Here is a 60948-nt window from a genome sequence, read left to right as displayed (position 1 = left end):
GCCTCGTAGGTGAACGAGACGACAAAGACGACGTCCGAAAATATCAATACGGTTTGGCAGTGTACCGGTCGCAAGCGTTCAGTTAATGGTTTATAAAGTCTGTGAGTTGGAAACAGGCAATTAAAATGACTCGCTGTGACAGTGACAAAGTGGAGCCCCACCCATTACGGGTGGTGGAACTTTCAGTGATTGGTGGCATGGCGAATTTCGTGCGGAGATTACGAAGTGCATACCCCGTGTTCGATTAAAAAAAAAAAACTCCTTTCTTCAACTACATGAAATACAGAGCACCAAATAATTCAAACCTTCGATCAAGAGAAAATCAAGTGAGCCCCAAGAGCTCGCTTTTCTTTGTTAAGCGACTCACATTTTACAGTGATCTGTATCCGCATTATTTCAGCACCTGCGTTTGTGTTCTAGGTGGTATCCCAAATATATTCAGTTAATGCTTTCTTCCCTTTTTTTTTAAATGAATCATAAAGTGGTGGCTAGTATGCAGTACCCAAGGATAAATGCACGTTAGTACTTCGGTACGCATGTTGCTTCACAATACTGTAATTGCCAGCTTCTCATTTTCGCACGAAAAGTGTGCAGTGGCTACAGCGAATGGGATTTGCAGTGTCTTTGTCTTTCTTACGACCTTATTTAATGAACATTGAAGACGCATAAGTCTTTAAAGATGAGCAACTTTCAGCCCTCTCATGACCGAGTACACATCGAGCAAGACAACTAGCGCTTAACTTGCAGGGCTCGCGCAATTGGAAACATAGTTTGACGAACATACGTGGTTTCATTTTACTTTGAGTTTCTTTTTTTTTTCCCCGCTGAAACAATATCTGGTAGCCACTTCTCGCTGCTTGTTACCTTACCCGCTTAACGGTATTGTAATGAATATTTCTCTAATACACCAATGCAATTTAGCACGCTTTGCAACATTATGTAATCCTCCACTTCAGCGGCCCTGTAAATATCTCTCTGGAAACTGCACAAATATATATACTTTCGAGCTCAACTGATCGGCGTTCGCTGAGAGATATACAGCTTGCCTTTCTCTTAATTGCTTCCTACCATCACTCTGTTTGCTAATCGTTGAGTGCGCGAACTTGTTTTAGGACTAAAACCGAGCGTCGATTCTGTCACTGCATTTTTTCCCTGCGTTATATTCGACGTCCATGTCCGAATCGGCCCTCCATTTGTGCCACGTGTTGCTGCAAAGCTCCGAATGACTTTGGAGGGGGACCATGCAGACTAATCTTCATTGATCTCAAATGAACACATCGGTTCCGGCAACTTCGCTCTATAACATATGCACGTGTGTATATGGTCGACAAAGATGACGGTGATATGCATTAGCGCTCGTTAAGTTTCTCTTCTAATCGGAGTTCGTGGCCCACGTTTGCGTCAGGCTTTAAGTGGGGCCTCAGGTCATAATTCCTGTCTAACCTCGGTCAGTTCGAGCTCTCAGACGTGTCGAGCTCAATTAACGTTACGAAATTTCCTTTCCCATTAAGAATGTCTCCCGCCGCGTCTCCGACTTCAATGATTCGTGACGTCAGGAGGCGGGGGCAAGGGCTGCCCATGCTTTCCATTGCGCTCGGCGCGAGACCGCAACCGTCGCCTCGCGCGACGCGCTGCTGCGACCCTCGCGTCCGTTCGGGGCGAAGGGTCCGAGTAGTCCGGGTCGTACTCCGAGTCCGACGGCGAAGGGACCAGACTGTCCGAGGCCACCGACGAGCACCCGATACTGTCCCGTCTCCTGAGGTGACCTCGGCAGACGTGCATGAACTCTATATCACCCGCCGTGACCCTCCGGAGGGCATCCATTGCGTCGAAGCCGCGTCGACATGGCGCGAACCTCGGGCCGGTCTTGATGCAGTTCTGCAGCGACTCGACGCTCATGTAGAGGCCGGCGCGCGGAGGCTTGAAGGAACCCGACATGGACATGATCATCTCGGGATTTAGCCGGCCACCAGAATTCACGATGTACGTGGGACGCGGCTCGTGAATAGAGTCAAAGATGATGGGCTCGTCGAGGGCTTCCAGCAGGGTCTGGTCCGGAGGGACCGACAGCTTGGACAGGTTCCTCGAGTTCAGTGAGTCCCAGGGGGAGTAGAGGGAGTCTAACTCAATGCTCGTGGAGGAGACGTCGTCGCCTTCCAGGTCGTCCAGTCGCGACGACTGATCTACGGGAGAAGAACAGAGCCGAGGCGGTGGCCTCGGGGGCGCGTCCTGCAGGGAGCGCTTCGGCAAGGGTGCCGGCAGGACGTTCTCGTAGGAAGGGCTGTCCGAGTTACCGTCGGGCTCGCAGCGCACTCCGGACGGCTGAGAACGGCCTTCCTGTAGTTTCTGCAGCTTCTCGTACAAGTCCTTCCTAGAAAAGCAACACATTGTTTTATTTATTTTTTTTAGTAGCCACCTGGTCCCAGTCAACAACACTCAGTGGTGATGTGTTCATTTCTTCACTGCCACGGGAGCGATATTTCAGATAGCGCTAGATTAGTTTATTTGCTTCCTTGTTTCTGTTGTCATAATTCATAACTTAAGAAAATAATATTTCGCTTGTTCCCTGACGCATTCGCGAGAATACCGTATACATCCAGTGCATTTTAGACGCCTGCCGCAGACTAGATTTCCTATCGTTGTGCCAAAATCTCATAATGCTTTAATATTTTACTCTATATGAGCCGCTCAAGGCTTCTTTTAGGTTTGATCGTATCGCGTGGTTTGTGTTTGTGCGGACACACTTTGCGAACTCAGCGTTGTCGAGCTGCTTACTTCGTCAAGTGCGCTGTCGCTACAATTTCTTTCCTGACGCTCCCTATATAGGGATCCAGTGTAAGGTTATAATGTTACATAAGGCATTTATGAGGAGTCCTAGCGTTCACATCGATCAAGAGAGATACAACGAAAACAGCAGAACGAGATTAAAAGGCAACCACTATCGACGAGTACAAACTCAAAGAATAAGCATAGAAGCACAGATCACGATAACAATGTGTTTAGATACGACCTATCACGGGCGGGAATCAAGACGTTTAGGTAATGGGGCAGCGTGAAACAAACAGCTGTTTGCGAAATTTCGCGTGACGGATGCACAAGATTTAACAGGTGGATAGCAAAACGACGTCTTCCGGTTCGATGTCTAGCTCTTCGTTGTTTCAAGGTGTGTACCGTTCAGTGTAATCGGGGAGAAAACACGTACTTTCTGCGACGCGGTTGTTACCAGTGATCTTGCCTCCTCCCAGATTACACTGAACCGCACACAACTTGAAGCAGCGAGTAGCTGAGCCTTGAAGGTTCCGTGAACGGGAAGTGCTGTAGCAGACGACGCGCCGTTTTGCTATCCACCTATTACTTTGTAACAACAACAACAACAACAAGTACAACAGCGACAAAAATAAATAAAAGGAACAGGTGTCTACGTGCAACATCAACTGCCCAAGATGATCTATCAGAAAATTCACCGACTCATACCTCGGAAGACAGGTATGTCGACTTCATTATCGTGTTTTAAATAAATAATTTCAACACTTCAGTAATGAGAAAGTTAAACATCATTTTGCCAGACAGCCTCACCAGTGTAAATCCCGATCTTGGCTGCCACACAGAACTACGATGGGTCGAAATATTTCGTGTGCGTTAACTCTCACTCGCTCGTAAGACAGAACTTTACTCGCACCGTAATCTCGTCGCTATAAGACCGAGATGTCTTATTTCTCTTGTCCACGTATGTACAGGGGTGGTCAAAACTTCGCAGGCCATGTTGCCATTGGATTACACGGGATAGCGGCCGACGCACTAGGGTAGCCAACCAAGCCAGAGCTTGCTTGAACTTCCTGCCTTTGCTCTTCGTTTCTCTTTCTCTCCCTCTTTTAAGTCCCCCTGCACCTGTCAGATAACGATAGCTGCTTCGAAGCACCGCTCCGTCGTGTACGCGGAAGCGAGCCTTAGACGTCCGAGCTTCCAGTTTGAGCCGTCTCTCAAATGGGAGAAAACTTTGTGGCTGAACGCACAACTTCCAGCGTGTAGCGGGGGTAGCACTCACCGGAAAAGATCGAAACGGGCTTGCGGAGCTTCCTTGCCGCACGCCTTCTTGCGTCGGCGTTCGGGTGGCCGCGGAGGGTAGGGCGAGACGTGCGCCAGGGCTTCCAGAGGCGAGTCTTGATAACTCTCGTTCACTTCGAAGAACCTGCGCGGTTTGTTTTCGTAAACTCGCGTTAGAGAGAATATGCGTTGAAAGTTTGGTTTTATTACGCTGGCGCGCTTACCGGAAGCCAGCCACGAGACTGATTCTATAGCACCCTGCACCCAAAATGGAGTTACGTTGCCCGCTTTTGAACAACGAAGCTGAAATGCCGGTTGATGTTGTTTGTGTACACTCTGAGAAAAAAAGAGTATGCGTGACTCTTTTCGGAGAGTTCTGACTTGCCACGTATAGGACTCTCCTTAAATAGTCACGGTGACTCTCTTGGTGGGTCAGAGTCGGCTCGCTAGAGAGTCTCCTGACCCTCTAGGAAGAGCGGAAAGACTCCCATCGGGAGGATCACGTTACCACTTATAGCGAGTCAGACGACTCTTGCCGGTAACGCTCCTAGGGGGGTCAAGGGACCCACACCGAAGCATCAAGCGACTCCACAAGTATTTTAAGCTACTCATTTGATCCTTGCTCTACTTTTGCGCGACTACTGTTGAAAATAGTGGAGTATTCATTTTAAGCAAGTCCAATAATATTTGCCGTTCTGCCCAGCGACTGTAAAAAAAGAATAGTTCAATTTTAGCATTATTTTAATAAAACTCGTCAAAACAACACATATTTTCCAGCAAAGTTATATAGAAAGCGCGAAAAGATGGTCTGTGATTTCCAATTAGTAAGTTTGGGTATTCCTCATTTACATGCTTCTATGAGTATAGCCAACTAAAATGTGTGACTGTGATGTGTACAGTGTCATATGGTGCTAAATGAACAGCAGAAATCGCCATCATGTTTCCGTATTTATTCCTTGTGATTAAGAATAAATCAAAAAGTGGTGACGGCTTGAGGCATCAGACTTGTGGCTTGCTAGGTTGTCGCTCCTGTCCAGCGTGAGCACCATGAAAAACGGTATCTGAAAAGCAGAACGTGATATTATGATGAGAAAATGAAATTGCAGTAAAGGTTTGCAAAACCTACGCAATAAGTGGTTCACACAGACATAATAAAGGCTAACAACAAAACAACAAAGCACATCCTCCGGCAGCCAGGGGCATGCCGTGAGTGGTTATTGACCGCAAGTTTTACAAACGTAACCCTTCCTTAAATACTCAGATAAACAGATGCGAGTACTAGGGCCCGAACGACACCCAGCGCGTGCGTACGCCGTCTACGTCGAGATCAGACATGTCATATGCTAGAATTAGCGCACATAACTCCCACAATCACGTACACTCACTCGATTCTGTTATAGCGCCAAACGTCATCGAAGTGTATGCAAACCACGAAAACAGCAAACAAAAACGAGGGAAAAGAGTGCACGCCGGCGGCCGCAACAACGCACGCCGTCGAAAGTCTAGAGCTTTTTCACTTTACCGGCGAGGCGTGTCCAACTTGAATGACTACCGCGTACGTTCTATAGAAGCCACCGTACTATATCTGCACCTCAAACTACCGTCTTTAAGCAAACAAAAACCATTACATATAGTGCGTCTGAGCGTTCTGTACACAGGCTTTTTTTTTCACGTTCCCACGCGTGGAAGCACGCTGCACACTCAAGGTCGATGGAACTGTTATTATGAAGTAGACTAAAGTGCATCTCAAAACGACATCTTGCACCTTCAGTAGTGCAGACACGACGTGCGATCAGCAGGAAATGACCCTCGATTATTGTTTCCATCGCTCACTTTATGGGAGCTTGTACAGCAACGCGCATAACGGTGGCAACTCGTTAACTGACAGCTTTAGTTGGGCATCCGCAACAGCTCCGCGGATACAGGCTACTGTTGGAAATGGCTGGCAGGTTCCGCAGAGCTGCTGCAGACGCCCAGCTAAAGCTGTATAATTAGTACCTACGAAAGCAGTACACTCACCGTTAACTGGCGCACGTTGTCGGTGTCCGCAGCTCCATGAATATTCCGCCCTCCAAGCGTCACTTCGTGCACGGCTCGAGCCGGCATCAACACCACCTAAGACGCGCAACCTACGCAACCACGCAAATCATTCCAGTAGACGAGACTGAGACTGCTGAGACGACTGAGAGAGGAGAGCGGCGCGCCACCCCGGCGCCAACCCCGTACGTTGCCGAGCAAGGCGCCACAACGGCGCCAAAGGGCGAGCGTGCGATATGTATGGCGTATACGGCGGCTCTTCCGTATACCGAAGCCAATCGAAACGAGCTTCAGGAGGGTCCAGTGACTCCTTCCCAAATGCGAACTCTTTTTCTCTGCCTGTACCTTCCAAAAGGGGTTAGATGGACACCCGAAGAGAGTCACGGTTCCATGACCCTCTTTTGACTCTCTTTTTTCTTAGAGTGTACCCTAAAAGTTGCTGGTGAGCCCTAAGATGTTGTAGGTGCACCCTTAGGCACTCCGACTTCAAAGAGGAGAGAGTGGTTTCTTTCTCGCCTTCGGTACCCTTTCTACAGCCTCTATCCCCTCCTCGCTACTTATATCTCCATAAAACACATAGGCGCTTAGCCGTGTCCCTCCATGGAAGAGAGAAATTAACGCCTTCTTCTTCGTTCTCATGAGTCGCTATATATAAAACACGTGAACAATGTCAACGCTGAGCTTTGAGCCTACATATTAGGGCTTCGCGCTTGTTGTCTCCGCTTGCACAGTCGAAAACGCACAAAACCAAGTGAAATCAGTATGCGAGACTAGGCAGAACGGCGAGCGACTGCATGGCCAGGTAGGAGAAAACTGACGATTGATATCCCTCGTATATAGACCAATCGAGAGCTTATTTCCTCAGGACGTCACGTGACGTCCTCAGGACGTTCCTCAGGACTTCCCGATTTGGGCCAAAGTGACTGGAAACGCCAAGGGATAGAAATATCTCGTGTTTTGTGGGCCAAAACCATTGTATGATTAAGAGGCACGCCGAAGTGGAGGGCTTCGGAAATGTTGACCATCTGGTGTTCTGTAACGTGCACTGACATGGCACAGTACACGGGCCTCTAGCATTTCGCCTCCACCGAAATGCGACCATCCCCGTCGGGATCGAACCCGCGACCTTCGGGTCAGCAGCCGAGCACCGTAATCGCTACACCGCCGCGGCGGACATGCAGAAACGCCAGGGGAGAATGACGCGCTCGTTCTTTGGATTGTTAGAGGTTGTTTGGGGGGACTTACAGGCCGATTCCGGCGTTTTTTCGGGGTCCGCTAATTTGAATACAATCTTCACTTTGATACATTGGGTACTCTAATGTTATCTGCCAGACTATACGACAGCAAGTGGTTTAGTTTTCCTCGAAAGGAATTTTATTGGTGATAGGTTCTCGAAGTATGCCTTTGAATACAACGTTGGCATTCTTTAAATGTTCTCTACTGCTATCATTTACGCAGCGTCCAGTTTGGCGTGTGCTGGTATACCACGACTACGGCGCAATTCTCAAAGGGCTTTGCATGTCTTTTTTAGCAAGGAGACTCCTCCTCGTACCGTTGCCTACTCCTCACTTGCAATTCGTCAAAAAGTATGCACGCGCTTAATAATGTAATGTGAGCTTCATTTCTTTTGTCAAAGGCTGCAAATGGCCACTTTGAGTGTTTTTCATGATAATTTGTCATGGTAAGATTTAATAATAATGAATGTCGGAGTTTAACGTCCCAAAACCACGACATCATTACGAGGGACGCCGCAGTGAGGGCTCCGGAAATTGCGATCATTTGGGGTTCTTTAACGGGCACCGAAATCTAAGTACACGGCCCTCAAGCATTTTCGCTTTCCATCGAAAATGCGGCCGCCACGGCCGGGATTCGTTCCCGCGACCTTCTGATCAGCAGTCGAGCACCGCAACCACACTCTACAAAAAAAAAAAAAAAGAGTCTTTTGGCTGTTTTTTAGGAGTACTGACTTGCCTCCTAAGATGTTGCAGGTACGACTCTCTTTAAACTCTCTAGGAGATATACGACTCTCTTTAAACTCTCTTAGGAGATTTTTACTCGCTTAGGAAATTCCCTTAGGAGAGTCGTGTGGCCCGCAAGAGAGTTGATGTGCCTCTTTAAAGAGAGTCATATACGTGGTAAGCCAGGAGTCGCTGGAAAGAGTAACACACACTCTCTTTTCCTAAAGTGCACTGGACCACCATGGCGGGTTCATGTATAACGTTGAGCTACAACACGGTTAAATGATTAAGGAAAAAGCCACACGTGCGAGTTCAAAGAAAGGTACTTCCCGACGAATGCAATTGAATTCTCTCGTCGGGCCATCTTTTACCTGTCCACTCCGAGAAGCGGGTTGTGACGCACGGCACCAGCGCAGGCGCCATTGAAGACGCCAGCAGGACTGTGGCCGCAGTCCGAGTTCTTGGCGAACTGATGGTGACCGTGCTGCAGCTGGTGATGGTGATGCTGGTGGTGCTGCGTGTTCGTGTAATCGTCTTCCGGTATGTCGACGAGGGTTGGTCGGAACCGGAAGTTGCGTAGCCTTGCTCTGGCCGCTGCCACCATCTCGCGCACCTGCAGGGCACGAAACGCCGCATTGCAAAACGTTAGTGTACACGTCAGAACAGGTATCTACTGAACATGTCCGCTTCGGCCTGCCCTCATCAGAGCGCTTTCAATTTACTGCAAAAAGCGGCGAGCTTTAACGTAATCGCACAGGTGCGTTAAACCATAGTTTGTTGCCGTATTTACTACAGGAAACTGTGGCGCTGGGAGCGTTCAACTACCATGGGAATGATGGGTAGTACATGGATTTGCCAAGTCTTTGTGTTTGCGGCTTCGGACGCACTTGTGGTTTTGTTTATTGTTCTGTTTTTGCTTTTGTTTCGGATAAAAGGATGGCTCGTTGTCAACTTAGTGAGCTGATTTCAACTGGTCAACCTAAAACGGTCAAGGTGATGAAGTGGGACTTCTGAACTTTTGGTGAAATTATTCTTGCGACAAAGCGGCTGCAAGCCGCATGGGCCCACACGAAGCCACACGGAGCCGAAAGAACGAAGCCCAGGGAAATCTATATATTGCCCATAGTTCCCATGCTGGCTGAATCACCATGCGTTGCAGCTCCCATAGACACTAGCGCCATACTTCCCTCTAGTGCACTATTATGAAACTATGCCCCAAACGGGAGGCTGCGTTAAACTTAATTCCAGTGCAAATACGATCACAGAATCAAAGTTGAGGTACAGTCTCCGAGATTCGCGATGCCAAGAGGGGATGTTGGGAGGCTACGTTCGGTGCATTGAAGCGCTCGGTTCGTTTCATTTGTGTTGACAGTAGTGGGAGCTCCGTTACGTCAAAATGACGTTGTGGACGTAGAACAAAGGGGGGAAGGGGAGGGGGGGGGCTTCTCGTCAAACTCCGGCCATTTCCCGTCGTCCAAAATGGACAGTTCGCTAAATGGACAGATCAAGAAAACACTGGTATTTTGGACGCCTTAAGGGCGAGACAGACGGTACGATTTTCCATGCGATTCGACGTCCGACACGGCAGAGGGGGAACCGGAATGGGGACCTTTCATAGCATCGTACAGCCACCATTCCCTCTCCCCCACCGCCGCGTCGGCCGTCGGATCGCATGGAAAATCGGACCGTCTGTCCCCCGCTTTAAGCGGGGAACAGACGGTCCGATTTTCCATGCGATCCGACGGCCGACGCGGCGGTGGGGGAGAGGGAATGGTGGCTGTACGATACTATGAAAGGTCACCATTCCGGTTTCCCCTCCGCCGTGTCGGACGTCGATTCGCATGGAAAATCGTACCGTCTGTTTCGCCCTTTATACTCGCAGAAATTTGCGAATTTATAGTTTTTGCGCAAACCACCGTACAACTGGAAAGCGAGGGGAATCTGTTTCACTCTCCCACCCACCGGTTCACCAAAGGGGATAGAGGCACCCTTACCTGACGCTTGGGGGTGGGGCTACACATGATGTTCGTGGTTTGAAGTTGGGACAGGCACTTACTTACGCAGCGCACAAGGAAGCATGGTGCAGTTTCGCGATGGAGAGGACAGAGGAGAATGAAAGATTGAAGAGAGCTGAAAGGACAGGCTACCTTTATCGACCAAGCTGGCCTCTCCCTTTCGCTCCATATTTTGCACCCCCCATGTATATGTGTTACGCTATCTATTGCATCGCATGAAAAATAAATTGTCGTAAACAAACGAAGCTCCAGACAAAGAAGCTCAGACGTTGTAGACTACGGTATGAAACTCGCACATTGTGAAACATGTCTGTCGCTTGATTCACTCTTCATTCGTATTTGAGTCGCTTGGTTGATTCTTAATTCCCCCTTGTACCACTTGACTGACTCTTGATTCACCTGGTTCACGTTAATGTCTTGTGATTCACCCTTGCTTCAATTTAATGTAACTTGGTAAACTTTGATTCCCTTTAGTGCACGTTGATTGACTTCAAAGCCACCTTGAGTTCAATTTAGTGTGAACTCCTAATAATTATGTCTTTAGTCCATCTGTACTTAAAACGTCACAAGAATTATGGTACCATTCGTGTGCACACCGTAGCCGGACGACGAATTTTCCGACTCATGGGAAATATAAGGTTTTCGCGTTAATGAAAGTTGAGCTCAAGCGTTTCTTGTTTTTCTATTTAACAAAGGACATACACGCGTGATATGGGGTCCATGCGGTGGCCCAGTATCCTTCAAGGGTCGAAACTCGCTCGCCCAATAGTTTTTCCTTCCTTTCAAGCACACAGAGGCACACGCATAAGCATCGTCGGGCACCTTGGTTAGAAACTCCTGCGCCGGTGGAGGCGGGCAAGCCAGCATTTCCGGTTCCAGCAGCTCGGGCCCGAGGTTCATCTGGAGCGCGGCACGCCGCACCGAGCTCCTCGACTCGAGGTGCTGCAACTGCGCCGCCTGTTGCAGAGCGTCGGCACTACTGGTGGAGGCTCCATGCTGCTGCAGGTTGCTAGACCGCTTGAAGAACATGTCACGGGTCGCCGACTCACTTCCGGTGCTGCGAGGCGTGTCGTACGCGTGGTACTGCTGTTGCTGCTGCTGCTGTTGTTCTTGACTTGGCTGCGTAACAAAACTCAGAGAGTTAGGCCAGCTGATATACGTTAATGACGACATTCGGTCGTTAGAGAAGGCAAGAGTCATGACTATATATTCGCGAGCGCGACAGTTTTGGTGGCTTTGGTCTATAGCTCTTGCGCTGCCTGTGAATCGGCGTAACGACTTTGTTGTCTATTGCTTCGTTCTTACTGTCATCCACGAAATAAACATCACCGGTAACGTGTGTGTTAAGAGAAGTACAAAGAGCGCTTCATTACAAGCGAGCCATTGTTTTCACAGAAAATGGGGCGGCCTTTATGAAGACGTAGTTGGAGCGGAGATTACGAACGCCTAAATTAACGTTTATCGTCACGCGTGTATGTGGGGGCGCTTTGTAACTACCACTACTGGCGTTAGGAAGTAACCGAATGCCTTAGGCGTCGCTAGTATCATTCTGACGCGTTTGCAGTATTCCCTATATGCGACCACCCACTGTGCTTAAACTCACAGTACATTTTAATTTTTTTTTCAGTTACCGCAGTGCTAAGGCTCCGTTTAAAAAATTCACGCAGTAGCGCAAACAACCACATGGGCGGTGAAAGAGCAAGACAGGACACAGCACCGGGTCGATCGTGCAGTAAACATTGAGTTATTAGCGCTGTGTCCCGCCTTGCTCTTTGACTATCCACGTACTTATTTGCACCACTGCGTGAATTATACACTAGTAACTAGCCCATCATGTCTGTCCTTTCGAACACTGTTTACAAAATAAAGCACTTACAGCTGTCTAAATATTTATTTTTATTTAACAATTATTTATTTTTACGCAATTATTTGACAGGACCGGGTTCATTGATGAAACATGTGAGAGAGGTCTTTGCCCTGTAGTGGGCGTAGTTACGCAGACGATGATACCGCCAGAATTGGGAGCTGTGCGATTTAGGCAGCAATCGATGGGCACCTCTTAATGGCACGGAGAACGTCTACGTGCAAGAAGAGGCTCACCCCGCTCACGGGCTGTTCATCCAGGTAGCTTCGGAAGGTGGACTTGACGCTGCCCTGCCGGACCCTCAGGTAGACCAGCACCGCCAACACGTAAGCCAGCCCGAGGACGCCCAGGCAGAGCCCGACGACCGTGAAGTCCGTTGTTCGGCGTTCCACGGGAGCTATTCCGGGAGCCCAGCCGGCACGAAAAGCGATGCACGGCTCAAACACGGCTCCGGTCTTGTCTGCGCACCGAACTCGAAGCAGCAGCAGCTTGTGCTGAAGCGTGCGGCGTTCGCGCTCGTCGCCCAGCCATTGAAGGAACGTGCGGTTGCTGGCCTGGTACAGCGCGAACGGCTGCTGGACTCCGGCAGGAGATGACGACGCCGGACCCCGAGACTCGATCCAGCCGTCCGAGCTCAGGTACTGGGTCCGGTTCACTCGACACCAGAGTGGATCGATGGGAGCCATACCTGCATCCATGCAGTGACTGAATGAACAAACGAAAGCACTTACAGGGTCCCTTATCCATTCGCCCAAGAAGACTAGATGGCGAAAGCCATCTTATGTGGTAATAACAGACAGCGGGTTGCCTTCGATGTGGGCTCCCGAGATGTAATTTACAACATATGCTGTGGCAATGCCTCATGCTGCGCGCGACTGCAGGGTCTCCAGCCACAGAAGAACAATGGACCGCTCTTTTCACCAATCCCTAAGAGTACGACCAACTTCGGGCTGTCCAGAGAGCCCACGACCTGGCCGTCGAGTTTCACCTCCCGGCCCGTCGTGGACGCGGCCCGCGGACGAGCCCCCTTAGGGTGACTTGCTCTTCTCAGGACCAAATAAAGTTCAGTTCAGTTCAGCTGAGCTAGTTGGTAGGTATGCATGTTAAGAGACTGGGCGTGCGAACACGGATACAAGAGAGAAGCCAAGACACCACAAACGCCGGCAAGGCAGAAGTCAAGACACTACAAAAGCAGACAATAGAAAAGTCAAGACACCACAAATGCGTTTGTGGTGTCATGACTTCTCTCTTGTGTCCGTGTTTCTTACGTGGCTTGTTCTTCTCGGTCGATTGTATTGATTTTTCCTCCCCCCACAAAAGCTTTCTGCACCTAACGTGTCCGTGCAGTGCCTCCAGGATCGGATGCATCGCAGCTTTCCGCATATCACGTGGTTTCGCAGCAGTTCCTCCTAGATCACTCCAGGTTTGACCAATCGACCATGTCATGTGATGACGGCTTCGTGTGACGTGATGTTATGTGACGTCATAATGATCTCATAAAGACTTCACTAAATTGCCGTTGGTCACGTCATGATAGTGTTTGACGATGGTGTAATCAAGCCGCAATCGTTCATAACGTGACTTTTTGCATCGTTTGGTCTCCTCGGCTGCTTTTTTCTTTCCTCATAAGTGAATATGTAACTCTAAAATGTGGCTGGTATCATTTTTTACGCATTTCACAATTACACAGCTTGTTAGTTCCAGATCCACTATAATACAGGCTTTGCTTTTATAATACATACTTTGCTTTTATCTTGTGCATCGCTGTATCTTAAATGTTACGCTTACAATAAAGCAATGTATCTGACGTAACTGGGATCTCCGGGACGATTAACATCTAGTCACAACAAGCTTCACTTGGAACTTTGTTCGTAACTATCATCAAGGAATTGCTTTACAAAAAAAAAACTCCAGCTCAAGCGTGCAAAAGAGATATATTCATCAAATGGACACCCGCTCACGCTCTCGCGGAGGACAGCAACAACGGGTCGGTACACGACGCGGCTCGTGTGCTTACGGACCGAGCTGCGATCTCAAGTGCCACCGCAGCACCCCCCGGACATGACGGCGCGGTAGACGAATGGGAGTGGGAATACCGAATGACCAGATACAACGACATCACAAAACATTATAGGTTACAGAGGGGCATATTTCCGCCACCTCACCCAAAATTGACAAAGAAGCCGTCTGTCGAATGGCGGCGGTTACAAACTAGGACGTATCCGAATCCCGCGCTCTCGCACATCATATATCCGGATATATACGAAACGGACCAATGTAAACAATGTGAATCCAGAGCCACTCTGGAGCATATGCTATGGGAATGCCGAGGGATTAGTCACAATACCGAGAACGCGGCCTCTAGTGACAGCCTTCGCGCACGCTGGGAAGCCGCGCTGCTCAGCTCCGCCCTCGAGGATCAGCTCTGGGCCGTCCAGCGGGCCGAGGAAGCCGCCAGGGTTTAAGGACTCCTGGCCGTCTCCTAGGCGGGGCCATCGCCCCGCTCCACCAACTCGCAGGACTCGGAATAAAGTTACTTCTTCTTCCTCCTCCTCCACTAAAACACTTCGTACAGATCGTTAACCAGAGAAGATGAAACGCGCGGTCCCGGTGTTTGTCACTGGTTTTAATATCCGGTGTTTGTCATAAGCCCTAGGAGTTTTTGCGCACCTACAGGACGAAGAAATTTTTGTTTCGGCTAACCACGTACAGCATCGCTGTACTACAAGATCGCCCAGACGCGACACAGTTGCTTCGTGTCTGCACAGGAGCGTTTCGCCCTACACATGATACTAACAAGTTACAGCTGGACATCATATCAACACTGTAAGCGTGGCGCTGACAGTCTCATAACAAGTAGTGTTGTATTCAGTACGGGAAAGCTACGTTCCAAGACGCAATACCAGAGCCCTTAGCTCGCAATGAGAGAACAGAAAAAACATTCACGAACGTATATATCTATGTACGATGCTAGAATCCAAACAAGGGCACGGCTATACTAAAACCTGAATATAAATACACGCATCAAGAATAAACACATTACACATAGCAGACTCGAAAACAAGTTATGCTCTTGGGAATACGCGATGCTGTGTAGTATGTACAAATGCGTGCGAGCGCTAGTTCTCTCGAAAATACCTACAAAGGAAGGTACAATTTCTGAACGTTACGGCAATATGTAGCCCACTCTTCAATAAGGAAATACGATGCTGGAGGTTGCTAGGCGCCGCCTAATGCACTTTTCGAGTACAGCCCTACGCGCTCACATGCGCGCAGCTTTTGAATACGCCAACGGATCGACACGTGGCTGCTTATACCAGGTGTGTTTTAGCGATATTGTCAGGAGATTGGCTTCACTCACGACTGTTGAGGAACACTATGTGTACGCCGAAATATCGGCGAGATGCTGTAGCCGAATTTCTGTAAACATGGTTCTCTTGAGTGTCCCTTTTTCGAGGTAATGATCCATCCGTGTTTTCATTAATGGAGAAGCGCCATTCCAAGACGTGTGAGAGGGACCATTAAGTCGCGATAGGTGAGACGTTCGCAAATAAACAAAAAACAAGCAGACTAGCAAACGAACGAATGAAGCAATGAAGGAAGGAAGGAAGGAAGGAAGGAAGGAAGGAAGGACCGAACGAGTAATAATCTTGTTCGTGTGTTTTCTCGCATGTTCGCGTTTCTAACGGCATTTGTGTATGAATATGCAACCTGCCTACAATGTGAATCTGAAGGGATACATCATATTGAAATGTCCAAATATGTTCACACTTCTCGACCGATAAGTTGGGCGAAAATTTCTGTTGTTTGGGCATCTGTACTGCGTGAATATTTTCGTTGTGACACGTGGGCACTTTGTGCTTAGCGTGCGAAGTGCCGTGTGTTGGCCTTTTCCCCGCCTAGATGAAGTTTTTGGTAGGAAAATTACCAGCAAGACTTTTCTACCATCTCACAGGAAAGTAGCCAGTGCTTTACATATACGCACCAATCTTTAATTAAACGCGTTTAATAAAAAAAGGAACATAAAATTCTGAGAACTTCCGTCGGAGCATCTTTGGGTACAAGTGAACACAATCAGACCCCCCAGACAGCACGTAGTAAATAAAAGCTTCCTACAACAACAGGGTAGAGGAATTCTACAGCGCTGCGATCGCTTGGCTACACCGGAAATGCATAGCTGTTCTAAAGACATTGCAGTGTTTTGTCAGACTTATCGACAGATGCTCGTTACATCATGACCAAGAAAGATCATTTTTAATGTTTCGTCATTAAATATATACAGCCAGAATGGTCACCTGAATTCTGTGAGAACTGGATTCATTCTAAAAAGACAGGGCATGCAAACACGGACACGAGAAAGAAGTCAGGCACCACAAACGCGGACTAACAACTGAATAGATGCACAACGGCGGAAAAGAAAACTTATCTGCGCATGCCCATGCAATAGGCGGGCCTATCAATCCGGCACGCGTGGGGGCCTACGCGAAAGATAACTGTTAAGGCACTTGATTTCATCTTTATGCAAGTTATTCGACGGTTGGCTCACGCATGCGCTACCACTATTCTCAATATGCCATGCCTCAGTTATCAGACGCGTTTCTTCATTCCTATGTAGGTACAAACCTGCGCATTCATCGAATTTTAGCGTGCACTTAAAATCTCGACAGTGTAACGATAGATTAGGAGGTGAGCCTCCGGTTAGTGATCTTTTATCTTCTAATAATCTCTAGTTAATGCAGCGGCCCGTCGGTCCTACGTAGAAGCGGCCGCAGCTGAAAGGAACCTTGTACACCACACTTGTGCGGCAATCAGTGAATTTGTTTGTGTGATTTACGAAACAAATATCGGTTCGCTTCTTGTCTTTTACTCGCTCATTCTTCCTCTGCACAGCGGCACATATCTTACCTAGCTTATTGGCAGCCGCGAAAACAACATTATCTTTTTTAGAATGAATACTTACCAACTGGCCCAGCTCTCTGTTATTCTAAGAGAACTGGGTGATGGCAACTCAAGCATACTGCTTATCTCAGCGCTTGCCCTTGGAAGAGGCGGCGGCCACAGGGCGGATCAGGATGACGTCACATAAATCACAGCCGCTAAGGTATACACGTGATGCAAAACGCGTCGCGTGCCTGCTGAAAACTTCATACATCAGTCGTGCAAGTGTAGAAGGCAAAAGTAGAATTCTTCGGAGATACGAAATACTTCAAGCACAAGATCAGGCAGTCGTACTCGGCCACGTGCACCACATGTAATACCCGGGAAGAGTTAAAGCACGCACTCTGCGACTGTGCTCGTTACGACACCGAACGACAGATTCTGAAGGCAGCACTTCATTTGCAACGCGGCTGGAGCTTAGAGCTGCGGCACCTTCTCGGCCCGTGGCAAGACAGCGGTTGCACGATGCACAACACAAAAGCGCTGTTGGTGTTCTTGAGGAACAGTCTACACAACCGAAGTTTGTGGATGACTATTTTTTTAATATATGTGCGCTTGTGACTGCACGCACTATTTATTTATTTATTTATTTATTTATTTATTTATTTATTTATTTATTTATTTATTCACAAAACCTCCACAGGCTCCAGCAGGAGTATTGTGTGAGGGGGTGGGGGGAATATACAGTGATGTATATGTGTGTGTATATGTGATGATTGTATATATCATAGTCATCACCCGATACACCTGGAGTAGCAAGTCAGGCGACAAACTAGGCTAAGCTCTCCGGGACTTTCATTAAAGATTATTATCTCTCTTCGGAGATATCGTTACAGTAGGTGACATTGCACCACTTAGTAACAGACATCGGCTGCATTTGTATCTTCTGAATTTGATTATCTCCATTCGTAAAATTTAAAACAGGTCATCGCGAGGTTCGCAAGTACAGAAAACGTTCAAGGAGTAACTGAGTCAAGGGCATGGGCGAAACCATGTAGCCGTTATTATCAGTTCCTACATCAGTCTCCATTAACTTTGAAGAATACCAAATATTTTGCTGTTTTCTGTGATCGGGTGAGCGCAGCAACTTCATTAACGATTAGTCAAACCATACGATGGTTTTCCATTTGGAGTGAATATTGATGCAGCATTAAGTAATTTGAGAAGTTGAAGAAATTGCTGAAATTAGTTAGTCATTTTCGTTTTCTACGTGGTAATTTGGACACATGAAGCACTGTTACACGTCACATCCTCGAGCGTAAATCAACACGCACCTCTGTCAAAGCGAAGGCTGCTTCATGCTGTTGGAGCACCTGCGTTTTTAGTGGACGATAAGATATTACAAGACAAAAAAAGACCAGTCATTTGGCGTGACATTTACTGAGAGCGTAGGTGCTTAGAACGAAATATTGCCGTATGTTCTTTAAAGGGCCGTGAAATTTGCTCCCATGAACTCGAGAATCTCATCAGTGTCATATTTTCAATTTCCGGACCACAACCGCGAAAACCCGATAATAATTTTTTCACGCTAGTTTTGCTGTTATGCATGTCATAGCAGAGGAAATCTTGTGACGGCAAGAAAATTCGAAGCTCTTCGTGCAGCGAATGCTCATTTCCATGCCGGGATGGAACTTTTTAAAACTTTTACTTGCTTGTCGAGTCCTCAAACAGCTCACATTGCACGCCACGCTGGCGCACAGCAACAATAATTCATCTTTTCCAGGAAATTTTTCTTTCGTGCTTACTTTTTGAAAATGTGTTTAAAAATTTTGAACCTTGTTTTCATTTGAACATGAACAAAAGCGCAAAAGACGGGACAAGGCAGAGAAGGCATACACAACGCTGTATTTGCTACTGAGTTTATTGTAAGAAATAATTTGCTGTTTATGCCAGATTACAGGCGTGATGCCACTCTCATATCTCGTATTTTTTCCCCTTCCACAGTGCAGGGTACCCTACTGGGCTCCGCCCTAGTTAACCTCCCTGCTTTTATTTTATCCTCCCCTCCTCCTCTTTGCGGTACCCTCCGAGTATTGCAAATAGTATGGCGGCGACACCTGTAATGTGTGATTACCTGAAAATACAGTCAAGATAAATAATTATCATGAGCTGGTGCGTTAAGTTAATAACAATAATAATAAGACTTTTTATTTCTTTAAATAAAGCAGTAGATGTAGCTAGGCCTGCTAAAGCCATCGGTGGCTTGAGTGGCTGAGCCTGGCAGGCAGCAAAAGAAACCGAATGCCTTACAAAGTAGTGGTAAATGGCACAAAAAATATGATATTGCAAAAAAAAGAAACGTACGCATTAGATTAGCAGTAACAAGACATACAAACAAAAGTTTTGACTATTATACAATATTTATAGAAAATGGCATTTTCCAAAAACGCAGAAACACAGCGATGTTTGCTAAACAAAATTACAACACTATAGGTGATCGTTCAGCAGCATGCTTTCAAATCCTTACATATGTAAGAACACTAGACACACGTTACATTTTACAGACAGATATGACGTAAGAGCTTCTTTAATTTGTATTTTATTTTTATGCGAGAAATGATAGGGGGTAGTTCATTGAAGTACGTTGGAACGTAATGAGCGCGTGTTCTAGTTCCATACTTCGTTAAAAAACTTGGCCTCCAATAGCGAATGTTGGGCATTCAACAACGGGAAGTGACGTACGGAACCAGGAATTCTTTGGAACAGAAATGTTTTAAAACAACCATTTGGATTAAGAAATGATTGAAATTCGGCATATACAGTATTTGGAAGCAGTCTCTATCAGCACTTAGGTTCAGGTCATATGATTTAGTTTTTGATATCGAACGTAATATTCTATTTAATTTGTTGTGCCATCTGACAGCACAGTGGCTGTAAACTGTTATTCCATAACGCAGTATACTGTAGCCTAAAGCGTGCGTTATCATCTTTCGTACTGAGAGTGGCTTATAGTATCTTATATGATATGGCAGACATATGACACGGCCGAAGTTTTTACAAACGTAGGCGAGGAGGCTATTCCAGGAAATGTGGCTATTAATAAGTAGAACGACGCACTTCACGACAGATGAATAGTATGAACAATCAGAACAGTGCAAAACGAAGGGATAGTTAAGGGCTACCTTCCTCAAAGGATTATCGAAGCAGATTAGATGAGTCTTATTTACGTTTATATTAATGAAAACTGACATGAACCTGCAGCCACAGCCGTGATAATCACGCTACCCCGCGTATGCAAGTACATTATGGCCTATCGCTTTTACACCCTGTTGGAATGGGGTCAAGCGCACGTCTAATGGAGGAAGGATAATAGGGGCAACGTGCGGAGCCGGTTTCGACGGCATCACTCGGTGCTGCTTTTATTTTTGCGCTTCGTTCGTCTGTCCAATATCGAATACACTATCGAAATCTCGGCTTGGCTCTAAACGCTTTGTGAAGACAAGATTACGTTGACACAAGTGCTTGTTCTTTCCATTTAATGGCGACCGGTTTTCGCCATCTAAACCTTTTACACGTGTTATGACTCGCGGCGTAGGCCGCGCAGGAACGTATAGGAACGTTGTCGAAAGTTTCAGAATCTACTGCTCATATTGTATGCACGAAACACCTGCCGTGGTGGTCTCGTAGTTAAGGTGCTCGATTGCTGACACGAAGGTCGCGGGATCGAATCCCGGACGGGGCGGCCACATTTCGCAGGAGACAGAATGCTAGGGGCCCGTGGGCTTAGATTTAGGTGAACGTTAAGAGCCCCAAGTGGTCGAAACTTCTACAGAGCACTCCACTACGGCGTCTCTCATAGCCATATCGTTGTTTTGAGACGTAAAGTCCCAACAGTTACTATTATTATTGGTTGCATGAAGCGTGTATAGTTGGATACGTTCCGTAACTTACCAGCGCCATAGATAACGCTGGAATGTACGATGATACCAGTATAAAAGCCGACGCCTTTCACTGGAGATCAGAATATGGACGGCCGAGGACCGCGCTCAGCACTGTCGTTGCACGGCATTTGATCAAAGTAGACAAGGCATTAGGCCAACTAAAAAAAAAGTGTTTCTCCTTTCTTTTTCTTTTTGTCGAGCCTGATGGCGCAAATGTCACCACCCCGTTATGAAGGGGACGTTCATAGCATTTATTCACCAAACATCCGAGCGATTCGTCTAGCTGTGCACAGGTTCACCTAATAAGGAGTTCAATCTTTACCGGTTTGACAGCTGTGTTCTTTAGTATCGCAACCTGTACATACTAACGGATTGAAACAGGGCTCTTTAGGGATAAGTAACCCGCATACTTTCAGTCTTCAGTTTGGGTCATATTGGCGTAATTTCGAAGCAAGCGCGTAGATCAGAGCCGACATTTTCTTTAGAGACTAGATTCATCGCGACATGATTTGGTTATCTCGAGCAATTGCACATACCAGTCGGTATACTTAAAAATTTTGTGTCCCGTTTGTATCCCTGAGTACTACACGTGGCAATATCTCAGCGTGAATTCTCCATGCCGTCGGCTCCATGGTAAGCCGCCGGTGGCCTGACCGCCGTATTCTAGAACGTCCCTGCACACAATGCATCCGTTTCGATCCCAGAAAGTCGATGGCGGCGCCTGCCTTCGCCAGCGCTAATCACCGTAGTGTTTATAATAGTACACTATATAGGGAAATCTGCTGCTAGTGTCTATGGGATCTGCAAAGCATGACGCTTCAGCCAGCGTGTAGTGATGGGTAGTACTTGGATTCGCCTAAGCTTCGTTCTTTTGGCTCCGTTTGGCTCCGTGTGGCCTGCGGCCAATTTGACGCTATACGAAGTTAGCAAAAGTGCAGCAGTCGTACTTCAACACCTTAACCGCTTTTAGACTCGCTAATTAAAATCAGCTCACAAGGTTCACAACGAGCCGTTCTCTTATTCGAAACAAAAGCCAAAACAACAATAAACAAAGCCACAAGCGTTTTCGAACCCGCAAGCTCGAAGATTAGACAAATCCGTGTACTACCAATCATACCGATGGTGGCTGAACGATCGCAGCGCCACAGTTGTCTCCAGTAAATATTGTAGAAAACTATATTCACTGCTTATCGGCCGCCACTATTGAGAAGCGCTCTGTAATTTTCCAGTCGAGCGGCGGCACTCCACTCATCTCGGTTGAATGAAGGACGAACTTGGGAGGCGAGGCTGGTTTGAGAACACGGGTGTTTTCATCTCTGGACACAGGTCAGCGTCATTAATTAACTTACGAGTGCATTAGCTCGTAACGGCTGTCCACTCGCTTCGTAAGTTTGAGATAGAGTGTTGGCCAACGGTGTGGACCTGAGTAGACCTGATTACCGTATATACTAGTGTAATGGCCGCAGGTTATTTGCCGAGATTTGGGGTTAAAATCGCGGGTGTGGCCATTGCACGGAAGTAAAGATACAACTTTCTTTGTTCGGTTCCTGTTTTCAGCCTCCATTGAACTGCACTCCTCGCTTGTACTGGGAAAAGCGAAGAACAGCCTTTGTCACTTTAATGCGGTTGCAAGAATGTTATTCCTCGTCCTCGTCCTCTTTACTCGTGGCATCCTCAAACCTGCCTCTCTGCCAGACGCGGTTGTCTTCCATTGCATCGAATCGGTTTCAGCTTCCCGTGACCTTGAAGCTTTCCTCAGCCGTCTTGAAGGACCTCCCACCCTACGCTGCGAAAATCCATTGCATATATCCACAAGGGATGCCCTCTCTTCAGCCATCCAGTCGGTGTTGTTGAGTGGATGGCAGCGCCTCGGAGGCAACCGCTAAATCTCAGAGGCTGGGCTTTTGCTAGCTGGAGGTGCCGAACCCTCGGCATGGCTACACTGTTTTCCAACACCCCCCCCCCCCCCCCCCCCAAAAAAAAAAGAAGTTTGGGAATTCTCGCACCGCATAACGTATAATACTGCTATACCTTCTCAAAAATTAAGGATGTGGCTTATACACGCGTAATTTTTAAATATATAAATTTTTTTTTCGGGGGGGGGGGGGGGGCGGACTCTTTCGCAAAGCTCTGGGTGCGGCTGTTACATGGATGCGGTCATCACACGAGCATATACGGTATTAGCGGTAGTTAATGCTGTCGGGCCTGAGTGGACGTGAGTGCGCGTGGACAGGAGTGAGAACCGATTAAAGCGAAGTGGGAAGTAAAGCCAGGGACGATGAATAGAGAAAAAGGCCATGTGAACCTGAATTAATTAATGTTGGCGAGTCTAAATGGACGCCAGTATGCATGTAAGTGGGAGCTTGCGAAGGAACAGCTGAGGCGAGTATGTGAATGAGTGGTGCACCGGTGAGTATGTGAATGAAAGCGTGCGTGAATCCAGGGTGGTAGAGAAGGTTGATGACGCAGTTACCTGACTCACCTATTGAAGATTGTTCGCTCAGCGTCCGACTACGGCAGGTGAAAAACTCATGAAGTCCTTCTTGTCAGCTGTTGCTACTTCGTTCAAACATTCACTGGGAAGCGAGTAACTTTATTATTATTATTATTATTATTATTATTATTATTATTATTAGTAGTAGTAGTAGTAGTAGTAGTAGTAGTAGTAGTAGTAGCAGTAGCGGTAGCAGTAGTAGTGGTAGTAGTAGTACTAGTTACAACCTAGTGAGACTGACAGACAACGAAGCTAAGGAAGGTATAGGAAACATTACTTGTATATTTTAACTGTAGTATAGTAATTATTAATATACTACACAATTCTCGTAATTATTACATAATTGCGATACTACAGTTAAAATATACAAGTAATGTCCCCTATGTCTTCCTTAGCTTCACTGTCTGCGCGTTTCTTTAGGTTATTTAGGTTTATTAGCATTAGTAATGGCAGTATTAGCAGTAGTAGTAGTAGCGGTATCGAATGATAAATACCAGTGCAATCATCTTCACCAATGAGCACGTCAAGGGGGGACCCCTTCCTTCAAACAAAAAATTAAGAAACCTTGGTACGTTCATGAGTAAACGTGACCGCATGAAATGTGAGTGAAGGTTAATGAGCACAAGGAAATTGTTTGTGCACTTATGCCGGATGTGAATGGTCTTGAATGGGATTGTGTAAGGTTCGCCCGAATGGCAATGTCCCTTCGCAATCGTCTAAAAAATTCGCCCGATAAACACTGGCATTATAGCAGCGCCAAACGGACAACGCTAGCCGTTTTCCCTGCTGTAGACTGTGAGACAAAGGCTAATCGTTTCAATTCGTACTGCCACTCAGTTTTTATCACCGATAACAGAGCTTCGACAAGAGCGTGCCTCCGTCACACTGGCCAAGCTAGATCCCAAAACCTCACAGAGTGCCTTATGAATTCGGGTAAGACGACTCGTAGGCGAAAGCCACCCAGTATGAGTGTTTGTTTCTTCTTGGTCACGCGAGCACCAAAAATACGAAGTGAACACGCAGCTCGTGCGGTCACGTGATAATTGCGCTATTTATTCGCGCCGCTGTTTTATATATGTAGTTGCGCGAATGCCGCAGAGACGAGGTGAAAGCGCAGCTCGTGTTCAAGATGATGCTCACGCAAAAGGCGAAGTAAACGCGCAGTTCGTGCTCAAGGTCATGCTCACGCAAAAGCGAAGTGAACGCGCAGCTCGTTCTCAAGGTCATTCTCACGCATAAGGTAACGCAAATGCGCAGTTCGTGCTCAAGGTCATGTTCACGCAAAAGGTGAAGTGAACGCGCAGCTCTTGCTCAAGGCCCTGTTCAAGCCGGCTTTTTGTTCAAGGTCTTGTTGACATGAAACATATAAGGACTTAACAATCTATTCAACAATGACCGACATTAACTAGTCCTAACGATTTCTCGTAGGATGCAAGTACCGTAGCTGAAATGAGTGCACCACGTTCGGGAATGACCAATATTTTTTCACCACCACACCTCGCTACGTAACGTGGGTGGAAGATCGCCCAGCATATGTTCTCAGAAAGAGAAAAAGATAATTTGCAACAAGAAATTAAGAGTAAGTATATATAGTCCAATGCGTCTCATGTGAGGCTGATATTTTGTCTTCCACGATTGGGTAAATTCGAGACCGCTGCACGTATCAACAACTCCGATTCAACGTGTGTCCCGACATGCAGGACGTGGTGTGGCAATCTGCCGGATTTCTCGGCGCAGTAGTACGTGCAAGGAAGGTGTACTGAGAAAGCCCTGCATCAGTAGTGTTGCCTCACTACTGCAATGCGTAAGAAAACACGATCGAAGCGTTAGCATTAAAAGCTCATCTCTTATAGGTAAAAAAACATTTCCGTGTTCCTTACATACGGAGGCAGAGAACACGGAAGTGTTCTTTACCTTCGAGCTTGTTAAGCTAACTAGCTTATTAAGGTAACGAAGCAAACGGAAGCTCCGGCTATGTGGGAGAGACGAAGACAAAAAAGTCTACGCGGAAGACGAAAAGATTAGGATTATGACAAGGAAGAACTTGCGAAATAGATTTCTTGCAATGTTTTTTATTTATAAGCTCTGACTAAAAAGTAGAGAATCTGTTTGCGTCGGAGTAACAGAAGCCTTGTAAATTAATATGCTCATCTTTGACCATGCTCCGAACGATCTTTTGTCTTGCGCGCACAATGGCCTAAATCGGCTGCATGTTTTCTAAACACTTACCGAGCTGTTTGTGACAAGTTATCTGCATATGTCAGTCAAAATTTGAAATCATCAATAGAAGATGTTGCCTCCTCACCATTCCATATGTCGGTTTTGTTGATATGTGTTCTGTGATTCTCGTAAAGGTATGTTTAGTAAGAAAACTGTTATCTGTGGTTATTTTTTTCATTAAATGTTTTTATACTGATATTAATCGTCTGCGATATAACAAATTCTTCTAAACACCGTTGATCTCAACCCCACATGCATACGGGATTATGAGTATTCATGGTTTGAAAGTTGGCCAGGTAGAAAAAAGAAGAAAAGTTCGCTACTTCATCTACACCCGATTCACCAAATGAATGTTTTTGATACGCGCGATGTTCTCAGAAATATACTCGGCTGTATGTAGCTCTTACTTGAGTTGTGCTTAGTGATATTGTGTGTAATGCTCCGAATACACTGCTCAAAGTGAGAAGCTGACCAACCACAGAGAGCTCCAGCCGTACAGAAAGAGTGCTGATTGCTTCGTGTATTATTTAAGGCGAAAGCCTTAGATGCCTCGTCAAAACGCGAAAATTGACCGCCGTCCCGTGTCGGCGGCGTCAACACGAATGATGCAAAAAAAGCCATCATAATATGATGACGTCACAATATGACGTCATCATGACGTCACATATCGCTGATACTTGTGGCGTCCTTGTGACGTCACACGATGACGTCATCACATGGCATCGTAGCTTGGTCAACGGTGGGCCGATCACGGAGGCAGTGCAAAACCAGGGGAGGTGGCTCCGATCCCCGAGGCAATGGAAAACCACGTTAGGTGCAGAAAGCTTTCGGAGGGTGGAGGGGCAGGATCACTACATCGAGTGAGAACAAAAAGAAGATGGCTTTCGCCTTCCAGTCATCTAGGTGAGTTGATAACGGATCCTGAAAGTGTTTTGCTGTGCCCAGATGTAAGCAAAACGACTTGAGGTACTACAGGTAGGCATAAAAAAATTCTTACTACCTATTTTACTTTATTACGCGCAAGAGAAGAATTATGAAAGTGCAAATATAAAAAAAAGCAAGAACTATCCAGCATGTGACGCGAAGTAGAAGCAATGCTTCATATTGTCTGTTGCAGGGAACGTGGAATACGTGATTATAACTGATGGAGAAACGTAAGGGATGAAATTACCGGAACATGTTTTAAATACAAAACCGTGATGTTTCGCGAAATTACTTATAGCACTAATACCTCTCTACAGCCGCTATGACGGTCGCGGGATCGAATCCCGGTGGCGGCTGCCGCATTTCAATGGAGGCGAAATGTTAGAAGCCCGTGTATTTATATTTAGGTGCACGTTAGAAAACCCCAGCTAGTCGAAATTTTCGGAGCTCCCCACTACGGCATCCCTCACAGCCATATCGCGGTTTAGGGACGTAAAACCGGAACAATGATATAACAGCTATGATAACACTAGCACAGCTCAACCTCATCAGTGTATGCTCTGGTCGTCATTGATCTTTAGTAGCATCCTTCGTGTTCACGGTCTTCTTTCCCACACCAGCGCAGGGTAGCAAACCGGGTGCTAGCGCCTGGCTATCCTCACAAGTAGCGGTAGTCTAGTGGTTATGGTGCTCAAGTGCCGACCCGCACGTCGCGGGATCAAATCCCGGCCGCGGCGACCGCATTTCGATAGAGTCGAAATGATAGAGGCCCGTGTACTTACATTTAGGTGCACGTTAAAGAACCACAGGCGCTCAAAATTTCCCGAGACCTCCACTGCGGCGTCTTTCATAATCATATCGTGGTTTTGGGACGTAAAACACTTAAGAGGAAGATGAAATAGTAGAGAAGGAAAGGCAGGGATATTAACCAGTCTAGCGCAACCGGTTCGCTACCCTACGCATAGTAACAGGATGGGGAGATTGGAAGTGAAGAATAGAGAGGAAAGACAGAGAAAAGAAAGCGCATAACAATGCACACACACAGTCGGTCACAGTCCGTCACTCTTGCGTGGTACGTGACATCACTGTCACAACGGCTTGTTCAAGTCAGTTTCTATTTAAAAACCGAAATAGTGCCTTCGTTGCCTTCAGCTGTGGTGTCTTCTGTAGACGACATGTAAGAATGGCTTAAACAGACATTGGTCTGTTGTCAAGGTGTGTTAGAGCGGGCGCCTGAACTCTGCCTTAATATCCTTAAAATTATTATGGTTACCTTCTGCTTTTCCTTTTCATCTCGATCTCTCTCTCTCTCTTTATTTTCACTGTTTTTCTTGCTGAAGACGCTTGCACACAACCACGTGAAATGTGAAAGGGAATCACCTGCGATGCGTACGGAAAGGACAGGACAAAGGAATTCTGAGGTTTCCGCGTTCTCCTATTTACTCACGCCTCATTAGTTCACCACGCTGTCGTGTTTCATCACGCATTCGGGTCACGTTCTCGGAGAACACTGTCGCGACGACTTCCTCTGTCGCGTTGACTCGAGAGGCTTTCGCTGCTGTTTCTGGAGAAGCGTGCTACGAATGTCAACACCGGTGCTTGCGTCACTGAGGCTGCATGGACAATAGTGCTAAAATAGCCCGTTGGGCCTCCGCCGAAAGTAGTCTTTTGAAATGACAGTTATGCAAACAGTGGACGCACTTCTCGGCGCACGGCGTTCTTCAAAAGAATACGGGCCTCTTCGCGTAGGTACGTGCATAGGCTATGTGAAGGAAATTCTTCTTAACAGTCTTAGGGCCAGCCAAGTGCTCTACCGCAGATCCACGCCTATGAAGAAAAGGACCGCCTCTGGACTCTGCCGCTTCACCAAGATAACTTTCTGCGTTATAGTGAGCCAGAAGTGATATCGAAAATTTCCCGAACACTTCCACGACACTACACCATAGCCTACTGCTGAACGTGGCATACACGAACAGTTTATTAAGGCGAAAGCCTTAAATGCCTCATCAAATGCTGAAATTAACCGTGGGCGTCCCTCGGCGTCGGCGTCAACACGAGTGATGCAAAAAAATCATCACATGACGAAATCATCAAGGCGTCACAAGTCGCCGAAATTTGCGACGCCATCATGACGTCACTGTGACGCCGAATAATGTGACGTCACACGATGACGTCATCACATCGTCGCTTGGTAGTGGGGGTGGGAGCTGATAACGGAGGCAGTGCAAAAACAGGTGAAGTGCGTAAAGTTTTAGATGCTTCCTATCCTGGGGGCAGTGCAGAACTTCGTTAGGTCCAGAAAGCTTTCGGAGGAGATGGGGGAGAATCAATACATCCACTGAGAAGAAAAAGAAGATGGCTTTCACCTTCGAGGAACCTTAGGCGAATACTTAAGGGACCCTGCGAGTTTTTTGTACCGCATAGGGCTTAGCACAAATCTCTACCGTGATAACTGTGGCAGCATTTGGACAGTGGAGCACATACATACTTGAATGCCCCGCGTACCGCGACCAGAGACAATGTTTGAGCGACAAATGGACATGACTTGGCCCCATCCGTCAATGTTAGGCAGCATATTAGGTTCAATTCCCGGCCCTTCTCAACAGCGACGGGTTTTAGATTTGCAGTTAAATTGTCTATCAAAATTTGCTCTAACCCGGAAGCTTTAATGATTCACTATTTCATACAAAAACACCTGGACTTACCTGACATCCCAGTTGTAAATCTTAGTATCACGTTGACTTGCGAATGTCATATTTGCTTATATACTTTCCTTTTTTTGTTATTTTCTTCACTGTCTTCTGGAATCTTTCAGTCGCATTCCTCGTACCCACACAGAGTAGCATGCCAGCGGTTATATACATGTCGGCAAAAATCTTTCTATAATAAAGACTTTACCTCTTTGTCTCTTAGCGCTAACAAAGTTAACGTTTTTGTTTGTAAGTATCGTGAGTTGCGTTATAAGTACATATAACCCTAACTATTACATGATAGCAATGGTACTTACACATTTATGTCGTTCTATCAATCACGGTAAACGTTGAAATACGTATCTATCTCGCGTTCACCGAAACACATTCATGTATTATTTGGCAAGCGCTCATTACACTGCTCATTCCACGAGCGGCGCTGACTAAACACTTCCAGGTTTGCGTGCACACAAAAATCCGATGAGGTGTGGACGAGAGGACGACCGCCGCCGTAGCTCAAATGGTTGAGCATGGGGCGCGTTATCTGAAGTTTGCAGGTTCGGTCCACGCCGGCGGCAAGTTGTCTTTTCATCCACTCTACTTTCTTCACATGTATTTCACAACTACTACAATACACTTAAAACAGTGCAATTAACGTGCCCTAAGTCTTCCTTGGCTTCATTATCTGCTGGTTTTCATTAAGATTGTGTCAAACAAAGAAACGTGGTCTAAAAATTCTCCCCTTCTTTCATTCATTCGACCGCAAGCAGTTTAACGCATTCACTGCTTACCCGTCAGGCTGAGGTGTGCCCCGGGGTGGACGATCTGCCCGGCCAGCGGCAGGAAGACCAGCGGTATCTGCTCCATCGGCGCACCGGGACGCACGAAGGCTCCGAGTCGACACTCTCCCAGGTCCCGCACGCACGTCCGTATGTCCTCGCGGTACGTGTGGTGAGACGGCGCGCACTGACATCGGCACTCGTCGTTGTCCCCACCGGGGGCCTGGGAGGCGTCCGGACCGCAGCCCCCGCAGTCCCGAAAGAGGTCGCCTCCGTGGTGACGCGAGACGTCCAGGTCGACTCCTCCGTCGGCGACGACCGCGGACGTAGACGTCCTCGCGCTCATCGCGAGGTGTCCCAGAAGAAGAAGCGAGGCCGCGAAGAAGGCAAACATGCTTCCATTATGTATCGTCACACCTCAGTAGCTTCACGCGGGTGCACTCAGAGGAACGGCGCGAGACGGTGAGAAGCGGGGACGTCGCGTCGGACTCGTTATATGACGGATGAATCACGCTAAGCGACAAGGGTGTTGGCCGCGTTGTAGTGTAGTTAGAGGAAGAAGAAGAGCGAAGCATGGCAACTCACAATCTCCAACGAGACAGAGTGCGAACTATAGGCGTGGTATATGATGAACGACGTTCTTCCGCAGGCGTCCAACAATGCTTCTAGAACGAGTGATGGCTGAACAGCTGTTCTTTAAATAGCGGTTCCCACACGTCGCTACGGAAGGAAGTGTTTGCCGTGTCTCCTCAATCGGAAAGCTCTGCGTTCTTCTCATAAAAGCCCGTTTGATCCGGATGATGCAGTACACACTTCAAGACTTCAAGTAGCTGAATCACCGTAGATTCTAAAGTCTATGGCCTTGTCTTCGTCACTTTGCTGCGATCGTTGCAGAGTTCGGGGAGGTGAAGCACTGACCCAATTCGAAAAGTATATCACCTCACTTAGCGACCTGGATAGATTGTCATACTAAATTACGATAATTGGTGTCGATGAACTTTGGCCGTCTCGCATCCGAAGTCACTGAAGCTGAAACACCAAGGCATGTTTTGTACGCTGTTCTAACAATGAATCGCACGACGGGGCCGGTACTTACGAGTCATTTACCCTTTCGAAAGAAACGAGTTTTCATCAGTGAGACGACGTTTGGCACATGTGTCAGATTCGGCACGAGGAAATGGAACGGGATCACTGAGTCTCCTTTCAGCGAGTTTGGCTCAACTGAACACTTCAAGATGCGAAGGAAGCGCACGCCGCCGGTTTAGCAAAAGCACACGAAACCATCACTGAACCGGTTCACGCTCACTGGCACACAAACACGGTAGGCACGGTGACAACGACGTCGACGACATTCTTCGAAGGCTTCCCGCGCATCCGTTGAGAGCACAGACACCACCGGGCCACTGCTACCACTACACACTTCAGGAACCCGCTGACACCACGATCCAAGCGGCGTAACCCTTCGGACCATCGACGTTGCCGCTTCTTCGGCTCTGGTACCCTTTCCCGGGTGTGGCGTCGAATTCGATGCAGCCGCCACGGGCAGCAGCTTCTCGTTACGCTCGAACGGTCCCTCCGCCCTCTCGGCTGCTCCTCCGGTGCGGGTCATCACCTCGGCGCCTTGACCTTCGCGTGGGACGCCGCGCGCAACGGGACTTTCTCGCCGCGTTGCGAACGACAGCGTCCGCATCACCGCCGTGCCGCCGGCCGAAACAGGCTGCCCGCTGCGCGAGTTCGGCACGCGAACAAAAGACCCGCCTCCTCACCTCCGAACAAACTTCTTGGCGCTGGGAAAGGAGAACCGGTCCATTCTATCGACGCCCGCGCGGCTCGGGTGAATAAAATGGATCGCTGAACTGAATCCTGCCAGCGAACGCATTCTCACCTCCCTCAGCTGGCAGGTCCTCCACTTCGGACCAAAAAAAAAAAAAAAATGTTAAGAAGTAGACGAGGAGGAAAGGGAGTGAAGATCGTTTCGGCCGCCGCCGGCAAAGAAAGAGTACAGCACGGAACGGCAGTTTTCTCCTAGGAAGAAGGTGAAGTGTGTGTGGGAGATGAGGGGGGGGGGGGCGTCCAGCGTTTTGCGCGTAGCCCCTGAAACGGAGTCACCTGAGCGGAAAGCTCGAGTTCGACCTTCTTTCATTTCCCTTTCCTCTCTCTTTCTATCTCTGTACTTTTAGCAATGCTCTGAATTTCGCCCAAGAGTCGAGAGAGCGTTCTCTCCTCCGAAGCGTCCTCGGCCCAGTGACTACCGCCAGCTGTGGCAGACACATTGATGCGGGATCTCTACTTCGGGAGTTGCTGATTCGCGCGAGAAAGAGGACGAGACGAATTAGACGAGGAATCAGCAAAATAAAAAGATGAACGATAGAAAGACAGATGATGGCGCTAGCTTGCGGAGGAAACCGTCGGGGTATAGAACGGGGCGCCCCTGACAGCGTCTTAGGGTGCAGTCGACAGAATTCCCGGGAGATTTCGGCGAATCTTGCGTGCCGGCCTGCCTCCATCGCCCGAGACATACGGTATGCTATAGAGAGCCGGAGGGGTGATGCCTTTTCCGTCGGCGCGCCGGAGCGCGACGGTGAAGATTGCTCTCACCATGACCGAGGCCCCCACAATGCAATCCCCCCTCACAGGCACACACATCTTGAGCGCACGCTACACCTCCACAGTGTTACCCAGTGCCAAGGCGCTCGCGCCGAGGGTTCAAGTGGAAACGTTTTACGTGATGGCGTCAGTCAGGTGTGCAAGGTCGCGGTGTTACGGCGCGCTTGCGCGCCCATCTCTCTCCCGGCTCGCTGTAACGCTTGGCTTCGGCTCGCGAACGTAATAGCGGTGGGCCCCCGGCTTTTTTTGTGTGTTTCCCCGTTTGTGATCCGGCGAATATATCGCGGAGACGTCCGACGGATGTTTTCTCGAGATCGCTCCCTTCCTGGTTGGTAGCAACTGCACCGTGACAGAAAAAGAAAGAAGCACGGATGGAGCACTACACCCTGCGGGTATAGCATGCTGGGTTGCTCCAGGAAATCAAACAGGTGGCCCTGGCCACTGCGTCACTTGCGCTGCGCTGAATAAACGCCACGCAGAAAGGGAGCGAACTACGCACTGTGAAGAGTACTCGCTTCACCTGCATTGAAGTTGGTGGCAAACGGTCACGCACTTTCTAGGCCCCCGAGTTCTCACTTGTACATAAATCTCTTCCATAATTGACCCCTCATGAAAGCATACACTCAGCGAGAGGTTTACAAGCTCGAGCAGAAAACGTCTCTCAGACGTTTAGCGTAAGACGTCGTGTAGCCATCGAGCCAGTCCGCGAATATGCAGCCCAATGAGAAGAAAGAGAAAAAGAAAACGGAATAAAACAACTCTGCGTTTGAAAGCGTTCTCCTTAAGGAGAATTCAGGAAGCAGGTGAGTTGCGATCCATTTTCGAATACAAAAGGAGTATTAGAGTGGGTCAGTGACGCGAAGAAGGGGCTGTCAGCTCCTGCGGAGGTGGCTCGTCTCACAAAAAAAGGCATTGTGTGGCTCACACATCGTAACGTCCATTACGAGAGAAAGAAAAGGCGAGAAATGGGGCGAGAAAAGGTGGCTTCTTTGTCGGGCTGGCGTAAGCGTCGTGCTCAGTGACGGGAGCTTCTTTTTGGTGGGATTGTGTTTTCTGGAAGAAGAGAATACGCTCAAGTAGCCGGCGCACCGTCAACTTCGCGGCTGGCCAAATGACCTCACGAAACGCGCTGGCCTGGTATAGGGATGCTTTTATAAACGACACCCAAACAGAAACATCAGCCGCGAAAATGCCGGCGTAAGGCATGCGCAATGAAGTGGCACGCGAATTTTGACAGCGGCAAAATGGAGGCCAAAGGAGAAAGCGTTGCATGTGAAAAATAACAACAACAAAACCACGTTGATCACTTGTGTAGGCACCAATCATGTTTACGACTAGCTCCTTGACAAGTGAGTTCTGCTATTCTATCACTGAGCAAAACAGTAAAGAAACCACCGGCGGCTCATAATTTCGGCTAGCGCTCGTTGTTAACTAATTGGTCGAGCGCACGAGACGCGCAGTGCGTGTTCGGCATTTTAACGAGGACGTCTTAGAAAACGTGTTGCATACAAGTGTTTACACAGCTGCCGATTACAAAATGAGTCTTGTCGAGCTTACGTGAGTAAGCATCAGTTCGCACGGCGTCCCTAAAGCTTACGCTGTCGAGGCATTTTAGTCACTTTGCGCAGAACAGGCGTCCTTTAAATCGCACGCTGCATGGCGTTGTAGTTTAGTCTAGTACAGCTTACGTTTTTCGGTCTTCCTTCGTAGCGAAGGTAATTGCAGCGGAGTGCGCCTTCTCGACTGCTAGCGCAGTTGTGTCCGGACCGAATGACTCTGTAACACGGTGCCCCCTTACTTGCAAGGACTGTCTGCATTCGGGAGAAGCTTCAAAAACTCCCGAGTGACCGTGTTACGTAACGAGGCATGTATACAGAGTGTAATTACATGTTCAAGCCATCACGTAGTGGTACAGTCGGGAAGAGCGAAGCGCAATGAAAAAAGATGCGTGCGGCACGTGCACGTTAAACTCACATAAATCGTAGCTGGAAAGAACGTGGCAACCAAAATACTTCACCTACGTGGCGGAGCTAATTGACGTGCGAGGTGTGTAAGGTGCTGCGTTAGCAACATTCAAGAAGTGCACTGAAGATTTATCGAATAACCGTTCTTCGATCGCTGTGAAAAGACGCTTTCTTTCTTTCTTTCTTTCTTTCTTTCTTTCTTTCTTTCTTTCTTTCTTTCTTTCTTTCTTTCTTTCTTTCTTTCTTTCTTTCTTTCTTTCTTTCTTTCTTTCTTTCTTTCTTTCTTTCTTTCTTTCTTTCTTTCTTTCTTTCTTTCTTTCTTCCTTTCCATAGGATTACACAGTGCTCCCTCCTCAATGTTTCCTTCCTCCATGCCGGGAACTGGGCGTTCGCCCATGTAATTAGAAGCGCAACACATCAGTTGCTACAGGCAACAACGACGGCCATACGTTCACACCCGGGCAACAATGAAATGTGGCGACGTCAAGTGACAAGCGATCTCTGTAAAACGTCACATTGCCGCATCAGAACCGGCTGATCGCTGACAAACCCACGATCGTGAGAGCATCTATCATTGGGAAAAAATGGCACATGCAAATACGTGACTGACGCACCTCCAAGGGCCGCATTCTTGTACGCTCACAGGGGCCTGGTTTTTCGCGTTTTGGACGCCGCCACCGAAATCTGGTATAAAGTCTACGTATGCTTTCCACTTACCCAAGCGACTGGGTGTAGGTAAACTAACTATTGCGATGCAAATGAGATACAACACTGCCGTGACGTTTCCGTGTTCGGCCGGTCAGTTTCTACTTTGACGTTCAGATGGGATGCTGCCTTGTAATCAAGTTTCGAAAAGCCGAATCACACGCATTTCGCGTGCCCTTGCTTCCAACTGTGCGTTTTTTGCCTACAAACATCGAAGTCGGCGTGATCGCCTCTTGATCCAACCGGTCCTGTCTTGCGCCGCGGTAGCAACCTCTTCAGATGCACAACGCCCCGTGTGTCTCCTTTCTTTTATTTCTTTCCCTCTCTTTATTCCGTAGAAGGGTGGGCGTACTCCTTGCATGCATAATTATCGTGGCTGCCGTCATAGACGGAAAACCCTTGATCCCGCTTTGTGAACCGTTCTTGTCGGTTGCAGCTGCCGCTCATACGAGTGCGCTTGCCGCCTTGCGCGGCGGTCGATGCAATAGGCGCGGACCGATACGGAAGTAGGTTCTTATAGAAAAAACCATTCATGTGATTACTGCCTGTGAAGTACGCCCGTGGAAATCCCTGCGGCATCCGCACCGATGGCTGGGCACGAGGAACAGGAAGACGAGGAGTTATAGGCGCGTCACCTTTTTTTTATTCAATTTTTTTGCGCACATGAAGATCTCGACATTGAGTCGCCGCCATTTTGTCCTCCCGCCCCCTCCTCGTTTCCTCTATAACCTTTGGCGTAATCATTATACTGCCCATATGAAATATGGCGTCTTTCGTCAAAAAAAGGCAATGCCTCTTACTTCCGCATTGCATGCACTTGCTGCCAAATCTGCCCTTCGATTTGCTGTTCTCCTTCCTCTAAACCTGCGGGCACGTGTAGTGGCAACTACCCCTTACCCAAGAATTCGCACATAAGAGAAAACACATAATTGTTGGGGTTTTACGTCCCAAAACCACGATATGACTATGAGCGACGTAGTGGAGGGCTCCGGAAGTTTCGACCACATGTGATTGTTTTAACGTGCACCTAAATCAAAGTAAACGGGCCTCTAGCATGTCGCCCCTACCTAAACGCGGCCGCCGAAGCCGGGATTCGATCCCGCGACCCAGTGTATCTCGAGGCTGTATTATAGAAACTATAAAAAAAAACGACATTAGTAGTCGCAGCAGTTCGCATGCACGTAAAATAAAAACAAACAACTTAAAAAAGAGAGAAGAAGACACTGCGCTACAATAAAATATTGCTAAAATAAACGCGAGAACCCGATAGTTTAAAGAGTAAAAGAAAGTAGTTGCAAATGTGTTACGTTCTCCCAGAGAGCGGTGATACCTCCCCGAAATTGCGTGCTGTGTAATGCAATTAAACTTTAACCGTTTCACAAATCCGTGCAGATATATAGTTATGAAAACTTAACTGCTTTTCTTAACGTCACCTCGCTCGAATCGCTCAGCCGACCGATCGAGTGCGTCTGTGTGTCTGCCAGTGCACACTGTCATTTATTTGAATATCGGATTTCACAAAGCCGCACTTCGCGTTCTGGGCACCGTACGACAAATTTAGTGTCTTTCAACAAAGCGACGCAGGATGTGTAGTGAGATAAACTCCATTTTGAAACTCGCAACGTGGCACTTGGAGCGGAACACATGATTACGTTAGAGTCAGTCTCTCAGAAAGGGGTTAGAGTTAGCTAGGTTTCGCTAACGTTGAATAGTTTGATAGTTTGTTCAGCTCACTTCTATGCTCACTTCTGTGGATGACAATGCACGGGAGTTAGAGTATGCACGTGGGATGGCACAATGGCGTAAAGGACGGCACAAAGAATGCTTGGCAAACGGCGGCTGACAACTACTGGCGTTTCATTGGAAACGAAACTTCGCGAATACATTAACAAAACAAAATGAATGGTCGATGCCTCAATTGAAGACAAAAAAAGTAGATAGATAGATAGATAGATAGATAGATAGATAGATAGATAGATAGATAGATAGATAGATAGATAGATAGATAGATAGATAGATAGATAGATAGATAGATAGATAGATAGATAGATAGATAGATAGATAGATAGATAGATAGATAGATAGATAGATAGAGTCCCACACCCCCTTATGCGTTCGTCTAAGATGACTCGAAGGACAAAGCAATCTTCTTCTCAGCAAATTATTGATCGTACCCTCCCCTAAAATCTTCTGCGCCTCACGTGCAGTTCCACTGCCTTCGGGATCGTCCCATCTTTCACCAAGCGCCGATGTAATGTCATTGCGTCGTCATATGTAATGATGACGTCAGGGGCGTAGCCAAGGGGGGGGGGGGTGGGGGGGTTCAAACCCCCCCGAAATTTTTCAATTTTGCTTGCGTATATATACACGCACACATACAAACGCACGCACGAACATACATAAAGTATGGTTGAACCCCCCCCCCCCCCCCCCGAAAAAAATTTCTGGCTACGCCCCTGGATGACGTCTAAAATTTCGGTGATATGTTACGTCACGGTCAGGGTCACACCCTCATATCTCGTACGACAAGTCTCGCACGACGTCGTACGACACTTTGTACCATTTGCGTTGATGCTGCAATGCCGCCGGCGTTGACTTTTCGCGTTTGGTGAGGCGTCTCAAATACTCTCAATTAATAAGGCGAGAGCCTTAGATGCCTCATCAAACGCGAAAATTGACCGGCATGCCGCGTCGGCGTCTCCCGTCGGCGTCCACACGAGTGACGCAAGAATCATCATCGCAAGATGACGTCCCCCAATGACGTCATCTTGAAGTCACTTATCGCCAAAATTGGTGGTCATTGTGACGTTTAGTGACGTCACATGATTCCGTATGTGCACGGGCTGTCTCATAGAATAAAAAAGGTAGCAGGAAAGTACGATGTTAAGGTGGTGTTCTCGGCAAAGAACAAGATCGGAGGTGTATGTGCCTTGGTTAATCAAAAATGTGAAAGACTTTACATTGCTCAAGAAATGTGTAGTATTAAACACACGCACCAGTTTGTTGACTGTGCCATCAATGTAGTATACAACATTCCGTTGTCATGTGGTCATGTATACTTAGGGCAGACTGGTAGGCGTATTAACACTAGACTAAGAGAACACATGTCCAGTCTGAAAGGTCGCCCTAGCACACATTTAGCGGTGCAATGTAGTGAGTGTGCATGCGCACCTCGGTTCGAAAGTACCACTATTGTACACAGGCATCGAAATAAAACTTGTAGGGAGATAGCGGAGGCCTATCACATTGAAAGGCACAAAGATAAGTGTGTTAGCCACCCCACGGTATCTCTGCTTGCAAAAGAGTTGTTGCTGATGTCAGAACGTTAAAGGGACACTAAAGAGCAAAACGATTTTTCTCGCATTAGTAAAGTAGTCTTCCACGATACCAAAAACACCACGCTTGCTGCTAGAGGACGCTTAATAAGCGAGAAAACGCGCAAAAAGAAAATACAGGTGGCGACGCCACCTTGGAATTTCCGTACCATTTGCCGTGACGTCACATATTTTGACGGAGCCTGCTTGGGCCTACGTAGTTCCTAATCGGTTCAATCGAAGTACATTGTCCTCTGAGGGGGCCAGGGACTTGACATAACAAGTTTGTGGAAATTTCGTCGAGCCAGTGGCGCCAAAATACGTTAAATGCTCTTTCAAATCTTTTACGTCACGAATTACAAAGTTCGGCGCGAAATTTAAAAATAAAACTTTGAACTTTGTGTTCTCCGCTAATAATAAACCTATGGTGGTGAAATAAACTACACAAGCGTTCTACGAGCACACTTTATCAATCTAAACCAATTCATTGTTTCTCTTTAGTGTCCCTTTAAGGCGTGTGATCATGTGATGCTGTGTGCGCTTGTCATATTTTTTAACCTGTTCGAGCAGAACAGTTGGCTGTTAAATATGTGTGTATTCTGAAAAAATAAATCAGTTGTTAGATCGCGCCTGTCCTTGTAAGTCTCTTCTAGTCCCTGTGTGTTTTGCGCGAGTAAGTGAAGGATGACGTCATCACATGCACCTTAGTTTGGTCAACGGTGGGCCCCTATCACGGAGGCAGTGCAAAACCAGGTGAGGTGCCTCCGGTCCCGGAAGCAAAGCTAAACCACATTGGTTGCAGAAAGTTTTCGGAGGGTGGCGGCACAGGAGCAGTACTTCGACTTAGAAGAAAAAGAAGAGGGCTTTCGCCTTCCAGTCGTCTTAGGTGAGTGCATTAGGGACTCTGTGAGTTTGTCTTCAATGTGTAGCGCTTTAGTGGACGTTAGGCGTCTTGAATTACGTCATCGACTATCAGCATACATTCGTGTTGATGCCAGCTGTCATTTTTTCGCGTGTCATGAGGCATGCGCAAGGCTTTCACCTAAATATTAATAGCAATAACTCCTGCAAATGTACGTGCCAAAACCGCGATATGATTATGAGGCACGCCGTAGTCGAAGGCTTCGGGAATACGAGAGCAGGCGTCTGTGTCCTTTCACCTTTCTTTTTATGTCGTGGTTACATTGCGCGGATTCGTCTTTAAAGGTGTCCATAAGCAACGAAGCTCTCACGCACAGCTTGATGCTCGGAATAAAGGCAAATATCAATGAAAGTAAAAAGAAAATAAACGATAGAGAATAAAAAGAAAAAGGCGACGTGTTGACTTCCTTCAGGGGCCAGGTTACAGCGGGAATTGTTCGGTATCGGTAATAATAGGCGCGCCTGCATTTCACTGCAGCCTCATAATCTCTAGCTTTCTTTTTTTTTCTTCTTTTTCTTCGTTCCACCGGCTCCAAAATACCTTACCTTCCGGTCGTGCTGGTTGAATTTATATTTCCTTGCAAAAATTCTTTTTTTCCTTACTTGCCGCTTGTCGGCACTATCGATCGTATTTACAAGAAAGTCCAAGACAGCGCGCTCTTTATGTGCTATGCTCACCATCTCTGCTTTCTATTTATTTGTGTGTTCATCTATGCTCTTTATGTTCTATACTCACATTCATATCTATGCTCACAATATCTTTATGTACTTTATGTTCTATGCTCACAATATCTATATGCACTTTATGTTCTATGCTCACCGTCTATGCTCTTTATGTTCTAAGTTCACCATCTATGTTCTTTTTGTTCTATGCGCACCATCTATGCTATTTATGTTCTTTACTCACCACCTATGGCCTTCATGTATTTTATGTTCATCTATGCACTTTATGTTCTATGCTCAGCACACACGATCCTTATTTTCTTTCTGCCCTTTATGTCTATCTACGGCCTTTATCTTCTACATGTTCATCTATGCCCTTTACGTCTTTATGTCCTTTATGTTCATCCATGCTCTTTATGTTCTTTATGTTCATGTATGGTCTTTACGTTCTATGCTAAGCATCTATGATATTTATTTTCTTGGTGCCCTTTATGTTCATCGACGCTTTTTGTGCCCTTTATGTTATGTACGTTCATCTACACTCTTTGTGTCTATGTCATTTGTGTTCATCTTTGCTCTTTATGTCTTTCTGACCTTTATGTTCATCTATGCACTCTACGTTCTATGCTCAGCATCTATGATATTTAATTTATTTATGCCTTTTATGTTCATCTACACTTCTTATGTTCTTCACGTTCTATAAATTCGTCTAAGCTCTTTGTCTATATGTCCTTTATGTTCATCTATGCTCTTTATGTTCTATGCTCACCACCAGACAAAGCGCCTACTGCTTGGTATGGTAGAAAAGTCCGTACGTGTACCTTCCATAGCAGAAAGGGAAGGCCACACGCGTGGCTCCAAAGATTCTATCTTCTTACCTCAACAGGAATGTTTTGGTCGTCGCGTTATGGCCTCTGTGGCCTTAGGATATCACGATACGGCACCAGGAAAAGAACGCAGCAGTTCGATTATACTTAGTTAAACTGTGGCTGCGGCAAGGTTCCGGTATGCCGGGCGCAATAGTTCCAACCGCTTTCTCGCAGAACGACTTGGCGTGAGCCCCTGCGCGCGGAACCATAGCGGCATTACCGGCTTTACAGTCGGCATTGCGTGCATAGCTATAGCTTCTGCTACGTTGCGTGAGAGAAGCGCTTTTCTTTTCTTGTTCTAAGTTTTGCTTTTTATCCTGTGTCTGATACCCTTTTCTTACGAGTATTCTTTTTTCCCGCTTTCGTCTATTTTTGTGTTGCTCGGGTGTCGTACTTTCACCACCGATGCGAAGGCACGTACGAAAAATGACGCGAACTCGCACGTGACAGAGTGTCTGGGAGCAAGGCACTCTTCGGGCATACCTGGCGCTCACATGATAAAATGTCACAGCATTATCATCATCAATGTCTGCGTGGTCGGGGCTGAACGGCAGAGCTCTATAACTGCTATTGGATTGATTGATTGATTGATTGATTGATTGATTGATTGATTGATTGATTGATTGATTGATTGATTGATTGATTGATTGATTGATTGATTGATTGATTGCAAAGCTTTACTGACGCCTGTTTTTGAAGTGTTGCGGTTACGGTGTGGCTGGCTCCTCAGTCAAGAACGCCAGATGCCCTTGCCGTCTAGTGGGCTCAGTCAATTGTATGCTACTGGCCATCCGCAAACCTGCTGAACAGCACAACCTTTCTCTGGTCTCGTACCAGCCACGGTGGTCTAGTGGTTATGGCGCTCGGCTGCAGATGCGAAGGTTGCGGGACTGAATCCTGGCCGCGGCGGCCTCATTTCGATGGAGGCGAAATGCGAGATGCTCGTGTACTTGGATTTAGGCGCACGTTAAAAATCCCCAGGAGGTCGAAATTTCCGGAGCCCTCTACGACGGCGTCCTTCGTAATCATATCGCGGTTTTGGGAGGCGATACCCCAATAATAATATTTATCATTATTCTTTCGGTGGGGCGTTTGTTATAGGTGGAGCAGCCTCGTCGTGTTGACAGCTCCTATAGCGTGCTAGAGATGCATGCGTTGTTGAGTGAAAACCTCGGGTGTGTGCAGGTTGAGATGATGCAGAGAACAAGGCATTATCATCTAGGTCTGATGATCTCTTGGAAATGAGGCCACTAGTTGGAATTTGGCTCACTGAACGAGTGCCTTCGGTTATGAGTGCTGGCATAGGACGCAGTTAAGAAGATCAGCCATTTGTTCTTACGTAGCTGTAGCCTAGTATTGCTGAAATCTTGTGCCTATATTATTAGACGAAACGAAATATTGTTATGTATGTTCCTGCATTTTAGAATTCTTGTGTTCCGCTTCGAAGTGTGTTTCTAGATTTTTAAGTGCATTCCTAAGACGCTCTCAGTAAAAGCTATGTGTATCATTGAATCAAAGTTCAAAATTCGGCACATATCCGCCCGGTTCTGGGCAACATAATTTTAAGAAAGAGAAAACTCCAACCAATTTTTATCTTAAAATACCCGACGTTTCAAAGCCTGACCGGCTTCTTCTTCATGGGTGAGAATACCCCAGATGTACAGCGCTTATTATATACGCTTTCTTGGCGTGCGTACCAGGTTTTCCGAGGCTTGTGGTAAGCCTTGACAGTAGACGGTTTATTATTTCATGTGAAGCGCCTCTGAACGGTTCAACAATCAAACAGTAATCATTCGTTAATAACGCGATTTCTCGCCGTCGTCAGTTCCGCTAGAAATAATCGGCTCAACGCGCTGAATATTTGAGCACTAAAACTGCGCTAGGCACAACGGCGCCAAGATTCGTTCGACCGCCAGAAAAGCGAACACCAGGCACGAAAGCCGCGGTGACGCCAAAAAACATCACTGATTCCCCCCCCCCCCTTCCTTTTTTTTTTCTTTGGTTCCATTGCCAAATCGGGGACGCCACGCGCTCGCTAGAACAAATTGCGACAGAAAACCGCTTCATATCATAGCGTTAGAAAAAGGAAAGAAAATAAAGTGGGAACGAAAAAGAAAACGAAAGGAAAGAAAGAAACAACTAAGAGAGACCCGAAGAGTTGATTTTTACCTCCGTGTGCCTTCCTCGATGACATCCTCTAACGAGCCAAGAGGAAGTCGACACAAGAAGCCATTCGAGCTGGAAGTAACGTGTATCGACTTGTGCGCCAGCGTGGCATATGAAAGAAAAAGAAAATGTATGTAAGTAAAGTGACGATAAGGACAGCGAGGAAACAAAGACAAGAAGGAAAAAGAAATTGCTGTCGACCGCGAAAGCGGACGTGCTTGACGTGTAGCTAAGAAAAAAACAAAACAAAAGTGACTTCTTGCGCTACTGAAAAACGTCGAGGAAGAAAAAGAAGTAATATGCGCTTATGAAGAAGAGCGGAAGTCAACTCAGCAGCAGTTTTGTGGTGTTTCTGCAGCCAGTTCGTGTGCCCGCTGAGCGTGACTATTTAGTTCATTACGGGGACAGTTAATTACGTCTGAATATTGTGCGCTGAGCTTCAGCTCACAAGAACAAAGTAAGAACGTTGCCACCGTGGGCTTTGTTGATAAGTTTGGTTTTCTGAAAGTCCCCGAAAGAAAGTTCGAAATGCATCGCTTCTCAGCACAACGACATAAGGCTAAAAACGTTCCCTATGTGGCATCGCTGTCATGCTTAAGACGGTTATTGTATGCTGTTAGCTAACTGGTGGAAGTGCGGCCCAGTGCACCCAAATGTGCGCATATTCGTGCTGTTGTGTTCTTCATTCTGTGCAGTACAAATCAGGCAGTTTTTTTTTCACTTTCCACCGTGGACTCTGTTGCAACGTTTTGTAGCAGGAAGTCCCCAAAGAAAGGCGAAATGACGCGCTTCTCTGCACGACAGCGTACGGATAAAAACCGTAGTCACGGACACCACTCTAATGCAAAGTGATTTTCATGCGCTGTTAACTGACTGGTGGAAGTGCGGCCCAGCACACCTGTGAATGCGCGTTTATTCGTGCTATTGTCTTCTTAATTGCATGCACTACGAAATAGGCTGTTTCACAGTTACCTTGCCTTGGTATCTTCCCATGCAAGTCCTACAGCCGTTAATTAGAAAACGAAGCGAGGGGGCAGTGAGCCTTGTTAATCTGTTTATCCTATGAAAAATCCAGGAAATTGAGAGCAATGAAGATTGGGTTGATACACACCAGAGATCTCGGGAGATGCGTCCGACGTGGCAGATGATGTAACGCAGAACGTAACACGAAAACATGGAAGTGACGCTTATCTCTCATGTATGAAGGTTGTGACTTGGTTTTTAACTTGCTTCTTCAACTTAGTTGCATTACTAGTAAACAAGAGTGAGGTATAGTCTAAGCCTGCAAGCTTAGCTTTTATTCATACGTTAAGATGCTTGTGCCAATTGCTCCAAAACGAAAATAGGTTGCGATCTTCTGTGTTGTAAATATAATATATAATAAAACCTATAGATATACAATATGCAGCAGGTAACATCTGCAACTCTATTAACAAAACCGTTCTAAAGTAAGATGGAAGTTTCTGAAAATTTGGTCAAAATGGGGGTTCTTGAATTCATTAAAGGCAGGAAAGTTTACCAATGCAGCGAGGAGAGCTAAAATGAATCAGTGAAAAATTGAGCCCCGTGTTAACAAGGACGTTCTTAGATTAGAACTATTTTTAAGAAATTCAACCGAAGTGCCGACATTCCAACTGCATGATGGCTACCCAAAATAGCATTCTTTGGGAATGCGAGGGGAACCCACCTCCTAAGACGCTACTACCAGCTTCCTCCCTCGAGACGCGGGAGTCACTCCTGTCGGCAAATGACTACCACATTCAGGCAGAAGCGATTAGCTGGGTCGAAACGGTCGTGTCAAGCAACTGGCCACCACCCTTCGAACCACCGGCAAGATAACTTCAACGACCTCGTTTGTGTCGTGAATAAAGTTGTTTCCCTCTCTATAAGAATATGGGTGCCAACAACTCACCATAATACACGTATCAGCTAAAAGTATAAGATATACGCATAAGCTATAATTACAACTAAAAGCTCCGAAGTTTAAGTTGGCAGTTTAGTGAGAAACATCTGACGCCAGACAGCTTTTAATTGGGCCATCGGAGGTCGCACATAAACCTATAGCGATAGGTATAAGGGCAAGCGTTCGGCAATCTAGTAACGAACATTATAGTATCGTTCCTTCGAATCAACCAATTTGTGAATTCGTTTTATAACCTTGGGGAATGCATTCGGAGTGCTTTCCTTTCCTAAGAAATGCCTGTTGTTGGTCGGTGTGCTCCACATTGCATCTCCAGCAAGGTTTAGCTGGCCCACGGTATTCAGTATGCAATGGCGCTTGTATATATATATATATAATCGGCCTCTTAAAAGGACACCAAACCGGGACGATTTTTCTCGTGTTAGTAAATTACTCTCTCACGGTACCAGCAGTACCACGTTTGCGGCGAGAAGACGCTTCTTAGGCAAGAAAACGCGCATAAAGACCATGTGGGTGGCGACGCCACCTTGAAATTCCCGAACCAGTAGCCGTGACGTCACCATCGAAGATTTTGCGGGAAGCTTAAAAGTGGAGCTTTCTGCATTGATTTCGACATCTAATAGTAAACCTTTGGCGGTGAAATCAACCACACTACAGTTTTCAGAGTATAATTTATCAGTCTAAACCAATTTATTGCTTCATTTTAGTGGATTCGGGACAAACTTATTGCACAAGGATTCTTCTGATCTCTTTTAGACTGCACCTATCGTTTCCCTCATTGATTTCCTTTCCATAATTTTCGATAATCCGCAATGGACGGCAAGCACAATACAACGGGACATGAATAGGAGGAAGCGAGAGCTCCGTGATTCCCGCCCTTGGCAATACGCATTGATAGGATGTCCACAGAAGCAAAAGAAGCGGCAGCCGTCGAACGCAAGAAGGAAGTACGTAAACTTTAGTATGCAGGTAATGGCACCGTAATTCTCCGTGTTCGCGTGTATAGGCTTCTTGTCGAGCGCGTTTATCGACTTGCGGCGACACTTCGGCGCTGGACTCGTGTCTTCGAGAAGGTAGACGACGCAGATATAGCGCTCCCATCATTTTGGCTGGCTACTCGAGCGGTCCTTTGAATCTGAGACACAACCACGTTTCCAGCATCTCCGGCTCCTCTTTTTTTTTTATCAGTCTAGCTCTGTGCTGCTTCGGACGCCACCTTCCTGCTTCCGCCGTTATTGTCTTTCCTGTACTCTTGATTGGTGCTAAACATAGTTGGAAAGAATCGTCGCCCCTCAGTTCCTGTTCGCAGGTGGCCATCCTTCCTTGATGAGAAATAAAGTGCGCGCTCCAGAACGAACTGCCAGCTTCTTGCCAGTGCCAGTGTTTTTTTCGGGGCTCCTGATAATAAATACAAAACGTGAACAAAGCTTGAATATTGTTATATATAACAATAATTGTTGGGGTTTCACGTGCCAAAACCACGATGTGATTATGAGGGACGCCGTAGTAAAGGGCTCCGGAATTTTTACCCATCCTGTATTTTCAAAAGTGCACCTAAATCTGAGCACGCGGGCCTCTGGCACATCGCCGCCGTCGAAAGGCGGCCGCCGCGGCTGGGGATTCGATCCCGCGACCTCCGGGTCAGCAGCCAAGCACCATAACCACTATAGACCACCTTGGCGAATAGTCGAATCTATTTCGTCCGTCGCAGTGCTACAGTGGTTACGGTGCTTGGCCGCTCAACCGAAAGACGTCGGTTCGATACCTGCTGCGGCGGTCTCATTTTGTCGGAGATGAAATGCTATACGCCCGGGTACTTTGCGATGGGCATTTTGCCTTCGAAGGCACGAGGGAAAAGACCGGATATCAGCGAGTTAGCTTCAGCCTTTCTTTTTGATGTCAGGAAAATACCTGAACGAATGTCGTGGCGTGCTTTTGGTTGAAGGGGTGCTGACACAAAAATATTGGTTTGGCGTTTTTGTTGCTGCATTAAGTTTCCGGGGGCCTATTAGCCACAACACGGCACATGACCTTGTACAGCGCACTACAGATAATTAATTGCAGTCTGTTTATTACTGATCAGTTTCAGTTTGGGAGAGCTCCAAGAACGACAAGCCACCGGGTGCAACTAACGCCGTCTAGCGTGTGAAATAGCACACAGAACTGTGACGCCATGGGCTCCGAGATTTGCGCGCCGGCGGCCGGCGCGCAATCTCGGAGGCCACGGTGTCGCACTTGCATGCTGCCTGCATCGTCTGCTGGCGTTCTTTCACCTGCCGCATGCGCTGCATCGTCGTCGTCGTCATTATCGTGGTTGTCTGTTGGCAACGACTTTCTTGAGGCCTTCACACTTTCCGCATGGGGAAAGTGTGAACTACTCCCCCACGGTGTAAAAGAACTCTGGCGAGAGTACACAGTCGCTCTACTCTTGCAGTATTCCCTCTACATCTGTGAGTGTACGGTCGCCGCGGGCACGGGCTCGCGAGCAGCCACCAAGTAGTAGCCGGCTGGCGCAAGCGCGGCAAAAGCGCAACAGTGACTGTGACGTCATCATACTAGCTGTGCCAGCTCGTAGCTCGGCCGCAGTGGTGACAGTGGTGGTGTCTCGTCTCGGAAGTTGGGGGTCACCTTCAGGTCAACTTAGATGACTTCAATGTCGCGAGGTGCGGCGTATGACACTGGATCATGCACGCCAGCTTTAAACTCACATAAATTACCTCCCAAGCTATATTAGCTTCTGATATTTTGTAGATGCTATGCGCATGCTCACGGGAATAGATCCCGCAGGCTATCTCGGCCACATAATTTCGTGCCAGTGCCTCTTTAACGTGTTCGTTCACGTCAAGGAACCCCACGTGGTGGAAATCATCTGGAGCCCTCCATTATGAGTCGCTTTGGGATGCTAAACCCCGTATACCAGAGCCGAATGCACTTTGTGTTTGTGGCTTACGCGTTCTCTCTTGCCAAAGACTTTAATTCCGATACGGTCAAACAAGAAGCAGTCAAGGAGCGCGCGGTCAAGCGAACACGTGCCCGGCACGTGGCCCTCAAGTGGAAGATCACGCATGTCGGAAGCGGCCGTGCGTAGCGCATGCGGGTGAGGGTAGTTCACTTCTAGCAGAGTGCTGTTATTTTGTGAGCAGTCACCCGTGTTGCGCGAAGCAGGCACCCGCACTTCGTTGCCATCAGCCAACTTACGTGTTCCTTCGAACAGTTTGCTTAAACGAAGTTCGAAGTGTGCCCGCAACGGTCACTCACTCTCAAGGAACTCCTATACGGGCTCTTTTAATATGTACATGACCCTCTGTGGATTTCTCCGAATGCGTTCAACAGACCGTTACAAAGGGTCGCGTACTTCAAACAAGCTCTCCGGGCAAGTTTTCGCAGAAAGTTGTAATGCCGTTCCATGTGACGTTTTGTACTTCTAAGAAGTTTCGCTGTCCACCATCATTTACGCAAAGATCTACATGTCACTTTATAGGAAGCTTACACCTTGATTGATATGAACGCAGAAAAAACAATATCTTGTTATTTTAAAAACTCGGGAGGGGCGAAGCATGGAGTGTGCGTTGCTGTTTCCCACAGCAAAACCTTTACTCTTTACTGCTTTGCTCACCACCGGTATACTAACGCACCATCACTTTGCAGATATGTTTCAAGAACTGGTGTTTCAAACAGATGACTTTATTGTAGAGATGCACGTTTGTGTGTCTAGTTTTAGATCAGAAACTTGAGCGCCTTTGGCAAATTTCGTCGGGGATTCTGGCACCGCTGCTAAGCCAAACATAATATTTTATGCAGTAACGATGACACTTTAACTCATTATATGCATAGTATGGACCTGTGGCGAGTAGTGCGATTTACCCATATTTTGTGGTGCATCCCTGCTTATGATGGACCGTGACGACGACATGACACTCCGACAAGGCGAGATTCTAAGGTGCTTCGCCCCTAATAGGGTAGCGAAAGGTACACACCCTGTGAAATGATGTTTTAGCGGAGACAGAATTAGGGAGGCGTCTTTGATAAGCGACCCTGAGATGTTAGGTATGATTGTGTGAAGTGACATGTTGTGACTTGAATTGTGGACACCGCTTGGAAAGAACTACGTAATTGTCAACTTTCCAGTGAAAAGCGAACTACCGCCAGAGAACGTTTCATTGCCTTGTTGTTTGCAGTGCTCACAAAGCATCGCAAGTCCCCGCCCCCAAACCCACCGGACGTTCCTAATGATGACGTCATCCATCGACGTCGTCGATCGCGCTAAGGTGGGCCGATCTCAGAGGTAATGCAAAACCACGTTAGGCGCAGACGGCTTTCGCCTTGGCGTCGTCTTAGGCGAATGCATATGGGAACGTGTGACCTTCTTTCTTCTTTAGAGAGTCCGCCGCGGTGGTGTAGCGGTTACCGTGCTCCGATGCTGACCCGAAGGTCGCGGGTTCGATCCTGGCCGCGGCGGTCGCATTTCGATGAAGGCGAAATGCTAGAGGCCCGTGTACTATGCGATGTCAGTGCACATTAAAGAGCACCCGACGGTCAAACATTTTGGAGCCCTCCACTACGGCGTGCCTCATAATCATATCGTGGTTTTGACACGTTAAACCCCCGATACCATTATATTATTATTATCTTCTTCAGAGAGAAAGAGAAAGCTTTATTTTGACAGAAAAGCTGTGAGGCCGGTCATTCTTATTCAGTGTGACGTTGTTTCATCGACTAAAACTGTTACGCATGCTCGGCGCAAGCCGACCCCGAAAGCATAGAAACCCTATCGAATATTGTCGACGATTCTAATCAAGTTGCCTGTTCAACGTGGAAAAGCCGTGAACGTTCTAAAGCTTGCGCAAACGTCAGAGATTAAGCTGGAACTTGCGATCGTGCATTTTTAAAGCCGGCACGTGTCACCCGGACGACAGATCATGGACGACCACGCTCGCTGCTATCGTTGTACTGTGAGGGCTCTTCGTTTCGCTGGGCACGAGTTAGCCCGATAAACAGTTCACATCTTACAAGGCCTCTCACACACTCATATTGAACAAATTACTAAAGACAGGAAAACTAGCCGTCCTTGGCTATCGGTCCAGATAATTGTACAAATGTGTTTGTGTGAAGAAAAACAAAGAACTTCACTTCAAAATAAACAAATGTAGTGTTTCGGGCTGCGGCTGGCCCTGAACTCCTCAGAGATGAGCCGCCGAGCGGCCCCATACAAAGTAAGACCAACGAAAAAAAAAACCAAGAAAATAAGCATACATGAAAGGGGTAACTGACAACCACCCGTTCGTTGCACGAACACGCAAGGAAATACACACGGATTTGACAGAGAGGAAAGCTTCTTAGCTCAAGAAAAATTCATCCTGTCCGGTAATCGAACAAAGGCCAACGCCCTTCCCGGCGGTCGTTCTACTAGCTGAGCTAGCTATGGTGCTAGCAAGTGGCAGCGCGAGGACGAAGTAATCAACAATTCGAAGCGCATGGACACAGAATATTTGAAAGGATTTCTGCGATCACCCCGGAAAGGCGTTGGTCTCGATCCCCGAACCGGGACGGATTTCTTCTCAACTAAGACGCTTTCCTTTTCGAAAAATGCGTAAGGATTTCCCTGCGGCTTCGTTTTTCAAAATAAGCATGCAGTACGTCTACTCCACATAGTTGCCGTTGTGAACGCGCATATTCACGCGGGAGGCGCCGTACTAATTGTAGCTTTAACCAAAGAACCATTCTCTCATGCTTACCATACCAGCTGTTATTATGTAACATATAACGCAATAAATTATATTTCATAATTATACACAGCCCTATTGAGTAAAAACTCTGCTTTTTAGTTATCGGGAATGAAAAAAAAAAGAATAACACGTTCCCTTCTGCATTCATCTAAGACGAATCGAAGGCGAAGACCTTTTTCTTCTGAGTCGACGTATTGGTCCTCCCCCACCCCCCTCCGAAAGCTTTCTGCCCCTAACGTTGTTTTGCACTCAATTTCTTCTAAGTACGTCATCATTTGACGTCCCGTTGCGTGTCTTCCTAGTGACGTTATGATGGTCACTAATTTTGGCGCATTGTGACTCCATGATGACGTCATATGGAGACGTCACCACGTGATGATGATCTTTTGCGTCACTCTTGACGGCGCCGACGCCGTGGGATACCGGTCAGTTTTCGCGTTTGATGAAGCATCTAAGGCTTTCGCCTTAATAATGTTCAGTATCACCGACCTCACGCGTGACCTCCACTCACGGCATGAAAACAACTGCTGCCGTTCAGTGTCCAGGGGAGCTAATTCTCGAACTGTTCATTTCGGCCGGCGTTGATTTGTACGAGCTTGACGAGCAGCGCTCCCCCTGTATCTGGTTCTCCTTCCGCAATGTGATTTCAGCGTCACGGAGCTTTCACATCCTTCGACGCAAACGAGAGGAACAAAATGCGCTTCAACTCGGCCAACGCAGTCTCCCGAGATCAGCTCTTTGCCACGCAAATCTCGGAGGCTGTGCGTTAATTCTGATTCTGTGATCGCTTTAGCACTCGAATGATGTTTAACGCGGCCTCCCGTTTAACGCACCTGCGTTAATGTGGCATATGGCCTGCCGCTTTTTACAGCGACTGAATGCTTCCTGATGACGTCAGGCCGAAGTGGATATGTCCACTGGGGGTGCTATCGCGGAACGATTCTATTTTTTATTCCAATGCTTTTCGTGCTTTTCGCGCTTGGCCATTGGTCAGAACGACGGTCCGTCCGCGTTATCAACGCGATCAGCCAGCCACGAGTGGTGGATGATAAGAATAGCATAGAATATGGCATTGGAATCGGGAATAGCATCGTTCCGCGATTGCACCCTAGGTTAACTCTTCCAGAATAGCTCAGCCGAATTGGAACACAGCCTTTATCTCGAGTTGCTATAGCAACCGGCGCTTCGAGGTAAACCCGAATTCAATGGCATACGCCCACGTGTCCAACACGGAGCGCTTGTCGGACACGCGTGAAACATACGCCATATTCTGTCTGCCGCTGACCTACTTTCGCCGCGTGGATCATTCCTTTCGGAGTTCCCGCCGAGTGACGGTTGCTATAGCAACGAGAGATAACACCTTTCTCGTCTCGAACTTTTATCGTATAGCCGGTAGATATCCGCTGCCTTCACCGGACCGATGGGCTGGCGCCGTTGCAGCGTCATCGGGTCGATCGCACCTTGCATGCAAGCAAACCGAAAAGTGCCCCCACATGAAGAGTTTGTCTTACACCGTGTTCAGAAGTTATGCATTCGAAAGAAAAGCGGCAGCGATGTTCAGCCGTAACTGGAACGTTATGGGTGCCGGGTTGCCACTGTTTCCAGTCTGTGCGAGGGCGTTAACCGGTGAGTGTTCGCATGAACGTTACTGCCTTCGTAGCGCTTAGGTAGAGCGTACTGTACAGTTTGAATCACACTTGCGTAGAGCGGTCGAGCGCGTGGCTGCGGACGCTGTCGCCGTCCACAGCTGCTACTTCGCGTGAGCTACAAGCTTCCGTTTATGCTTGAATTATAGCGCAAGGACCTGGCATGCGGTACGACTATATGTTTGGTATCATTACGGCATCGGTCTCTGCATAGTTCTGCAAAAAATAGAAAAGAACAGCGGCTGAAGTGGCTGACTGGCCGCTCTAGACAAGTGTGATTCAGGCTGTACGAAACAGCTTAGAAACTACACACCCTTGGTACAGCAGCTGTACAGCAGGCGTACAGTACTCACGAATTGAAGCGCGAGAACTTAGGGCTAAGTAATGCTCGTAGTTTCGTTTACAGCTTCTACAGTTCGTGTGATATCGGCGTATTTTTGACTCGAACACTTACATCACAGCCAACATTACCTTTAGGGGCCGGACCTGCAGCGAAATTACGTGGTTATCCGGAGTAATTGCTCGTAGCAGTCGTTGTACTAAAACAAGTGTCGTGTTTCATTCAGTCTGTGCTGACGTATTAGCGGTCAGGCACCCGCTTAAGCACTCTCTGCACATTACTCGGCAAATGAAAGAAAACTGAATGCTGGGAGCCGCGTCACATAAATTCGTTTGTTTTGAGAGGCGACACCTTTAACCGCGTGGTCGCTTCTAGCCCGTATTATATTGTGCCCGACCGTGCAGTTGCACTTAGCTACAGTTGTTATTTATGCCATGGTTTGGCTGCTTCAAACTTCAGCGTCACATCCACGTTACAACATGCAATGTAAGGCTTACTACTACGTGACAGCGAGGTGAACAATAATAGCGCATCAAGCGAAATTGATTATTGTAGCCATTTCAGTGTTAATTGCATTTCAATATTCATGAAAAGCTGACTTTTACGGGCCACTGTTTTACATGATCTGATTATGAAGCACGCTATAGAGTGGGAGTTTTCATCAATTCTTGTCATCTGGTCCTCGTTAAGTCACACATAAATACTATATACATAAACCAGCGTTCTTTCTTTCTTTTTTTAAATCACACCTGCTTCGAATGGTGGCTGCCACCTGTCGCCCTTCGAAGCACCGACTTTCACTGCAGTAAACGAAGCCCTCCATAGTTCCTGCAGTTGTGCGTCTGTGCACGTTTACCGGCAATGTCACGGTGGTGACTGAGCGGTAGTTAATTAACTACGTGTCGTCTTGACGCGAGAGCACGACTAATTACTTTCGGATTAGGAAAGTCCCTGACCGTCCTCTGTACCATCTGCCGCACTGAAGGAATCAACGCCCACACTGAATGCAAAGCCCTCATTGAATGCTTAAGCTATGGAAGGAACGTGCGAAATTAACACTGAGGGACACGGGGTCTCCTAGCTAACTTTAGCCAAGTCTAAAGAACCGACAACGAGCCACTCTTAAATACGTGTTTATTAGACCTTTAATTGATTCGGTAATCTGTACACTTTCCTCAGTAATTTTTTGTGCATCAGTGACTTGTCAACAGCTTCTGAAAGTGCTTGATCTCGGTGTTTCTCAGTGACTTGGCTGATTAAAAAAATTATAACTAAATATTAGCGCAGCCTGCACTAACTCACCCAAGGCTGGGTGACAGTAGAGCTGGTGGGCACCTAGGTGGTCCTGGCTTGGCTAGGTTTTACCCTTTCACATCACTCTTTCCCACCCCTTCCTATACTATACTATACATAGCTGTGCTCGCTCTCACCAAGAAATTTTTTTCGCCAAGGATTTCTCCCTTTCCCTCTCTTTCTTTCTCTCTCTCTCTCTGTATTCGTTCTCTCGCCCATCAGAGTTATTGCATCCCACGCCGGAAAAATGGGCGCACGTACTTCTCATCCAAAAATGTACTTCACATCCGAAAATGTTTAAAATTACTTTACGTCACTCGCTAAGCTAGAACCCAACAACAAGACGAAGCACACACCAAACCCTGAGGTATGGAAGGTAGCTTGGTCCCGGAACAACTACAGCCTGCATTCACTAACTCACAATATTCCAACCATACTCAACCGGTACAAGCACACAGCCGCATTAAATAAAAAAAATATCTGCGCGACTACTTTTTATCTTTATAATAACTCATTACCCTGCATTCTTGTACGAAATGTCAATGTTACATTTTATGTATATGTGTGATGTATGCTGATCTGTATGTATAAAACCTTTCAGTGCGAAGGCTATGTAAAATCACTTGGTAATATGTGTCATGTGTATGCTATTGCCATGTAAGGGACCCTGGGCCTTCGTCAAGCTGCGGCGACAGCTTTCTGCCCAGGTGTCCATCCAGATTGTTTTTCTGGTAAATAAAATTCAATTGAATTGAATTGTTCTGGGAGCGAAGCAGAACAGGAAACATAAGACTACAGTGAATAAGAGAGCGCGTGCCGGTTCATGATGATGATAATTTTCTATCTACGACACACGGCCAACCTCGAGCATAACAGCTATGCCGCAAAACTGAAACACCTTGTGTAATGTTAGCTGCGAGCCCTCGGTTGGGATAGCTTATTCTTATAATTACTAAAAATACTTGACAACATGACTCTTACGGAATAGTGAGCCAAGTTGATCGATTTAAAGTATGTTTCATCGTTGAGTCAAGGATTGACTAGAAAAGAGTGAGGGTGTAGTAACGAAGGGATAGTGGCACTTTAATTCCTAGGGTGATGTCTGCCACGTTGTGTGTGCGTCAACCCGTCAGCGACTGCTGCCCCCCCCCCCCCCGCCTTCATGTTGCTTCACAAAAGACCGTACGCTCAGTGCGACAAGTGTTGCGGCGAAAGTTAATAAGTGTATTGCGACATGCTTGTGCATGGTAACTTATAGGGTTGCAACATACGAGAGGCTCATAACGGGCGCGAATCCCAGCTAGACCGACCACAAGCGTTCACGAATAAGCCATCCTTGCCGACCTAGACCTCCAACGGGAAATGGGCTCCAACGCAAGAGTTCATTAGAGCAAAACTCAACGGGGACAGAGGGTTTAGCAATTTTCCCCGAAAACTCCGGAACCGGAGATGCTGCAAGAGTACACAACGGGTGATTAAACCACGCGTCCATCGGCTAGCGCACTGTACACACAACCGACTGCAGCGTCGCCGAAGGCCAGGCTTCTCCTGGCCGACGCTCATTAATGCCGCTCATGCGGTACAGCGAAGTGAGCTCGCAAAGAAAATAAGCGAAGTTTCCTCTCAAAAAACGGAGCACGTGCGTTTGCGCGCTCATCAGAGAGCCCACCGCGGCGCCTCCACCATTTACTCGTCTAAACGAGACAGAGTGCCCGAGATGCCGTGTCCGTGCGCGCACACACACACGCGCAGGCAAGCACCTTGAACATTCTATGAACACGTGAGATTGAGTCCGCATTTAGTAGCGCTTAGGCGAGGAGGAAATGAGGGGACGCGGAAGTTTGTGCGCAACTATATACGACCGCTTATATAGCGTCCGTAGAAATCGCCGGCCGCCTCATTTCGTGAAGCGACCCGTTGACAGAGTGAATAATGGCCGGCACGGTGGGCTACCGGGCCGGACACGCGTTACCTTGTGCAGGCGCCGCGCAAAGGACGGGTCCTTGTAATACAATATAACAGGCCACGTTACCACGAATTACATTCGAAGCACATGTTTTATTTATATATTTATTTTTCTTTTGCCGCAAGCTTGGTATGCCTTTGCCACCACTGTTACGGCTTCTATAGCTTTTTGTTTGGGAAATTCTAATTACGAAAACCTTTTCTAGGTTGCACATGTCTACGTTAAAGCCGTTTTAGTAATAGGGATGTGTGCGCCTGCTTTGCACCCTCTCTTCGTCATCGTCGATTTTCTGCGTTGTTTTCATGTGCGGTGATGGTTGAACAACCAACAATTGAAATAAATAGAAGTGGATAGGCTTCTTCAAGTCATTTCTCGGTTAACTTACGACCCGCCATGGTGGTCTAGTGTTTATGGTGCTCGACTGCTGACCCGCACGTTGAGGGATCGAGTTCCGGTGGAATTTTCGATGGAGGCGAAAATGCTTGAGGCCCGTGTTCTTAGGTTTAAGAGCAAGTTAACGTCGGGCCAGTAACCCCCCCCCCCCCTCTACCCCGAAAAAAATTTGACTATGCTCCTGACCCGGTTGGTCAGAATTTCCGGAGCCCTCCACTAAGGCGTCTCTCATCATATCGAGGTTTTGGGACGTTAAACCGCTACAATTATTATTAGGTCAACCTACGTTGAGATAACAGGTTACAAGCAGTTAGTAACCCTATAACCTAGTTACTTCGACAACTTTTTTTTTTATGAACGTACACTTTCCACAGGAGGACAGCTTCGGCTGTGCTCGGTAATGTTTGTTCTGGCACTTGCTCTTTGCATCTCTGCACTCGAGTTTCCCGCTTGCATCGTTAAAGGAGGAACAAAGACCATCATCTGCGGCATTTAACTTGAATCCTCGTGAGCCCCAGGTATACCGGCATACGTCGTTGGCATTAGACTTCAACATTGTTTTTTTCAAAGCCTCCTCCCCCGTCATTCTCGACGGGTGTAAATAAACGTTATCTCTCGCTCTCTCTCTTTCTCTCATGCGCTGTCTTCTCGCAAGCTTTGTGTTTCGCCTCTCTGACATTCAGTGGACGGCCGATGAAATAACAAACTCGAGAAGGCTCGACTTCTATCTGTCCAGAGCGGTAAAATAGCGAACTTGAGTTGGAAGCGAGCCGATATATCGCCGCTTCTTGGCATGCTGTCCTCTCTTTGCCAGGCACTCCGCAAGTTATTTTACTAATCTTGATATTGGCGTTTACTGAGGCGATTAATCACTAGCGGTTGTTGTCGCATGTCGTTGAAAACGAGAATGAACATGGGATGAGCTGAATACATTTTCCTCTCACTGTCAATTGCTTTTGTCTCAAAACATTGGGGCCCCTATAATAGACCACGTAAAGAGAGTTTACAACGCAAACGTGAACCTACAACATATACGAAAAATTCTGGGCTCGTGGCCAGCCATACCCTTACAGACGTACGCTTTAGGAGCGTTAAAACGCTTTTTTGAAGACAGCGGCATTGTGGGCAATTATTACACTTATGTTCCCATTAGTTTAAATAAATAATGAACAACATTTTTGCCGCCGCGATTTCCAACCAAACTGAAAGGTTCGGTGCTGATATTGGTAGACACAACATTCATTTCAGGCAGAAACTAGCGGAAAAGTTGATGCGTTTTTCACAAGCTGCCGCGTCTACCGGCCGCCGCCGTGAACTAGAGGGGGTGGAGTTTGACGTCACCGGAAACGGACGTGCCGATCGTGCCAGCCTTCAACCGCGTCTCTCAACCCACTCAGTTCCAACTACGGTTCCTAAACCACTACGAAAGGCACCGGTCACGAACAATGCTCCCAGGTGGGATAAAGCCACCCTAAATGGTGGTGCACGCTAAAGCCCCTCCATCGCGTCTGCATGGTACAACTTTAGGGCCCGCCTATGCGCCTTTGTGGAAGAGGGCGAGTGGGATGCAAAGGAGATGTGGAGAAAGGGGAACAGCAGGGCAGGAAAAAGGGGAAACTTACATCCGCCGCGGTGACTTTGACGTCACGGTTCGCGCTGGTGTACAGCCGCCGCGCGCTGACAGTCCTCCAAAAAATACAGCCATCTGTAAAAAATATGTGAAATAAACTCTGTTTAACGGAACAGACGCGTCTTTTGAGTGGAGCTCCGATGTTTTTGTCATTTTACCCCATTTCTGTGCAGTATTTCTTTAAGGTAACTTATGTGTGTGTCCTAGTTATTACGGTGTGTTGTCTGTTATGTTGCCCAGATGTTAGGATTCATCTACAAGATAACTAGAGCCATTATCAGAAAACATTAATAAAAAAGCATTTCAGACATGTTCTTTTACATTACCGGGGTGTTAAATTGTCTATAGTATGTGCAAACGCACCATTTATGTTTTTATGTTACTGTGAGAACGTTGCTTGAGACGTATGTGCTTTTTTTTTTCTTTTCCTGTGTGCGTTCCGTTGCTCCTTGTGTTTGTAATAAATTTGTGTGTTGTACGCTCGATACCTTCAATAGCTAAGATGTATAGCCTGCACTTTATTCGTGCGCCTAAATCTCCTCACAGCACATCAATTAAAAAGCAACCGAAACTTTAATTAACGAATAATTTCTTTGTAGCGAATTAACCCGCTCATGCGGGCCTATCATTTCACGCCACGTTGTTACTTGTTACCGGTAACTAATACTGACGCGGACGTCACTTTCATAGTCTCTATCACGCTGTCACTATCGCAGTTCCGCAGCTATTAGGCACCGACGACGAAACTTTTTTTCCGGTTTGCACAGAGTTTGGTGACAGTGCGAATATCAAGCAAGATTGCGAGTCAGCTTCCCCACAAGACAAGACAGTGAAGGTGCCTTCAACGAGAGAAAGAAAGAACAGAAGGGAACAAAGGACGGAGTGCGCAAGAATTCGCGATAGAGGTTTTCAGTAGTCTCCATCCGAAGCTCGAGGTTGAAAATAGAGTCGGTTCTGTTTGTTTTCTGGGTTCGTTCCTTTAACGGAGGCTGGCTTTCTTTGCAGCGTAACTGGTAACCAGTCTTGGTTAAGGGTGAATCGCCAGTCTGAACTAAACTGTACGTCTCCGAGGGCTGCTCGCGCTGACGTGATTGAAAATGCGGAAACGCGCACGCCGACGCCGCCACCGTAGCCGATAACCGCTGGAGCGTGTCGATCTTGTCAGGGCCAAGGAATGCGGTAGGTGGCGCGTAACAGTCAGTGAAACGTTACAGGATTACCCGGGTTGCGGAGCTTCGAAAAAAACAAAAAATAAAATAAAAAGGCCATCACCATAGCTGAGGTTTTGTTGTATGCTTTACTCCAAGGCTGCCTACGCATGTCACAGCTACGTTCTTTGAGCGCAAAAGTTTACACAGTGTTGTTATTAAGGTATAATAAGCATGGGTGAGTTCGGGACTCATTTTTGGGTACAGCGCAAAGAAGACAGGACGCCGACACGAAAACGGGACAAGGCGCTACTTGTAACTGGTGTTTATTGCGCGATAGAATACATTAAATACGTGAAATTCCGCATCAACGAAGGAAAGAAAAGAAAGAGGGGCAACGGAAAATTAAAAAAAGTGAAAGCACAGCTGGCCAAGTATGATTAGCAAATGGGTAAGCGATTTCCTTGTCAGTCAGCAGCACACAGGGGAGGCTGTTGGACGTGTCATTGTGGGATTTTATTTCATACGTCCCAACGGTTTACCACGTTAGTTGTGTGTTGCCCCTATGAATTAAGGCAATAAATTCCAGTTGTAATTAAGTGGCGCCTCGTCTAGTCTACCCCTGTGCATCCTGTGTTCTTTGCGCGGTACTCAAGGACAATGTCGTTGTCCTTGTTTTCATAGCCGCGGTTCTGGTGAGTCGTGAGACAAAGCACGCCTGACTCGAGAGGTAATGCAGAACGAACTGTATTCATAATCGCCAGCCTAATCGCGTCTACGCCAGGATAAGTGAAAAAAGGGAACAAACGCTGCCAGGGTTTGCATGCACATAAATACTCGATAAAGTGGACGAGAGGACGACCGCCGCCGTAGCTCAATTGGTAAAGCACCGGGCGCGTTATCCGAAGGTTGCAAGTTTGGTCCCTGCCGTCCGCAAGTTCTCTTTTCGTCCACTTTACTTTATTCACAACTTTATCACAACTACTGCAGCACACTTTAAACAGTACAATTAACGTCCACTAGATCTCCCTTGCACTCATTATCTGCTGGTTTTCCTTACAACAGGATAAGGGCTCTTACCAGCGGTCCCTAGTTAGTGTTGTCGTGTGCCGGCTGAGTCAACCACATTTACGCACCATTCCTTCTTTGTAAGCAGAAAAAGCTCAGTGGTGCGTTCCGCATGCCGCGCCTGGGTTTGTCCTGATCTCTGAGAAGAGAATGACAATACCCTGGGAAAAGGAACGAGAGCGTAGCATTTACATGCTGCGTGTCGATATGTATGTCCCGCCAGAACAACTCCGAAGGCAAGCTCTCGAATGGAAAGGTATTACTCTTCAAAACGTGGTCTCTTAAGGCGGCTGCTCAAAAGGGACCTTTTGAAGGTAATGTGCCTTTCATCTGGCTCGCACAGGAAGTGCATCAGTTGAGGAATAATATAGTCCATATAAATGAGAATCCTTTTTTCTCTTAGTGCTATGACTTCTGACGAAATAAGCCAACAATGACGAAATGAACAAGTATGGGCACGTGGACACTACCACTCACAGACAATGTCACGTGTGTGTGTGTGTGTGTGTGTGTGTGTGTGTGTGTGCGTGCGTGTGTGTGTGTGTGTGTGTGTGTGCTTATAGCTTAATCTTCCGCTGTAAAAGCTTTCCAGAAATTCATGTCGAAACAAAAGAAGTCAATCTAACTCTTTACGCGTGTCCTCTGTATACAATTATGTACCTTCCGCCTCTATAGCCGCCATTGTATTTCATGAATCTAGATCAACTGGGCCAAGCGCATGCTGGAGTTTTTATCTATATACCACTTGGTATGAAAAAAAACCA

At 47.2% G+C, this 60948-nt stretch overlaps 1 protein-coding gene across 1 annotated transcript; it reads right to left on the bottom strand.

The window, feature by feature from the left end:
• Positions 1 to 405: 405 nt before the first annotated feature.
• Positions 406 to 30323, bottom strand: LOC119371775 (uncharacterized). The gene is made up of 6 exons (XM_049420060.1): positions 29857 to 30323; positions 12137 to 12606; positions 10877 to 11173; positions 8411 to 8652; positions 4046 to 4189; positions 406 to 2371 (listed from the first exon to the last, which is right to left on the bottom strand). The coding sequence occupies exons 1-6, from the start codon at positions 30236 to 30238 to the stop codon at positions 1537 to 1539; spliced, it is 2370 nt and encodes a 789-aa protein (XP_049276017.1). The 5' UTR covers positions 30239 to 30323; the 3' UTR covers positions 406 to 1536.
• Between the last annotated feature and the right edge of the window lie 30625 nt (positions 30324 to 60948).

Source organism: Rhipicephalus sanguineus, chromosome 10, assembly GCF_013339695.2.
Source record: "Rhipicephalus sanguineus isolate Rsan-2018 chromosome 10, BIME_Rsan_1.4, whole genome shotgun sequence".
In the NCBI taxonomy this organism is placed as follows: Eukaryota; Metazoa; Arthropoda; class Arachnida; order Ixodida; family Ixodidae; genus Rhipicephalus; species Rhipicephalus sanguineus.
This window is presented reverse-complemented; position numbering and strand designations above follow the sequence as displayed.

Bases quoted from the DNA above. Each gene is read 5' to 3' on its own strand.
- LOC119371775 (XM_049420060.1), bottom strand. From the start codon at position 30,238: ATGTTTGCCTTCTTCGCGGCCTCGCTTCTTCTTCTGGGACACCTCGCG. The intron at 8,653-10,876 runs GTGCCCGACGAT...CGTGCCCTGCAG, and splicing joins CGCAGGAGTTTCTAACCAAG to GTGCGCGAGATGGTGGCAGC. The intron at 4,190-8,410 runs GTAAAAGATGGC...CAAACCGCGCAG, and splicing joins CCGCTTCTCGGAGTGGACAG to GTTCTTCGAAGTGAACGAGA.